At 46.2% G+C, this 72,089-nt stretch overlaps 1 protein-coding gene across 4 annotated transcripts; it reads left to right on the top strand.

Moving 5' to 3' along the window:
- Positions 1-21,020: 21,020 nt before the first annotated feature.
- On the top strand, positions 21,021-64,130 carry letm2 (leucine zipper-EF-hand containing transmembrane protein 2). Of its 4 annotated transcripts, none has more exons than XM_070865972.1 (10): positions 21,021-21,239; positions 31,319-31,390; positions 41,439-41,874; positions 42,365-42,508; positions 48,407-48,544; positions 53,126-53,329; positions 54,852-54,971; positions 57,338-57,454; positions 58,490-58,603; positions 63,097-64,130. In XM_070865972.1, the coding sequence occupies exons 2-10, from the start codon at positions 31,344-31,346 to the stop codon at positions 63,145-63,147; spliced, it is 1,371 nt and encodes a 456-aa protein (XP_070722073.1). In that variant the 5' UTR covers positions 21,021-21,239; positions 31,319-31,343; the 3' UTR covers positions 63,148-64,130. The 4 variants fall into 4 exon arrangements, with proteins under 4 accessions (XP_070722073.1, XP_070722074.1, XP_070722072.1 ...); XM_070865973.1 differs by having other exon boundaries at positions 21,026-21,239; positions 41,439-41,808; positions 54,846-54,971; XM_070865971.1 differs by having other exon boundaries at positions 21,027-21,239; positions 54,846-54,971.
- The last annotated feature ends 7,959 nt before the right edge of the window (positions 64,131-72,089 follow it).

Below are 72,089 nucleotides of genomic sequence, written 5' to 3'. Positions count from 1 at the left end.
CCATTTATTTTACTATTAAAACCTTCTGACCCTCATTATAATTTAAAATAACTCTTTCTTCCCACAAAATCAGTATGGAAGGATACACTGATGAGAGGAGAGATAAATTAACTTCCAGCCCTTAGGGCAGATATATTGAAGAGACTGCGGAAATGAGTTGTGAGAGATCACTTTGTAACTAATGTTGGAAATTTGATCTTTTTTAAAAAGAACAGATAAATCAGTGGATGAAGCAATTTTTCTCAAGCCTTATATATATATATAATTTTGTAAAGCACTGACTCTGGTATGTGTCTGTGTTTTAATGTTAATTTGGCTGCCCCGAAAAGTTTATCACCATCCTCCGCCTGCTCCACGACGACATGCAAGCTGTGATCCTGACTAACAGATCCACCACAGACCCAATCCACATCCAGACTGGGGTCAAGCAGGGCTGCGTCATTGCGCCAACGCCCTTCTCCATCTTCCTCACTGCTATGCTCCATCTCACTCTCAACAAGCTCCCCGCTGGAGAGGAACTAAACTATAGAACCAATGGGAACCTGTTCAACCTTCTTCGCCTCCAGGCTAAGTCCAAGGTCGTCCCAACCTCTGTCATCGAACTACAGTACACAGACAACTTGCGTCTGTGCACATTGAGAGGCTGGACTCCAAGCCGTTGTGAACATCTTCACCGAGGTTTACGAAAACATGGGCCTTACACTAAACATCCGTAGGACAAAGGTCCTCCATTAACCTGACCCTGCCACACAGCTCTGCCCCACGGTCATCAAAATCCACGGCGCGGCCTTGGACAATGTGGACCACTTTCCATACCTTGGGAGCTTACTATCAGCAAGGGCAGACATCGACAACGAGGTCCAACACCGCCTCCAGTGTGCCAGCGCAGCCTTCGGTCACCTGAGGAAGAGAGTGTTTGAAGACCAAGACCTCAAGTCTGCCACCAAGCTTATGATCTACAGGGTAGTAGTGATACCTGCCCTCCTATATGGCTCCGAGATGTGTGAGAAAAGAATCTACATTTACATATACAGTAAACACCTCAAAGTGCTGGAGAAAAAGCACCAGCGCTGTCTCCGCAAGATCTGGCCACCATCCCCAGCAGGCCACATCGTCGGCATGCCCGACACGAGACTCCCAAAGCAAGCACTCTACTCAGAACTCCTACACGGCAAGCGAGCTGCAGGTGGGCAGAGGAAACGTTTCAAGGACACCCTCAAAGCCTCCTTGATAAAGTGCAACATCCCCACCGGCACCTGGGAGTCTCTGGCCAAAAACCACCCTAAGTGGAGGAAGAGCATCCGGAAGGGCGCTGAGCACCTCAAGCTTCATTGCTGGGAGTATGCAGAAACCAAGCGCAGACAGCGGAAGGAGCCTGCGGCAAACCAGAATCCCCACCCACCCTTTCCTTCAACGACTGTCTCTCCCACCTGTGACAGAGACTTAATTCCCGCATTGGACTGTACAGTCACCTGAGAACTCACTTTTAGAGTGGAAGCAAGTCTTCCTCAATTTCGAGGGACTGCCAATGATGATGATGATGGGGGTCAGAGAATAGAACAAACTAATGGCATGATTGTCACAGTAATTTGATCTGCCTTCTAATGCAGGGACCATTCACAATTGTAACTTCTTTCACAAATTTACAAAGAAAAAAAGTTGGTCAGGTACAAAGTAAAGTTCGCTGTGGCTCAGTTGGTAGCACCTTTGCCTCTGAGTCAGAAGGTCGTGGGTTCAAACTCCACTCCAGAGACTTGAGCTCAAAAATCTGGGCTGACACTCCAGTGCAGTGCTGAGGGAGTGCTGCACTGTCAGGGTGATGTCTTTCAGATGAGATGTTAAACTGAGGCCCCGCCTGCTCTCTCAGGTGGACGTAAAAGATCCCATGACATTATTTTGAAGAAGAGCAGGGGAGTTATCCCTTGTTTCTTGGCCAATATTTATCCCTCAATTAACTTCACTAAAAGGATCTGATCATTATCACATTGCTGTTGGTGGGAGCTTGCTGTGTGCAAATTGGCCGCCGCATTTCCTACATACATAAGAAGATAAGAATTAGGAGCCAAGAGTAGGTGGTTCGGCCCTTCGAACCTGCTCCGTCATTCAATAAGATCAGGGCTGATGTTCTACCTCAACCCCACTTACTACAATTAAATATTGGGAAGACTGAAGTCATTGTCTTTGGTCCCTACCACAAACTCCGTTCCTGAGCAACCAACTCCATCCCCCCTCCTAGCATCTGTCTGTGGCTGAACCATTCTGTTTTCAACCTTGGTGTCATATTTGACCTACAAATGAGCTTCCGACCACATATCTGAGGCATAACTAAAACCGCATATTTCCACCTCCATAACATTGCCCATCTCCACCCCTGCCTCAGCTCATCTGCTGTTGAAACTCTCTTCCATGCCTTTGTTACCTCTAGACTTGACTACTCCAATGCACTCTTGGCTGGCCTTCCACAGTCTACCCTTCATAAACTTGAGGGCATCCAAAACTTGGCAGCCCGTGTCCTAACTCACACCATGTCCCGTTCACCCATCACCCCTGTGTTCGCTGACCTACATTGGCTCCCAGTTAAGCAACGCCTCAATTTCAAAATTATCATCCTTGTTTACAATTCCCTCCATGGCCTCACCACTCCCTATCTCTGAAATCTCCTTCAGCCTCACAACCCCCCGAGATATCTGCGTTCCTCAAATTTTTCCCTCTTGAGCATCCCTGATTATAATCGCTCAACCATTGGCGGCGTGCCTTCAGCTGTCTGGGATTAAGCTCTGGAACTCCCTCCCTAAACCTCTTTGCCTCTCTACCTCTCTTTCCTCCTTTAAGATGCTCCTTAAAACCTATCTCTTTGACCCAGCTTTTGGTCATCTGCCATAATTTCTTTTTATTGGCTTGGTGTCAAATTTTTGTCTTATAACACTCCTGTGAAGTGCCTTGGGACGTTTTACTATGTTAAAGGCTCTATATAAATACAAGTTGTTGTTGTTGATGTCTTTACTCTTATACTCCAATCCTCTTGTAATAAAGGCCAACATACCATTTGCTTTCTTAACTGCTTGCTGTACCTCCATGTTAACTTTCAGTGATTCATGTACAAGGACACCTAGGTCCTGCTGAAAACCAACATTTCCCAATCTCTCACCATTTAAAAAATACTCTGCTTTTCTATTTTTCCTACCAAAGTGGATAACTTCACATTTCTCCACATTATGGGCCCAAGTTTCCACAAGAAAAAAAACTGGCGCCCCTCCGAGCTGGGCGCTCGTTTTTCGCGCCTAAAACGGCGCCTAAAAAAATCTTCGGTATTCTGCACCTACTTACAGGTCCTCTGGCCGTCGGCGCAGCCAGCACGAGCTGTGGGGGGGCGGAGCCAGGTCCCGGCGCTGAAAACAGTGCCGGGACCTCTGCACATGCGCGCTACAGTCGGCACGTAAGTGCAGTAGCTCCAGGCGCCGAACTGTGTGGGAGGGGCCCGAAGCACGCAGCCCCTAGCCCTGGCCCAATGGCCTCACTGGGGCTCCTCCCACGGCCAGCTCCTGCTCCCCGCCTGACCAGACCCGACACCCGCTCCCCCCCCCCCGCCGACCAGACCCGACCCGACACCCGCTCACCCCCCCCCGCCCGACACCCGCTCCCCCCCCTGCCCCGACCCGAGACCCGCTCCTCCCCCCCCCCGCCCCCCCGCCCCCCAACCAGACACCCGCTCCCCCCGACCCGACACCCGCTCCCCCCGCTCCCCCCGCTCCCCCGCCCTGACCCGAGACCCGACCCCCGCTCCCCCCCCCTCCCGCCCAGACCCGAGACTCGACCCCCCCTCCCCGACTGACCCGACCCGCGCTCCTGTTCCCCGACCCGATGCCCCCCGCTTTCTCTCTCTCTCCCCCTCCCTCCCTCCCTCCCCCTCTCCCCCTCCCTCCCCCTCCCTCTCTCTCCCTCCCTCCCTCCCCTTTCTCTCCCTCCCTCCCCTCTCTCTCCCTCCCCCCCCTCTCTCTCCCCCCCCATCTCTCTCCCTCCCTCCCCCCCCCTCTCTCTCTCTCTCTCCCTCCCTCTCCCTCCCTCTCTCTCTCCCTCCCTCTCCCTCCCTCTCTCTCTCTCTCCCCCTCCCGCTCAGCGGCACGAACGGCTGCAGAATTCTCCCTGGCTGAAGCACTTTCACACAGGTAGGAAGATGGTTTATTTAATCTTTTCTTGGCTTATTATTGTTTATTCAGGTTTGATTTATTTGTATAATATTTGTAGAAGTATAAATAAGGATTTATTGTCGAATTTAATGAGTTCCCTTCCCCCCACCTCGTTCTGGACGCCTAATTTGTAACCTGCGCCTGATTTTTTAATGTGTAGAACAGGTTTTTTCAGTTCTACAAAAATCTTCACTGGCTCCATTCTACTTTAGTTTGGAGTACATTTTCACTGTGGAAACTTTCAAATCAGGCGTCAGTGGCCGGACATGCCCCCTTTTGAAGAAAAAATTCTGTTCTAAACTCGAACTGTTCTACCTGACTAGAACTGCAGAAAAAAAAATGTGGAGAATTGCGATTTCTAAAATAGTCCGTTCTCCACCAGTTGCTCCTAAAAATCAGGCGCGAATCATGTGGAAACTTGGGCCCATAATTCCATTTGCCATGATCTTGCCCACTCACTTAGCCTGTCTATATCTCCTTGAAACCTCTTCGCATCCTCCTCGCAACTTACATTCCCACCTAGCTTTGTATCATCTGGGGTAGAGAATATAACAGTACTTCAAAAAGTACCTCATTGGCTGTAAAGCACTTTGGGACATCCGGTGCTCTTGAAAGGCGCTATATAAATCCAAGTCTTTCTCTCCTAAGATTTAAAATTTGCGCATCATGGACCAAGACCCCTTCCCCGAGCAGCATATAATGTTTAAATTCTATGAAAGCCGTTCACGTCTTTTTCCGCTTTTTTCTCATTGGCTGTAAAGCGCTTTGAGATGTCTTGTGGTCGTGAAAGCCGCTATATAAACGCAAGTCTTTCTTTTTTCATGTGGCTCGGCAGTGTATTTTTTGTCTCCTGTGAGGGGCCTCGGAATGTTTTACTACGTTAAGGGCGTTATATAAGTGCACGGTGTTGTTGTTGTTTGTGCTTTTGCAAACTAGTGCCCAATATATACAAAAGTAAAAGCCCATGGAATCCAGGGCAAAGTGTCAAGTTGGATCCAAAATTGGCTCAGAGGCAGGAAGCAAAGGGTAATGGTTGATGGGTGTTTTTGCGACTGGAAGGATGTTTCCAGTGAGGTTCTGCAGGGCTCAGTACTAGGTCCCTTGCTTTTTGTGATATACTTCAATGATCTAGACTTGAATATAGGGGGTATGATTAAGAAGTTTGCAGATGATACTAAAATCGGCTGTGTGGATGATAATGAAGATGAAAGCTGCGGACTGCAGGAAGATATCAATCAACTGGTCAGGTGGGCAGAACAGTGGCAAATGGAATTTAATCCAGAGAAGTGTGAGGTAATGCATTTGGGGAGGGTTACCAAGGAGAAGGAATACACATTAAATGGTAGGATACTGAGAAGTGTAGAGGAACAAAGAAAGGGACCTTGGAGTGCATGTCCACAGATCCCTGAAAGTAGCAGGCCAGGTGGATAAGGTGGTTAAGAAGGCATACGGAATGCTTGCCTTTATTGGCCGAGCCATAGAATATAAGAGCAGGGAGGTTATGCTTAAATTGTATAATACTTTGGTTAGGCCACAGCTGGAGTACTGCATGCAGTTCTGGTCACCGCATTACAGGAAGGATGTGATTGCACTGAAGAGGGTACAGTGGAGATTTACGAGGATGTTGCCGGGAGTAGAGAATCTAAGCTATGAGGACAGATTAGATGGGCTGGATTTGTTTTCATTGGAACAGAAGAGGCTGAGGGGGGACCTCATTGAGATGTATAAAATCATGGGGGGCCGAGATATAGTGGATAGAAAGGGCCTATTTCCCTTAGCAGAGGGGTCAACAACCAAGGGGTATAAATTTAAAGCAATTGGTAGAAGGTTTAGGGAGGATTTGAGGGGAAATTACTTCACGCAGAGTGTTGTGAGGGTCTGGAATCCATTACCTGAAAGGGTGGAAGAGGAAGAAACCCTCACCACATTTAAAAAATACTTGAATGTGCACTTAAAGTGCCGTAACCTGCAGGGCTACAGACCCAGAGCTGGAAAGTGGGATTAGGCTGGATAGCCTATTGTTTGCTGGCGTGAACACAATGGGCCAAAATGGCCTCCTTCCGTGCTGTAACCTTCTATGATTCTATGAGAGTCAAACAATGGACAACTGCTAAATCAGCTTCTACCTTGTCATGTTTGTAACCTTCACATAACTGTAACCTTTATGTAACAACACTGTACACTGTATGGCCCCAAGTTTCCACATGATTTGCTCCTGATTTTTAGGAGCAACTGGTGGAGAACGGAGTATCTTAGAAATCGGAATTCTCCACATTTAGTTTTCTGAAGTTCTAGTCAGGTAGAACAGTTCCACTTTGGAACTGAATTTTTTTTTCAAAAGGGGGCGTGTCCGGCCACTGACGCCTGATTTGAAAGTTTCCACAGTGAAAACGTACTCCAAACTAACTTAGAATGGAGCAAGTGAAGATTTTTGTAGGCTTGAAAAAACCTTGTCTACACATTAAAAAATCAGGCGCAGGTTACAAATTAGGCGTTGGGAACGAGGTGGGAGGGGGAGGGGGGGAAGGGAAGTCATTAAATTCTACAATAAATCCTTCGTTATACTTATACAAATATTATACAAATAAATCCAACCTGAATAAAAATTTATAAGCAAAGAAAAGATTAAATAAACCATCTTCCTACCTGTGTGAAAGTGCTTCAGGCAGGCATTTCAGTCAGCGGTGTGGCGTCGGTCCCGACGATGGGAGGGGCAGGCAGGCAGCCGTTCCCGACAGCAGGGGAGTGGAGGCAGGGAGAAGGCTGCAGGAAGCCTCATTACTTGAGGCAGCCGCTTGCCGTCGGGCCCGACCGACGGCAGGGGGAGAAAGCTGCAAGAAGCCTCAGTGCTGATCATGGAAGGGCAATGTGGTTTTATTAAAAAATGTTAAACATTGAACAGCTACAAAGAATTTGAATAGTCTCAAACAAGTGCATGTGTCCCGTTTATCACAGTCTATCTTTAATTACAGAATGCACTCCCTCACCCTCACACAGAAATATCAAGAAAATTAAAATACAAGCCTTTGCAAGGGTTCAATAAACAAATTTTCACTTTTCTGCAGCACTTTTAAAAATGGCCGAGTGCCAATGTTTCCTTCACACTGCGCGTTCGCGAACGCTCCAATGCGCACGCACAGGGTTGCCGGCACGAAAAAAACTCATTTAAAATGTACCTGCCCCCTCCGACTTACAAAATCGGCGCGAGTGGTAGGCTCCGCCCCCGGGCGCCTCGCCAAGCAGACATCGAGCTGCAAAGCGCTCGAGAATAGTGCGTTTTATTTCAGGCGCCGTTTTCGGCGCGAAAAACGGGCGCCCAGCTCGGAGGGCGCCTGTTTTGCCGCGTGTGGAAACTTGGGGCCTGTATACCTGAGAAATGCACACCTTGACCAAAGGGGCTGAACTTGTGGGAGACACTCCTCACCTGGTCATCCAGGTATATAAAGGGAGGTCCCACGCAGGGTCATCACTTCCTGGTCCTGTGAATAAAGGTACAGGTCATAGAGTGACCTTGTCTCCAGTATGTGCCTTGTCTTAATTTGCTGTAGTGTGTAAGGACACAACATTTGGCGACAAGAAACGGGAATCAACGACTCAAGAGAATGGCCACCAGTAGCACGGAGGAACGGTACTGTGTTAGTGAGGACTGGGACGATTTCGTTGAGAGGCTCCAACTTTGTCACGAAGCGCTGGCTGGGAGCGGCAGCGGCTGACAAGCGAAGGGCGCATCTGCTGACCAGCTGTGGACCTAAGACGTACGGGAAGCCGACGGACAAGACCTTCGAGGAGCTCAGCAAACTGATCGGTGAGCACCTCAAACCGGCGAATAGTATACACATGGCTCAACACCGATTCTATACGCACCGACGTTGGGAAGGGCAGAGCATACCGGACTTCGTTGTGGACCTTCGCCGCTTGGCCAGCCTATGTAAGTTCACAGATGCCTGCAGGGGGGAGATATTATGGGATTTCTTCACTGAGGGCATTGGTCATGCCGGGATTTTTAGGAAGCTAATTGAGACCAAGGACTTGACCTTGGAAGCAGCGGCATTGATGGCTCAAACCTTCATGGCGGGGGAGGAGGAAACCAAGATCATATATGCGCCCAACTATGCTCCTAACGTGGCAATGGAGCAGGGAGTTAACATGGTAAACGCGACTCAGAACCCTGCAGGCAAGCAAGGGCAATTCGACACCAACCAAGCAGTAACAGACTCTCGGGTGGGTCCTCAACAGAGACAATAGCAGGGACAATGTAAAGTCCTGTCCCCTCAGTACAGATTCACACGAGGCATGTAGTGAAGTCAAGGTCACTCTGGACCTGCACCTTTATTTCACAGCTCTGGAATGCTGCACTTGCCTGAGACCTGCCCTTATATACCTGTCTCTTGCAAGTGCACCCCTGGTGGTAAGGTATGCTGGTGGATACCGGTCATATCTTATTATAGTCATGTATAGCATGTTAGGATACAGTTATATATAATAATGTAAGATACATGACATCACCCTCTCCCAAGGTCTTATTGTCTTTATAGGTTCAGTCTCTCAGGTGGTCTACGCTCTTGCGTGGAGCGTCTGAGTTGTGGTTCAGTTGTTTGCCTTGGTGTCTATTTTTCTTTGGGTGTGGTTGCTGGTATCTCACCTGGGCTGTCTGTTTCGATTGGTGTGATTATTGTTGACTCGCCTGGGCTGTCTGTTGGGATTGCCCTTTCCTCAGGTTGTTCCCTCTGTCTGTCCACCAGGTGTGGTGCGAGTTCCACATTGTAGTCTGCCTCTGGTTCCGCAGTGTTGTTGGTAAATCTGCTTTTAACTTGGTCTACATGCCTCCGGCAGGTTTGGCCATTGTCCATTTGTACTACCAGTAGCCTGTTTCCTTCCTTGCCCGTTACTGTCCCTGCAAGCCATTTGGGACCCCTGCCATAGTTTAGTACAAACACTTTGTCCCCTATCTCATTCCATCTCCCCCTCGAATTTCTGTCATGGTACTCAGTCAGCTTACGGCTCAACGATTTCGTGCATGTCTGGGAGGATTAATGAGAGCCTTGTTTTTAAAGTCCTTTTCATCAACAGTTGCGCGGGGGAATCCCAGTCAGTGAGTGCGGACGAGATCTGTTTGCCAGCAGCAGTCGCGACAGGCGACCCTGCAGCGTGGGACCTTGGATTTTAAGCATGCCTTGTTTAATGATTTGCACTGCTCTCTCCGCCTGGCCGTTGGAGGCCGGCTTGAACGGTGCCGTCTTGACGTGATTTATGCCGTGGTCAATTACAAAGTCTTGGAATTCTGCGCTGGTGAAGCACGGACCTTTGTCACTGACCAATGTGTCAGGGATTCCGGGTGTTGCAAACCTGGTTGCGAGGCTCTCCACAATGGTGGAGGTTGTGCTCGGGTTTAAAATGGTGCATTCGATCCACTTTGAAAATACATCTACAACTACGAGGAACATTTTGCCCATGAATGGGCCCGCATAGTCTACGTGCACCCGCAACCACGGTTTGGTAGGCCAGGGCCAGGGGCTCAGTGGAGCCTCCCTGGGGTCATTGCTGAGTTGGGTACAAATGGTGCACCTTCGGACGCAGAGCTCCAAGTCCGCGTCAATACCAAGCCACCAGACGTGGGATCTGGCTATGGCCTTCATGAGAACGATCCCTGCGGACAAATGCCTCTCTGCCTCGCAGAGGCATGACTACTCGGCTGCCCCACATCAGGCAGTCTGCTTGTAGTGATAGCTCATGCATGCGCCTGTGAAAGGGTTTTAATTCCTCGGGGCAGGCATCGCGAGCCTCTGCCCAGTCACCAGTTAGGGCACATCTTTTTACAAAGGATAACGTGGGGTCGCTGGCCGTCCAGGCTCTGATTTGGCGAGCCGTGGACTCAAAGGCATTGATTGCCATGACTATCCCACAGTCCTGTTCGTCAGACCCTTCCGTGGTCGCCAGGGGTAGCCTGCTGAGCGCGTCGGCACAGTTGTCTGTGCCTGGTCTGTGCCTTATGGTATAGTCGTAGAACACCAGCATGAGTGCCCACCGTTGAATTTGCGCCGAGGCGTTGGCGTTTATTGCCTTCTTCTTGGATAGGAGGGACGTGAGGGGCTTGTGGTCAGTTTCTAACGCGAACTCGGCCCCGAAAAGGTATTGGTGCATCTTTTTGACACCGTACACGCATGCGAGTGCCTCCTTCTCTACCATTCCGTACCCGTGCTCTGCCTGCGAAAGTGACCTGGAGGCATAAGCTATGGGTTGTAATTTGCCCGCACTATTGACATGTTGCAAAACGCACCCGACCCCATACGCTGACGCATCGTATGTGAGAACTAGCTTTTTACCTGGGTCAAAGAAAGTCAAAACACTGTTGGAACACAGAACTTTGCGTGCCTTATTGAAGGCGCGTTCCTGGGCGTCCCCCAAAACCAATCGCACCCCTTCCTGAGTAGCATGTGGAGAGGCTCCAGCAGCGTGCTTAAGTTCTGCATAAAGTTCCCAAAGTAATTGAGTAGCCCGAGAAAGGCGCGCAGTTCTTAGACATTCGGGGGCCTGGGTGCCAGGCGAATTGCTTCTGTTTTGGACTCTGTTGGGCGGATTCTATCAGCGACAATCCTTCTGCCAAAAATTCAACCTCGGGTGCGAGAAACAGGCACTTGGATTTCTTGACTCGTAGGCCTACCCGATCCAACCGCTTTAGTACTTCCTCCAAATTACAGAGATGGGAGTCGGTGTCCCTGCTCGTGATAAGTATGTCATCTTGAAATACAACCGTCCCCGGGATGGACTTGAGCAGACTCTCCATGTTGCGCTGGAATATGGCAGCTGCCGACCTGATGCCGAATGGGCATCAATTGTACATGAAAAGGCCTCGATGTGTGTTGATGGTGGTGAGTAGCTTGGATTCCTCGGTCAATTCTTGCGTCATATACGCAGATGTGAGGTCTAATTTTGAGAAAGGTTTACCTCCAGCCAATGTGGCAAATAAGTCCTCTGCTCTGGGCAGCGGGTACTGGTCCTGTAGGGAGACTCTGTTTATGGTAGATTTGTAGTCCCCACAGATTCGTACAGATCCATCAGGCTTCATGACTGGGACGATGGGACTTGCCCAGTCGCTAAATTCCACAGGTGATATAATGCCTTCCCGCAGAAGCCTGTCTAGTTCGTGTTCAATCTTTTCCCTCATCACATAGGGTACAGCTCTGGCCTTGTGATGGACCGGTCTAGCATCCTGTGTGATGTAGATTTTGACTTTGGCCCCCTTGAAAGTGCCCACACCTGGCTGAAAGAGATGTTCAAATCGCTTTATAACTGTTGAGCAGGAGGTCCGTTCCTCTAATGACATGGTATGGACATCATCCCATTTCCAGTTTAGGTTTGCCAGCCAGCTTCTCCCCAGCAGTGCTGAGGGATCTCTGGGGACAATCCACAGGTGAAGTCGGTTCACTGTCCTTTGTGTGTGATAGAGAACATGGCGCTGCGGAGGACTGGTACGATTTCTTTGGTATAGGTCCTTAGTGTGGTGTCGACCCTTGTGAGTTTTGGTCTGTCTCTTTTATGCGGCCACAGTTGTTCAAATTGTTGAGCGCCCATGAGTGATTGACTCGCTCCCCTATCCAGCTTCATGTTGACGGATATCCCGTTGAGTAGGACCCTCATCGTTATAGGAGGCGTCCTGTTGTAGGAGCAGCGGCCATTAATTGTGTTGACCCGCTGTACACCGGTGTCCCGGGTACTGTCCCCACCATTTTCAGGTCCGCTTTCCGACCAATCCGATTCGTATACCAGCCGAGCTGCCGTTTGTTTGCACATGCGGGCCAAATGCCCTGTATATTCACAATTTCTGCAAACAGCCTGCTGAAATCGACATCCCCTTGACGAGTGCCCACCCCTACACCTCCAGCACAGACCTGTTCCATTGTTCAAAGAGTTCCCAAAGAATGAGCTGCGTCTGGCTGATCTCTCTTGAGCTTCTCTCAGTTTGTAGTTGATTGCTCGCATTGTGGGTTGATGAGGTGTGAACGGCCGTTCCTGTGGCCCTTGATGGCTTCTGCCTGCTGTCGAGAGCCTGTTCTCCCGGTTTTGTCTGTGTGTGGGGGTAGCAGCTTGTTTAGTGCTGTGAACTTCTTCCTCCGATATTTCGTTAGTTGTCGTACCTGCATTGTAAATCAACCTCGTTTCTTCTTCCCCTACCAAGAATGTCTGTGCAACCAGTGCTGCTGCCTCTAAGGTCAGGTTCTTGGTCTCTATGAGCTTTCGGAATATGCCTGCGTGGCCTATTCCTTCAATGAAAAAGTCTCTCAGCATTTCTCTTCTCAGTTCATCGGAGAACTCACATAAACTAGCCAACCTCCGAAGTTCTGCCACGAAGTCGAGTATGCTCTGGCCCACGCAGCGTCTGTAGTTGTAGAACCTGTGTCTGGCCATGTGTAGGCTGCTCGCTGGCTTCAGGTGGTCTCTTACCAGTGTGCTCAATTCTTCAAACGACTTGCTTGCTGGTTTCTCGGGTGCCAACAGATCTTTCATTAAAGCGTATGTTTTCGAGCCACAGCTGGTCAATAGATGGGCTCTTCTCTTGTCTGCCTTATCGTCGCCTAACCAGTCTTTGGTTACAAAGCTTTACTGGAGCCTTTCTATAAATTGCTCCCAATTGTCTCCCGCATTGTCCTTTTCATCTGATCCGTTGTTCGCCATTCTGTGGATTCTGTAATCCCGTAACCCGTCGCCACTGTAAAGTCCTGTCCCCTCAGTACAGATTCACACGAGGCATGTAGTGAAGTCAAGGTCACTCTGGACCTGCACCTTTAGTTCACAGCTCTGGAATGCTGCACTTGCCTGAGACCTGCCCTTATATACCTGTCTCTTGCAAGTGCACCCCTGATGGTTACAGGTCATATCTTATTACAGTCATGTATAGCATGTTAGGATACAATTATATATAATAATGTAAGATACATGACAGACAATACGTCCCGGGATGGGACCATTGACACCCACAAACATAGTGCTCAAGAGTAATCAAAGAGACAATCAGAAAGGAATGCCTGGTAACAGCTCTTTTGTTCACAACAATCTCAGCTCATGCTGGAGGTGTGGGGTCAAACATGCTGCGAAGACCTGCCGGTTTCAAAAATTCATCTGCAGAAATTTAACTTGAGTGGACATTTAGCCAGGATGTGCAGGAAGCCCGCAGCAAGGCTGGTTTATGAAGTGGATGAACCACAAGAGGGGTCTGCAAGCAAGGGTATGCCTGGGACACAGCAATGGACGCTGAAGTTCAGCGGGTCCAGGTGGCAAACATCCACAGCTCATACACAAAAACGCCACCTATGATGAAGAGAGTACTGTTAAACGGCATCCCGGTACGCATGGAGCTGGACACAAGAGCCAGCCAGTCACTTATGAGTGTCGAACAATTCGAGAAACTGTGGCCACTCAGAGCTAGCAGACCCAGACTAGAAAGCATTGACACACAACTACGGATGAACACCAAAGATATCATCCCAGTGCTAGGCAGTGCAATGTTGGTGGTCACACATAATGGATCTCAGTGCCACTCTGGATTGTCCCGGGAAATGGTTCTGCGCTTTTGGGAAGGAGCTGGCTAGCCGAGATGAACTGGAAATGGGGGGATGTGCATGCCATTTCATCTGTGGAGCGAAGTTCATGCTCACAGGTCCTACAAAAGTTCAAGTCATTATTTCAACCTGACGTCGGGACTTTCAAAGGCACCAAAGTAAGGATACGCATCACCCCGGACGCCACACCAGTGCACCACAAAGCCAGGGCTGTGCCGTATGTGATACTGGAGAAAATTGAGAGTGAGTTGGACAGGTTGCTAAGAGAGGGCATAATTCCGCCCGTTAATTTCAGTGACTGGGCAAGCCCCATCGTCCCTGTTCTAAAAACGGATGGCTCGGTCAGGATCTGTGGCGACTACAAGACCACCATCAACTGAGTGTCCCTTCAGGACCAATACCTGCTTCCGAGAACAGAGGATCTTTTTGCCACGCTGGCAGGCGGCAAGTTGTTCACCAAGTTGGACCTCACTTCGGCCTACATGACCCAGGAACTGGCCGAAGAATCCAAGCTTCTGACCACCATCACCACACACAAGGGGCTGTCTGTCTACAACAGGTGTCCGTTTGGCATTCGCTCAGCAGCCGCTATCTTTCAATGGAACATGGAAAGCCTGCTCAAATCCATCCCCGGAACAATCGTATTTCAGGACGACATCCTTATCACGGGTCGAGACACCGAGGAACACCTCCACAACCTGAAGGAGGTGCTACGCCGACTGGATCATGTAGGTCTGCGACGAAAGAAGTCCAAGTGTGTGATTTTGGCCCCAGAGGTCGAGTTTTTGGGCAGGAGGGTTGCCGCAGACGGGATCCGGCTCACTGAATCCAAAACGGAGGCGATCGTCGTGCGCCCAGGCCCGGCAACACATCAGAGTTGCGTTCACTTCTGGGACTATTGAACTATTTCGGGAACTTTCTACCGAACTTAAGTACATTGCTGGAGCTGCTACACGTGCTCCTACGTAAGGGTTGCGATTGGTTTTGGGGGGACTGTCAGGAACGGACTTTCAATCGGGCGCAGAACCTGCTTTGTTCTAATAAGTTATTGACCCTGTACGACCCCTGTAAGAAATTGGTTTTGACATGCAATGCATGTCAACCACGGGTTGGGTGCGTGTTGCAGCAGAGTAATGATGAGGGCCAACTCCAACCGGTGGCTTATGCCTCCAGGTCGCTCTCCCAAGCAGAAAGGGGGTATGGGATGGTTGAAAAGGAAGCACTCGCACATGTCTACGGGGTGAAAAAGATGCACCAGTATCTTTTTGGCAGAAGGTTCGAGTTAGAAACGGACCGCAAGCCGTTAACATCCCTGTTGTCCGACAGCAAAGCTGTCAATGCCAATGTGTCAGCTCGCATACAGCGATGGGCTCTCATGCTGGCTGCGTATGACTACACCATATAGCACCGGCCAGGCACCGAAAATTGCGCTGATGTGCTCAGCAGGCTTCCACTGGCCACCACTGAGGGGGCAGCGGAGCAAAGCGCGGAGATGGTCATGGCTGTCGATGCCTTTGACAGCGCAGGCTCCCCCATCACAGCCCACCAGATCAAAACCTGGACAAACAGAGATCCCCTCCTATCTCTGATTAAGAAATTAGTCCTGACTGGGGATTGGGCGCCCGCACACAGAGCATGCCCTGAAGAGATCAGACCGTTTCACAGACGGATGGATGAGCTCGCCATCCAAGCCGACTGCCTACTATGGGTAGTCGGGTAGTCAGAGGGGTAGGGAAGCATTCCTCAGGGAACTCCACAGCAAGCACCTAGACATCGTGCGTATAAAGGCCATTGCCCAGTCACATGTATGGTGGCTGGGAATTGATGCAGACCTGGAACACTGTGTTCGCAGGTGCACGACGTGTGCCCAGCTGGGCAATGCCCCCAGGGAGGCCCCACTCAGCCCGTGGCCCTGGCCCACCAAGCCATGGTCACGTATTCACGTAGACTACGCGGGCCCGTTCATGGGAAAAATGTTCATCATTATTGTTGATGCGTACTCGAAATGGATCGAGTGCATCATATTGAATTCGTGCACAACATACAACACAGTGGAGAGTCTGCGTGCGGTCTTTGCAACCCATGGCTTGCCGGACATCCTAGTTAGTGACAGCGGCCCGTGTTTCACTAGCTATGAATTCCGGGAGTTCATGTCGGGTAATGGCATCAAACATGTCAGGACAGCGCCGTTTAAGCCGGCTTCCGATGGCCAGACGGAACGTGCGGTTCAAATCATAAAGCAAGGCATGCTCTGGATTCAAGGACCCTCCCTTCAATACCGTCTATCACGCCTCCTGCTGGCCTACAGGTCCCGACCGCACTCGCTCACGGGGCTCCCGCCAGCGGAACTACTCATGAAACGTACACTAAAAACTCGGCTGTCCCTCATTCATCCAGTCTTGTCAGACATTGTTGAGGGCAAGCGCCAGTCCCAAAATGAGTGCCACGACCGTAACTCAAAGGGGAGATGGATAGAAATCGATGACCCTGTATTTGTTCTTAATCACACTGTGGGACCCAAGTGGCTCGAGGGTACTGTAATTGGTAAAAAGGGGAATAGGGTCATAGTGGTCAGACGCAACAATGGGCAGACATACTGCAAGCATCTGGACCAAGTAAAAAAAAGGTTCAGCATGGACACTGAGGAACCTGAGGAAAATCATGAGATGCTGCCCACACCATGCCAGTGAATGAGCAACAAGAACCATCAGCAGCATGCACAGTCCCTGCGGTCAGTTCGGACGAGCCGGAATCACCACAGCTGTCTCCCTGGTGCAAGGGTCAAGGATGTCTCGGAGCGGGTGCAGGACATTCTGAAAAGGGAGGGTGAACAGCCAGTTGTCGTGGTGCACATTGGTACCAGTGCTATCGGTACAAAAGGGGATGAGGTCCTACGAGACGAATTTAAGGAGCTAGGAGCTAAATTCAAAAGTAGTAATCTCGGGATTGCTACCAGTGCCATGTGCTAGTCAGAGTAGGAATCGCAGGATAGCTCAGATGAATACGTGGCTTGAGCAGTGGTGCAGCAGGGAGGGATTCAAATTCCTGGGGCATTGGAACCGGTTCTGGGGGAGGTGGGACCAGTACAAACCGGACGGTCTGCACCTATGCAGGACCGGAACCAATGTCGTAGGGGGAGTGTTTGCTAGTGCTGTTGGGGAGGAGTTAAACTAATATGGCAGGGGGATGGGAACCAATGCAGGGAGACAGAGGGAAACAAAATGGAGACAGAAGCAAAAGACAGAAAGGAGATGAGTAGAAGTGGAGGGCAGAGAAACCCAAGGCAAAAAACAAAAAGGGCCACTGTAGAGCAAAATTTTAAAGGGTCAAAGTGTAATAAAAAGGCAAGCCTGAAAGCTCGGTGCCTCATTGCGAGGAGTATTCGGAACACAGGAGAGGGCTCTGAGCTAGTTAGAGTGGGTGAGAGCTTAGATGAACGGGACCCCAAGAAAGAATGCAAAAGGCAGGAGGCAACAGAACAGAGTAGCACTGGGGTAAGTGTAAACCACAAGGTGATAGGAAGGGACAATATGTATGAATATAAATGGACTGCAGGAGGGGTCAAAACTAAAAATCATGGTTTAAAAACACTCTACCTAAACGCACGCAGCATTCGAAATAAAGTAAATGAGTTGACGGCACAAATCATTACAAATGGGTATGATTTGGTGGCCATTACAGAAACGTGGTTGCAGGGTGGCCAAGACTGGGAATTAAACATACAGGGGTATCTGACTATTCGGAAAGATAGACAAGAAGGGAAAGGAGGTGGGGTAGATCTGTTAATAAAGGATGATATCAGGGCAGTTGTGAGAGACGATATTGGCTCTAATGAACAAATTGTTGAATCATTGTGGGTGGAGATTAGAAATAGTAAGGGAAAAAAGTCACTGGTGGGCGTAGTTTATAGGCCCCCAAATAATAACTTCATGCTGGGGCGGACAATAATCAAGGGAATAATGGAGGCATGTGAAAAAGGAACGGCAGTAATCATGGGGGATTTTAACCTACATATCGATTGGTCAAATCAAATCGCACGGGGTAGCCTGGAGGAGGAATTCATAGAATGCATATGGAATTGTTTCTTCGAACAGTATGTTACAGAACCTACAAGGGAGCAAGCTATCTTAGATCTGGTCCTGTGTAATGAGACAGGAATAATAAACGATCTCCTAGTAAAAGATCCTCTCGGAATGAGCGATCACAGTATGGTTGAATTTGAAATACAGATTGAGGGTGAGGAAGTAGTGTCTCGAACGAGCATACTATGCTTAAACAAAGGGGACTACAGTGGGATGAGGGCAGAGTTGGCTAAAGTAGACTGGAAACACAGACTAAATGGTGACACAAATGAGGAACAGTGGAGGACTTTTAAGGAGCTCTTTCATAGTGCTCAACAAAAATATATTCCAGTGAAAAAGAAGGGCGGTAAGAGAAGGGATAACCAGCCATGGATAACCAAGGAAATAAAGGAGAGTATCAAATTAAAAACCAATGCGTATAAGGCGGCCAAGGTTAGTGGGAAACTAGAAGATTGGGAAAATTTTAAACGACAGCAAAGAATGACTAAGAAAGCAATAAAGAAAGGAAAGATAGATTACGAAAGTAAACTTGCGCAAAACATAAAAACAGATCGTAAAAGCTTTTACCGATATATAAAATGGAAAAGAGTGACTAAAGTAAATGTTGGTCCCTTAGAAGATGAGAAGGGGGATTTAATAATGGGAAATGTGGAAATGGCTGAGACCTTAAACAATTATTTTGCTTCGGTCTTCACAGTGGAATACACAAAAACCATGCCAAAAATTGCTGGTCACGGAAATGTGGGAAGGGAGGACCTTGAGACAATCACTATCACTAGAGGGGTAGTGCTGGACAGTCTAATGGGACTCAAGGTAGACAAGTCCCCTCGTCCTGATGAAATGCATCCCAGGGTATTAAAAGAGATGGCGGAAGTTATAGCAGATGCATTCGTTATAATCTACCAAAATTTTCTGGACTCTTGGGAGGTACCAGCGGACTGGAAAGCAGCTAATGTAACGCCTCTGTTTAAAAAAGGGGGCAGACAAAAGGCAGGTAACTATAGGCCGGTTAGTTTAACATTTGTAGTGGGGAAAATGCTTGAAGCTATCATTAAGGAAGAAATAGCGGGACATCTAGATAGGAACAGTGCAATCAAGCAGACGCAACATGGATTCATGAAGGGGAAATCATGTTTAACTAATTTACTGGAATTCTTTGAGGATATAACGAGCATGGTGGATAGAGGTGTACCGATGGATGTGGTGTATTTAGATTTCCAAAAGGCATTTGATAAGGTGCCACACAAAAGGTTACTGCAGAAGATAAAGGTACGCGGAGTCAGAGGAAATGTATTAGCATGGATAGAGAATTGGCTGGCTAACAGAAAGCAGAGAGTCGGGATAAATGGGTCCTTTTCGGGTTGGAAATCGGTGGTTAGTGGTGTGCCACAGGGATCGGTGCTGGGACCACAACTGTTTACAATATACATAGATGACCTGGAAGAGGGGACAGAGTGTAGTGTAACAAAATTTGCAGATGACACAAAGATTAGTGGGAAAGCGGGTTGTGTAGAGGACACAGAGAGGCTGCAAAGAGATTTAGATAGGTTAAGCGAATGGGCTAAGGTTTGGCAGATGGAATACAATGTTGGAAAATGTGAGGTCATCCACCTTGGAAAAAAAATCAGGAAAAGGGAATATTATTTGAATGGGGAGAAATTACAACATGCTGTGGTGCAAAGGGACCTGGGGGTCCTTGTGCATGAATCCCAAAAAGTTAATTTACAGGTGCAGCAGGTAATCAGGAAGGTGAATGGAATGTTGGCCTTCATTGCAAGAGGGATGGAGTACAAAAGCAGTGAGGTCCTGCTGCAACTGTACAGGGTATTGTTGAGGCCGCACCTGGAGTACTGGAGCAGTTTTGGTCACCTTACTTAATGAAGGATATACTAGCTTTGGAGGGGGTACAGAGACGATTCACTCGGCTGAGATGAGGGGGTTACCTTATGATGATAGATTGAGTAGACTGGGTCTTTACTTGTTGGAGTTCAGAAGGATGAGGGGTGATCTTATAGAAACATTTAAAATAATGAAAGGGATAGACAAGATAGAGGCAGAGAGGTTGTTTCCACTGGTCGGGGAGACTAGAACTAGGGGGCACAGCCTCAAAATACGGGGGAGACAATTTAAAACCGAGTTGAGAAGGAATTTCTTCACCCAGAGGGTTGTGAATCTGTGGAATTCTCTGTCCAAGGAAGCAGTTGAGGCTAGCTCATTGAATGTATTCAAATCACAGATAGATAGATTTTTGACCAATAAGGGAATTAAGGGTTACGGGGAGCGGGTGGGTAAGTGGAGCTGAGTCCACTGCCAGATCAGCCATGATCTTTTTGAATGTCGGAGCAGGCTCGAGAGGCTAGATGGCCTACTCCTGTTCCTAATTCTTATGTTCTTAGGTTCTTATGAGACGCATGCCAGGGCTCAACAACCAGAGCCCCAACTGCGGCACTCCACGAGAGAGCGTTGATCACCTGAAAGACTCAATCTTTGACCCAAAGACGTTGGGGGGAGGTGATGTCATGTTTGTAACCTTCACATAATTGTAACTTTTATGTAACAACACTGTACACTGTATACACCTGAGAAATGCACACCTTGACCACAGGGGGTGAACTTGTGGGAGACATTCCTCACCTGGTATTTCAGGTATATAAAGGGAGATCCCACGCAAGGTCATCACTTCTTGGTCCTGTGAATAAAGGTTCAGGTCACAGAGTGACCTTGTCTGCAGTATGTGCCTCGTGTTGATTTGCTGTAGTGTGTAAGGACACGACATACCTCACAACTCTTTTAAATACCCACGATTTACCTATTGAATTCAGGCCCAGAATCCGCAAATTATCAAAAAAAAACGTTTAATGGAACCTTAATAAATCAAATTAAAAATTATGTCCCCTGTTGTGATGATGCACCCCAGTCCCTCAGGTTGTTGCTGTTTGTGGACGTCCCCTTACCTCCCATGGCCCCTCAAAGGCGGGCCAGTGGCTGAGGCCCCGCCCACCCCTCCACCTCGATTGGCTGCTTTAGAGTTCGAGCGTGACAACGGCTGGAAGCCCGCCCACGAACTGATTGGGTGGGAGGAGTGTCAATCCTGACCGCTGCTTCCTGATTGGTGAGGCGAACGGTCGATCATGAAAGAAGGCGGGACGAAGCACGTCAGCAGGGCTGGGCAGGCGCCGGGGCTGAAGGGGCGCGCGGCAGATTGACAGTTTATTTTCTCGTGCCCAGCCCCGCCCTCTCTCGCTGCCGCACCTGGGGAAGGTCGTTGTGGCGCGAGGGCGGCGGTTGCGGCCGGCGCGCGGTGGGAGGCGTTTTGAATGGAAGGTGTTTGAAAGGAGCCATGCTGGGCTTCGAGCGCCTCCGGCCGCCGGGCTGCCGGGGGGGACAGTGACGTCGGCGTTGACTTTTCGCCGGTGAGTGTCAACACAACCGTGAGGGGGGCGAGAAGGTGCTCGCCCCCGCCATTTTGGGGGTGGTGATTGGGTCCACCATTTTGAGGAGGGGGGCTGCAGGTTGTCCATAGTATTGTCATCACCACTCACCCCATCCCCCCCCCCTCTCCCAAACCCTGAATTGAATTAGATTTTTTTCAGTCATCAACCTGTGGGTAGGTGCAAGATCCTGCAAATCCATTGGTAGAATGGACACATCAACATCTTATGTTCTCGCTCAGGCCAACATCCCCAGCATCGAAGCGCTGACCCTGCTCGATCAGCTCCGTCGGGCGGGCCGCATCATCCGCAGGCCCGACATGAGACTCCCAAACCAAGTGCTCTACTCAGGCCTCCTGCACGGCAAGCGAGCTCCATGTGGGCACAGGAAACCATCAAAGGATCCTTGATAAAGTCCAACGTCCCTGCTGGCATCCGGGAATCTCTGGCCCAAGACCGGCCAAAGTGAATGAAGAGCATCCGGGAGGGCGCTGAGCACCTCGAGTCTCGTCGCCAAGAAGCCAAGCGTAGACAGCGGAAGGAGCGTGTGGCAACCCAGGCCCCGACCCACCTATTCCTTCAATTATTAAAGATGTAATAGCAGCGCATTTGGAAAGCATTGACAGGATTGGTCCAAGTCGGCATGGATTTATGAAAGGGAAATCATGCTTGACAAATCTTTTTTGAGGATGTAACTAGTAGAGTGGATCGGGGAGAACCAGTGGATGTGGTGTATTTGGACTTTCAAAAGGCTTTTGACAAGGTCCCACACAAGAGATTAATATGCAAAATTAAAGCACATAGTATTGGGGGTAATGTATTGACATGGTGAGAGATGACACTAAGCTGGGTGGCAGTGTGAGCTGTGCGGAGGATGCGAAGAGGCTTCAGGGTGACTTGGACAGGTTAGGTGAGTGGGCAAATGCATGGCAGATGCAGTATAATGTGGATAAATGTGAGGTTATCCACTGTGGTGGCAAAAACAAGAAGGCAGAATATTATATGAATGGTGACAGATTAGGAAAAGGCAAGGTGCAATGAGACCTGGGTGTCATGGTACATCAGTCATTGAAAGTTGGCATGTAGGTACAGCAGGCGGTGAAGAAGGCAAATGGCATGTTGGCTTTCATAGCGAGAGGATTTGAGTGTAGGAGCAGCGAGGTCTTACTGCAGTTGTACAGGACCTTGGTGAGGCCACACCTTGAATATTGTGTACAGTTTTGGTCTCCTTACCTAAGGAAGGATATATTTGCCATTGAGGGAGTGCAATGAAGAGTCACTAGACTGATTCCTGGGATTGGGGGGTGGGGGGGAGATTTCCTATGAGGAGAGATTGAGTAGACTAGGCCTATATTCTCTGGAGTTTAGAAGTATAAGGGGTGATCTCAGTGATACAAAATTCTTACAGGTATGATAGCTAGATGCAGGGAGGATGTTTCCCCTGGATAAGGAGTCTAGAACCAGGGGTCACAGTCTCAGAATAAGGGGTTGGCCATTTACGACTGAGATGAGTAGAAACTTCACTTGGAAGATGGTGAATTTCTGGAATTCTCTACCCGAGGGCCGTTGAGGCTCAGTCTTTGAGTATATTCAAGACAGAGATCGATAGATTTTTGGATATTAAGGCAATCAAGGCAATGGGGACAGTGCAGGAAAGTGGAGTTCAGGTAGAAGATCAGCTATGAGCTCATTGAATGGCGGAGCAGTCTCGAGGAGCCGAATGGCTTACTCCTACTTCGAATTCTTATGTTCTTATACATTCCCCTTTTGCTCATAAGGAGGGTCTTAAAGGAGGAGGAGATGGGAAGGGAATTCTGGAATTAGAGGTAAGGCAGATGATGGCTGATCTGCCAAAGGTTGGATGAAGGGAGCGTGTATGTACAAGGCCTATGCTGGAAAAACAGAGACTTCGGGGGTGGGGGGTTGGAAAGTGAGTTTTAGAGTTTGTCGGAGGTTAGAAATAGGGAGGGGCAAGGCCACAAATGGATTTAAACATAGAAAATAGGTGCACTAGTGGGCCATTCGGCGCTTCAAGCCATTCAAGAAGATCATGGCTGATCATTCACCTCAGTACCCTTTTCCTGCTTTCTTTCCGTACCCCTTGATCCCTTTAGCTGCAAGGGCCATATCTAACTCCCTCTTGAATATATCCAATGAACTGGCATCAACAACTCTCTGCGGCAGGGAATTCCACAGGTTAACAACTCTGAGTGAAGACGTTTCTCCTCATCTCAGTCCTAAATGGCCAACCCCTTATCCTAAGAGTGTCCCCTGGTTCTGGACTTCCCCAACATCGGGAACATTCTACCCGCGTCTAACCTGTCCCGTCCCGTCAGAATCTTGTATGTTTCTATGAGATCCCCTCTCATCCTTCTAAACTCCAATGTATAAAGGCCCAGTTGATCCAGTCTCTCCTCATATGTCAGTCCTGCCATCCCTGGTGAACCTTCGCTGCACTCCCTCAATAGCAAGAACGTCCTTCCTCAGATTAGGAGACCAAAACTGAACACAATATTCCAGGTGAGGCCTCACCAAGGCCCTGTACAACTGCAGTAAGACCTCCCTGCTCTTATACTCAAATCCCCTAGCTATGAAGGCCAACATACCATTTGCCACCTTCAGTGCCTGCTGCACCTGTATCCCAACTTTCAATGACTGATGAACCATGACACCCAGGTCTCGTTGCACCTCCTCTTTTCCTAATCTGCCGCCATTCAGATAATCTGTCTGTGTTTTTGCCCCCAAGTGGATAACTTCACATTTATCCACATTATACTGCATCTGCCATGCATTTGCCCAGTCACCCTGCAACCTCTTAGCGTCCCCCTCACAGTTCTCACCGCCACCCAGTTTAGTGTCATCTGCACACTTGGAGATAGCACACTCAATTACTTCATCCATATCATTGATGTGTATTGTAAAGAGCTGGGGTCCCAGCACTGAGCCCTGCGGCACTCCACTCGTCACTGCCTGCCATTCTGAAAAGGACCCGTTTATCCCGACACTCTGCTTCCTGTCTGCCAACCAGTTCTTTATCCATGTCAGTATATTACCCCCAATACCATGTGCTTTGATTTTGCACACCAATCTCTTTTGTGTGGGACCTTGTCAAAAGCCATTTGAAAGTCGAAATACACCACATCCACTGGTTCCCCCTTGTCCACTCTACGAGTTACATCCTCAAAAAATTGCAAAAGATTTGTCAAGCATGATTTCCCCTTCATAAATCCATGCTGACTTGGACCGATCCGGTCACTGCTTTCCAAATGCGCTGCTATTTTACCCTTAATAATTGATTCCAACATTTTCCCCACTACTGATGTCAGGCTAACCGGTCTATAATTACCCACTTTCTCTCCCTCCTTTTTTAAAAAGTGGTGTTACATTAGCTATCCTCCAGTCTATAGGAACTGATCCAGAGTCGATAGACTGTTGGAAAATGATCACCAATGCATCCACTATTTCTAGGACCACTTCCTTAAGTACTCTGGGATGCAGACTATCGGGTCCCGGGGATTTATCAGCCTTCAATCCCATCAATTTCCCTAACACAATTTCCCGCCTAATAAGGATATCCTTCAGTTCCTCCTTCTCACTAGACCCTCGGTCCCCTAGTACTTCCGTAAGGTTATTTGTGTCTTCCTTCGTGAAGACAGAACAAAAGTATTTGTTCAATTGGTCTGCCATTTCTTTGTTCCCCATTATAAATTCACCTGAATCCGACTGCAAGGGATCTATGTTTGTCTTCTCTAATCTTTTTCTCTTCACATATGTATAGAAGCTTTTGCAGTCAGTTTTTATGTTCCCGGCAAGCTTCTTCTCGTACTCTATTTTCCCTCTCTTAATTAAACCCTTTGTCCTCCTCTGCTGAATTCTAAATTTCTCCCAGTCCTCAGGTTTGCTGCTTTTTCTGGCCAATTTATATGCCTCTTCCTTGGATTTAACACTCTCCTTAATTTCCCTTGTTAGCCACGGTTGAGCCACCTTCCCTATTTTATTTTTACTCCAGACAGGGATGTACAATTGCTGAAGTTCATCCATGTGATCTTTAAATGTTTGCCATTACCTATCCACCGTCAACCCTTTCAGTCTCATTTGCCAGTCTATTTTAGCCAATTCACGCCTCAAACCATCGAAGTTACCTTTCCTTAAGTTCAGGACCCTAGTTTCTGAATTAACTGTGTCACTCTCCATCTTAATAAATAATTCTACCAAGGGGCCTCGCACAACAAGATTGCTAATTAGTCCTTTCTCATTACACATCACCCAGTCTAGGATGGCCAGCTCCCTAGTTGGTTCCTCGACATATTGGTCTCGAAAACCATCCCTAATACACTCCAGGAAATCCTCCTCCACAGCATTGCTACCATTTTGGTTAGCCCAATCAATATGTAGATTAAAGTCACCCATGATAACTGCTGTACCTTTATTGCATGCATCCCTAATTTCTTGTTTGATGCTGTCCCCAATCTTACTACTACTGTTTGGTGGTCTGTACACAACTCCCACGAGCGTTTTCTGCCCCTTGGTATTCCGCAGCTCCACCCATACCGATTCCACATCATCCAAGCTAATGTCCTTCCTTACTATTGCATCAATTTCCACCCCACCTCCTTTTCCTTTCTGTCTATTCTTCCTAAATGTTGAATACCCCTGGATGTTGAGTTCCCAGCCTTAGTCAACCTGGAGCCATGTCTCCGTGATGCCAGTTACATCATACCCGTTAACTGCTATCTGCGCAGTTAATTTGTCCAACTTATTCCGAATACTCCTCGCATTGAGGCACAAGCCTTCAGGCTTGTCTTTCTAACACAAGGATAAGAATTATAAGCTTGATGGGATGGTAAGTTTTTGGATGAGCTGAACTTTGCAGAAAGTGTAGAATGGTAGGCTTGCTAGGAGAGCATTGGAATAGTTGAATCTGGTGGTGACAAAAGCATGGATAAGAGCTTCAGCAGCAGATGGGCTGAGGCAGACAATGTGATGGAGGTGGAAGTCAGCGGTCTGTGTGTTGGAGCGGATAGTGGTTCAGAAGGTCGTCTTGGCATCAAATAGGACACCGAGGTTACGCACACTCTGTTCAACCTGAGACAGTGGCTGGTGAAGGAGATGGAATCATTGAGGGTTGGGAGGGGCAAGGGGATAGACGATGATTTCAGTCATCCCAGTGCTTAACTGGAGGAAACTGCGGCTCATCCAAGAGTGGATGTTGCGCAAGAAGTCTGGGGAAAAAATGAACAGTTCCTATCATCAAACCGTATCTTGAATGAATCTAGGTTTTTGCCGATACCAGTCTTTCTGAAAACCATACTAAATGTTGATAATTAACACCATGGTGTTTCTTTTCTGACTTAAATTGATCTATGATCAGTTTTAACCTTGTACCCCTTGTTCGAATCATACAGCACAGAAGAAAGCCATTCGTCCCATCGTGTCTGTCTGCTCTTTGAAGGAGTTATCCAATTAGTCCCATTCCCCATCTCTTTCTCCATAAACCCTGCAAATGTCTTGGCTTATGTTGAAACATTCTTACCTTATCAGTCAGCAGTACTTCATGTTGCCTTCAAAATATACTCAAGCCAGTAGCCTTACTGTTGTGCTGCAGTGCTCAATTAGTCACCACCAATTGTTGCATTAGCAAGTGCTTTACTCTTTCCAAACACAACCCAAGTTTGGGAAGACAATTTGTTTTTGTTTCATAATTCAAGTAATGTTTGTAAGACATACACATTGCTGAAATCCCATGGCCAACAATGATTAATACAATTTGATATAAATGTGATCAGTGAGCTTTAGAAGTGCTTTTGACTTTTCTGATTTGCTCATTTGCAATGTTATAAAACTGTCGTTAAGACTTCTGCAGTGAACTGATATCAGTTACAATACACAATCTAAATTGATTTAATTGTTTGTATGTATTTTGTTCTAACACCTTTGTTTAAAACTGTCTGCCAATATATTTTTAGAAGCAGTTATGAAAATCCAAATATAGGTCAGGAAATCTGTGAAATGAATCCTGCCGTTGAAGTTGGACACACATCTTGAATCTATGGTAACGGTGCTACGATAGAATTTAAATTTTTGCCCTTTGCTTTAGAGGATAAAACATGAGACTGCAATGTTTTCCGAGCAATATTGTCACCCATTTGGTTGGTGTGCATCATGTGACTGAATTACTGTAAGCTTGTAGTGTCCATTATCTTGATGCAGTTTTAGATCTGTGTTGTTCATTTGTTCCTTTTTTCTGTGTTACAATCATAGTTGTGCACAATCTTTCTCTTGTAGATGATTTGCTTTAGAATGCAAGATTGGAGTTCAGCAAAATTTATTAAGTTCCTTATGTGTGAATGTCATTATCCTGCTTAAGCAAAGTTTGAGTTATCTTCTGGGGAGAACAGAATTGAACCCAGCACAAATCTTACAAACAAAAGCAAAATACCGCGGATGCAAATCTTGCATTCCATTTTGAACTGTGTCAGAGTGGCCTAATACACTCCGAACTATAACCATCAAGAAGGTCTCACTTTAGTCTGTGCTGAGATAACTGGTCATAGTCTGAACAGCAGTTGGAATGCTCCCATTGCCTTTCACCCTGGGTGAGGCAGGGAAAAATCAGCCAGGACTCCTTCCAGGTGCTGATCACTAATGACCCCTGCTGGAAATGTGCAAAATCAATATTGAGTGAGGATACATTCAGATTTGATTGTTATACCTTTCACAGTCAACATTCACCGTCTAGGCTCACATGATGAATGACGACTCTGGCAAGGTACGCTGGAAGATCACTAGTACCTGCGCTGGGTTGCGGTGAAATATTCATAGACATCCCAAATGTTGCTTCAGGTTTTCCTGTTCTAATGGATAATGTCATGAATTGAGATGACCACAAAGGTATTACGACTCTTGAGTAACCCATTGAGATTGCATTCTGTTTCCTCTGAATCTCAAGGAGTACATTGATGATTTTTTCCCCCCTCCATATCGACATCTACCCCTGTGGATAAGTGTCTGACCTTCACTTGGTGCTTCCACAAAGCGATGAGACTAAGATGCATACAGCATAGACCAAGGACCTGGGATCTTCCTGGTCTGAATAGCTGAGACACAGTACAGTACATGATTTATTTACCCACTGAGCTATTGGGAAAGGTTTAGTTTTGCAGATGTTGTTTGGAAGCAGAATGGGGATCTCAGCCAGGGCTAACTATTGAACTCTGTCCCCACTGAGGAAAATCGTCTGCAAATCCTTCTGCTGATTACTATCCAGTAGTCCCTGATGAAAAGTGTGTGGACATTGAACTAAGCCTTGGTTTGATGGCCCATAGTTGAATCGTCTGCCGAAACACACTGCCTAGATTTACATAAGAATGGCCACTTGGGCAAGGATGGTAAACTGTACTTTAGCAAGATTCAGCTAGTACAGGATTGAGCAGGGCACCTCTATCCCTCTTTCTCTCTTCCCCCCCCCCCCCCCCCACCCCAATTAATACATTTACTGAACCAGGCTTTCTGAATCATGCATGAAACTATCAGAAGTCTGTGATGTTTCTATTAGTATATCACTTTAATTTTGCCATGTTTCCAGTGACCCATCAAAATCACATTTATGAGACAACTTTGGGCAGCTTTCCAGCCGAGTGCTTTAACATCAGGTTAAGAGGCCGTGTCTTGGGACATAAGCCTGTTTGCCGCTGTCCTATATATTCACTCAGTATCAGAGTCCAGTCTATGCAGAAGTGCTGAGCTCTCTTGTCTCATTGCCGAGAGCATGCAGAAATCAAACGCAGCCAGCGGAAGGAGCATGCGGCAAACCAATTCCACCCACCCTTTCCCTCAACGACTATCTGTCCCACCTGTGACGGTCTGTGGTTCTCGTATTGGACTGTTCAGCCATCTAAGAACTCATTCTTAGAGTGGACGCAAGTCTTCCTCGATTCCGACGGACTGCCTATGATGAGACCAGAGTGCAGTGGGTTCCCATGTTTACATAACTGAAAGAAGCCTTGGCTTGAAGGTAATTTGTAGATTCCCGTTTCTGTGGGTTTATGATAATGAGTTCCTTGAATATCTGCTGTCCACACAATGGAGTCAATGTAGGGAAAAGCACGTCTATATTTCTGTAGTATAACAACCCCTTTTATAATTATTTCTGGTTGCACTTCCTTATGCAGTTTGCGAGCCAAAAAAAGCACACTGATATATCCTTGAAGGATAGTCTTTGGGCAAAGCTTTGCATATTCAAGCGACTGACAGATCCTAATAGAATTGCATACATTTCTGCTTGGGTGGATTTCTTGCATACAAATTGTGTAGATGAGCTGATCCAGCAAGAGAAGCAAATGTATGTTCTATTTATTATACGGGTGTTTTTTAAAATTGCATCTGTATTCCATTTGAAAACCAGTTACAAAGAATTATCACTTGCACACTTGTTACCCGGCTTTTCTTTCTCCCAACATTTTCTGCCTAATTCCCGTCCTGAAACTATTGACACCTTCCTTTGGTGTGGTTTGATCGCTGTTCTCCTGCATGCCACTCAAATGGCCATCCTTCATCTGTGAACCCAGACCAAGGGTACTGTCACGCTGTTTGAGGGCAGGGAAGGAGCCATCAAAGCCGAGCCCAATTCTGTCCTTACCCAACTTCTGCATGTCTGCTTCCAGCAGGGGTTGCAGGCTGAGGATCAAGAATGGCAATGTTTCCCCTTCGGATCGTTGCTTCATCATCATCATCATCATCATAGGCAGTCCCTCGAATCGAGGAAGACTTGCTTCCACTCTTAACATGAGTTCTTAGGTGGCTGTACAGTCCAATATGAGAACCACAGTCTCTGTCACAGGTGGGACAGACAGTCGCTGAGGGAAGGGGTGGGTGGGACTGGTTTGCTGCACACTTTCCGCTACCTGCATTTGATTTCTGCACGCTCTCGGCAACGAGACCCGAGGAGCTCAGCGCCCTCCCGGATGCACTTCCTCCACTTGGGGCGGTCTTTGGCCAGGAACTCCCAGATGTCAGTGGGGATGTTGCACTTTATCAGGGAGGCTTTGAGGGTGTCCTTGTAACGTTTCCGCTGCCCACCTGGGGCTCGTTTTCCGTGAAAGAGTTCCGAGTAGAGCGCTCGCTTTGGGTGGAAGCTATTTCATTGCATCAATGAAAGTAATGACAGCATTGTTATTGTGGACCAGGGATTGAACCAAGAGCATTTGCACTATGGCTCAACTATGTCTTAAAAGAGCTGAGTCATTCGGCAACACCCTCTGCTTAAAAAATGTTTTTCTAAAAATAGTGAACTGATTTGGAAGAGTTACAGAGCCCAATAATAGATGGGGCTGAATTAACATCCGGGGATGCAGGTATGCCGCAGCTATGTGCATTTAGAATCGGCCCTCTTCCTGAACACTATCAATTATGACTCTTCAAATGCTTGCCATAATTGTACATGTTTCATACTAACTTCCTGGTTTGCTATTTTGATTAAGACTTTACAGCTGGTGTGCAACTTTCTACGTTTAGAGGGCATAAAAATATCCAAGTTACTATTTTTTATTCATGTAAATTTTCTCCCCTCCTGAGATACAGTTTACAGAATGTGGCATCTCTTCTGTCTTTACCCGTTTGTCTCCATGTATGCAGTTTGCACTGGATCACTGGATTGCGATAGAGTCGAATCCATAACTGATGTTTCTCTAACTTTTGGATAAGGAGGCCAATTCTAGTGCCCCTGTCATTGCCCTGAGATTGGCTACTTCAGGATGGAGTTTGGACTTTCCCAGTCTCTGTGGCTGTTTAGTGCATTATGTAGTACATTCACATGTTTTAACATCAGATTGTTTGGAAAGTGCAGAGAAGTATCTTGTATATACATTATGTCCACAATCATTGATTATATTTAAAATGTTTAAAACTACCCCAAAGTTCAAACCCCGTGCAGCGGGAAAAAACACTAACCAGCATCCCACCCGTTGAGTCAAACATTACCTAAACTACAATTTGTGTATTTTCAGATTTTAAATTTAACACATTGCCACATTCATTAATTTGAATTAATTTTGTCATTTAAGGTCACATACTCTACTTGCAGAAGACATGGCTTATTTCAGCTACAGATTACTCGCCTCCGTTGCCAGATCAAGGTAAGATGGCGAGCCCTTGAAAAAAAATTCTATTAATATGGAAATGTTACCTTTGAAACCTTGTCTGATGAACTTATGTAAGTTGTGTTCGTCAGATGGCAGGCTTTTCCTTGCAAATTGGTTTGTAACCATCAGGACCATTGAGCTTTAACAGAAATATTTCCTATAAAGCATTCACTGGTTATCTTATTAAAATCTCTGATAACCCCTAAATCGCCTTCCTAAAATAAATACAGATGCAAACAGGACATATGATTATACCCTCCCATTCTCTATACATAATAGATGCATAAATAATTCATGTTCCCATTCCCATCCTCCATAGTGACAGAGATGTACACAATGATTGATGGAACCGTTCCATTCCCAGTGCTGATTAAGGTGCATACATTATGCACAGTACTACCTTTCTCATTGCTCCAGTTAGAATCATAGAAATTTACAGCACGGAAGGAGGCCATTTCGGTCCATCGTGACGGCGCCAGCCGACAAAGAGCTATCCAGCCTAATCCCACTTTCCAGCTCTTGGTCCATAGCCCTGTAGGTTACAGCACTTCACGTGCACATTCCAAGTACTTTTTAAATGCAGTAAGGGTTTCTGCCTCTATCACCCTATCGGACAGTGAGTTCCAGACCCCCACCACCCTCTGGGTGAAAAAGATTCTCCTCAAATCCCCTCTAAACCTCCTACCAATTACTTTAAATCTATGCCCCCCTGGTTGTTGACCCCTCTGTTAAGGGAAATAGGTCCTTCCTATCATTATCTCAGCCCCTCATAATTTTATACATCTCAATAAGGTCTCCCTTCAGCCTCCCCTGTTCCAAAGAAAACAAACCCAGCCTATCCAATCTTTCCTCATGACTACAATTCTCCAGTCCAGGCAACATCCTTGTAAATCTCCTCTGTACTCTGTCTCGTGCAATCGCATTTTTCCTGTAATATGGTGACCAGAACTGCATGTAGCTGTGGCCTAACTGTGTTTTGTACAGTTCAAGCATAACCTCCCTACTCTTGTATTCTATGCCTTGATTAACAAAAGCAAATATTCCGTACTCCGCCTTGATCGCCTTATCTACCTGACCTGCTATCTTCAAGGATTTGTGAACATGTACTCCAAGGTCCCTTTGTTCTACCATTTAATGTGTAGTCCTGTGACTTGTCAGCCCTCCCCAAATGCATTACCTCACACTTATCCGGATTGAATTCCTACTGTTCTGCCCAACTGACCGGGGGGGGAAGGGGAAGGGGAAAGGGAAGGGAAGGGAAGGGAAGGGGGGGGGGAGGAGGAGGACGAGGAGGAGGAGGAGGAGGACGACGAGGTCGAGGTCGACTTATTCACGCAGCCCCAGTGAGGCCATTCAGCCAGGGCTAGGGGCTGCGTGCCTCGGGCCCCTCCCACACAGTTCGGCACCTGGAGCTACTGCACTTGCTTCCCGCTGTAGCGCGCATGTGCAGAGGTCCCGGCACTGTTTTCAGCGCAGGGACCTGGCTCCGCCCCCCCACAGCTGGTGCCGGCTGCGCCGCGGGCCAGAGGACCTGCAAGTAGGTGGAGAATACCGAGGATTTTTTTAGGCGCACTTTGTGGCGCGAGAAACGGGCGTCCAGGTCGGGACTGCGCCGTTCTAGGCGCGTGTGGAAACTTGGGCCCAGGGTGTCATAACTTCAAGTTTAAAGATCTCAAAAGAAGCTTGAGAGGAAATATTTCTTCTAAAGTTTGCTTTGGTTCCAAAATAATTAAAGTGGCCGATATTTGTATTGCCCGGGTATTGTCACCCAGTGTTAGGAACTCTGGGACAAATTTCATAAAACAAATGATTTTCCATTGCAGTATTTGTTAGTAGATTTAGAGGATTTGTGGAAGATCTGCCTCTACTCATCAATGTTTAGGCTTATTCCGATACCGTTAATATTCAAAATATACAACCTATTTCTGGAATAGGTTTTATACAGAGCAAATTCCTGTGCTATCTGAGGGCTAAGATCATGGTTTTATTGAGACATTTAAACAGTGAAAGCAAAGATTTTCACTTGTCAGGCAGCTACAGATAATATTTTCATGTCATCCGAGATTTTTCTTTAGTTGCAGTGAGTTACATATCCAAGTTTACTCTGAAATATGTCCCAGCTTTTGATCCATAACAGCTCATGAGGCAGACTAATGAAATGCAGATGTAAACTGTAACTCTGTGTAGCTGAATGCCTGGTCTGAGGTACAAAAATGCTATGAGAGAGATGACAATTGGATTGTTACAGTAGCAATCAGGTAGGACAGGCTAGTCGGTACCATTCAGTTCAAAAGCCTGTATTCGTTAGATCTTTTTTAAAGTGTTGCATATTAATATGTGGGTGACACTGGCAAGGTTGCATTTATTGCCCATCCTATTTGCCCTGAGAAGATCATGATGGGCCTTCTCTGAACCGCTGCAGTCTGTGTGTTGATGGTGCTCCAATAATGGTGTTGGGTAGGGAAGAGATGGTGATTATATGCCCAAGCCAGGATGTGGTGTACAACTTTGAGGTGATTGTGTACTCGACTTTGCTGTTCTTGTCCTTAGTGGTGGAGGGTCGCACCGAAGGGAGGTTTTGTTGAAGCAACTCACCAAGGTTACGACAGTACATTCTGCAGATCGTATGTACTGCAGTCACATTGCACCAGTGATGGAGGGATTGAATATTGAGGCCAGTGCTCTGACCTGGATGGTGTTGAGCTTCTCGAGTGTTGTGGCTGAATCCATTCAAGTCAGTGGTGAGTATTCCATCACACCACAGATGGTGAAGAGGATTTGAAGAGTCCGGAAGTGAGCCACTTGTCCCAGAATTGTCAGTCTCTGCCCGTAGCCATATTATTGATATGGTTGATCTAGTTTGACCTTGATCAATGGTGATCCCTAAGATGTTGATTTTAGGGCACTTGGCGATAATGGTGCCGTTCAACGCCAAAGGGAGATGGCTAGGATTTCTCTTGTTCGAAGGAATCATTGCCTGGTTCTTACACGGCATGGATATTACTTTCTGCTCGTCAGCCCAAGCTTGGATGTTGTCTGGGTCCTGTTGTAGGTTGGCGTGGGCTGCTTCATTATTGGTAGAATTGCGAATGTAGCTGAACACTCTGGAATTGTCAGCCAACTACTCCGCTCCTGGCCTTATGATGCTGGGAACGTCACAGATGAAGCAGCTGAAGATGGTTGGGCTGAGGACACTTCCCTGAGCAATTACTGCAGTATTGTATTGGCAGCCGTATCTGTGTGGGGAAAATACTGTTTTGAATCCTGTAAATGGTTGACCACCTAATTAAGTTGCCTGCCGGCTCCCCAAAGTCTTTCCACCATCTACAAGGCACAAGTCAGGAGTGTGAGCAAATACTCTCCACTTGCCTGGATGAGTCTAGCTCCAACAACACTCAAGAAGCTCGACATCATCCAGGACAAAGTAGCCCCCTTGATTGGCACCCCATCCACCACCTTAAATATTCACTGCCTCCACTACCGGCGCACCGTGGCTGCAGTGTACACCATCTAAGATGCATTGCAACAACTCGCCAAGGTTTCTTCGACAGCACCTCCCAAACCCAAGACCTCTACCACCTGGAAGGACATGGGCAGCAGACACATGGGAATGCCACCATCTCCATGTTGCCTTCCAAGTCGCACACCATCCTGACTTGGAAATATATCGCCGTTCCTTCATTGTTGTTGGGTCAAAATCCTGGAACTCCCTCCCGAGTGCACTATGGGAGTGCCTTCACCACAAGGACTGCAACGGTTCAAGAAGGCGGCTCATCACCACCTTCTCGAGGGCAATTAGGGATGGCCAATAAATGCTGGCCTTGCCAGCAATGCCCAGATCCTGAGTGATTTAAAAAAAAATTAAAGATACAGGTTTTAATGTTCTTTGTTCCAATTTATCTTCAAATAACTAAATGGTTTAAATCTGGGACTGAACTTTTCCCAGTTGGAAGTCAGGCTGAAGCTGCCAAGGATAGGGATGAATCTGGGACCCCATGGTTGTAAACTGCTATATCAGACGAATCAGGAAATACATTTCAAACTAATTGTATATTGAGGGTTAGGGGAAGTGTTTTTGTTGTTTTCAATATTTCTAGGAGAATTGTAAAGTCTGCAATTAATCTAAATCTGTACTTTGTTTAATACTGTTCATTTATCTATTTAATGTTTAATGAATCTGGCTAGCAGGTGATAGCCTCAGGAACAGCCTGATATTGCGTTAATTCTTCAACCGTAACAAAGTTGAGGAAATCAAGTGGTAGCACATGATGTATGCAGTGATGTGAAACACAATAAAGTTCTCTGTTAGAAGCCTTGTTACATTTAACTAGCTATTGGGCAAATAAAGGCACTCTCAGGAGCAGAGTGATTAATAGGATTCTGTTTCAAAAAACAAAACGTTACAACAAACTGTTTCATTAACACATGTTTTTTTGTTTCCTTTTCTTGCATATTTCTACCGAAATTCTGAATATTTTGCTTTAAAAGAATCAGTTACCCGAATTGGTTATTTAGAACAAGAAAAACTGCCACTGACTGTCGGTTTAAAACATATCCTAATAAAAATGTTGTTGCGTGCAGCTGCTGGGTTTGTGGATTGCCGCACTAGAGAGGGTACAGGGGAGATTTCCGAGGATGTTGTCTTGACTGATTTTTAGCTTGGATAGGCTGGGATTGTTTTCTTTGGAACAGAGGAGGCTGAGGGGAGGTGTATAAAATTGAGGGGCCGAGATAGTGGATAGGAAGGACCTATTTCCCTTAGCAGAGGGGTCAACAACCAGGGGGCATAGGTTTAAAGTAATTGGTAGAAGGAGTTGAGAGGAAATCTCTTCACTCAGAGGGTGGCAAGCGTGGCGGTCTGGCCTCCACACTAACCAGCAGTTCTGTGTTCCCAGTCACTGTACTGGAGGAAAGGTTTGCATCGTTCACTTCAAAGCAAGACCGAGGAAAGTAACCGCTGGCACAGAGAGATATTGGTCAGGTCAGGTCAACTGCACGCAGTACTCTAGCTGCGAGCAGCAGGGAGTCCGGGGACATCAGTGGCCTACAAAAGGCCCAACGTGTCGGAGAGGCGGGAGTACGAGCAGCAGGGAGTCCGGGGACATCGGAGGCCGACAAAAAGCCCAACGTGTCAGAGAGGCGGGAGTGCGAGCAGCCAGCCGGTGCAGCTGCAGCAGGGTGAGAAGGCAAAAAAGAAGTAGAAAGAAATTGAAAGGTGACATCACAGCCAAGGAGGTAAGTGATTGCTGGTGATTGGTAAGTAGTTTTTCTTTTTCTTTTATCAGTAAGTAACCTTTTAGCATTGTTGTTGCCAAATTAAGTTTATCTAGGGGTTAAGTTATGGCAGGAGAGCTCGGACACGTGTTATGCTCCTCCTGTACTATGTGGGAAGTCAGGGATGCTTCCAGTGTCCCTGACGACTATGTGTGTCCGGGTGCAGCTCCTGACTGACCGCATTGTGGTGCTGGAGCTGCGGGTGGGTTCACTCTGGCGCATGCACGATGCTGAGAATGACGTGAATAGCACGTTTAGTGAGTTGGTCTTACCGCAGGAAAAGGGTACACAGTCAGATAGGGAATGGATAACCAACAGTGCAAGGAAGGTAGTGCAGGGGTCCCCTGCGGTCATCCCCCTGCAAAATTGATACACCGCTTTGTTGAGGGAGATGACTCATCGGGGAGGGCAGCAGCAGCCAAGTTCATGGCACCGTGGTGGCTCTGCTGCACAGGAGGGCAGTAAAAAGAGTGGGAGAGCTATAGCGATAGAGGATTCAATTGTAAGGGGAATAGATAGACGTTTCTGCGGCCGCAACCGAGACTCCAGGATGGTATGTTGTCTCCCTGGTGCAAGGGTCAAGGACGTCTCGGAGCGGGTGCAGGGCATTCTGAAAAGGGAGGGTGAACAGCCAGTTGTCGTGGTGCATATAGGTACCAACGATATAGGTAAAAAACAGGATGAGGTCCTACAAGACGAATTTAGGGAGCTAGGAGCTAAATTTAAAAAGTAGGACCTCAAAAGTAGCAGTCTCAGGATTGCTATCAGTGCCATGTGCTAGTCAGAGTAGGAATTGCAGGATAGCTCAGATGAATTTGTGGCTTGAGGAGTGGTGCAGCAGGGAGAGATTCAAATTCCTGGGATATTGGAACTGGTTCTGGGGGCGGTGGGACCAGTACAAACCAGACGGTCTGCATCTGGGCAGGACCGGAACCAATGTCCTAGTGGGAGTGTTTGCTAGTGCTGTTGGGGAGGAGTTGAACTAATATGGCAGGGGAATGGAAACCTATGCAGGGAGACAGAGGGAAGTAGAATGGGGGCAGAAGCAAAAGATAGAAAGAAGAAAAGTAAAAGTGAAGGGCAGAGAAAACCAAGGCAAAAAGAGCCACATTGCAGCAAAACTCTAAAGGGGCAAAGTGTGTTAGAAAGACAAGCCTGAAGGCTCTGTGCCTCAGTGCGAGGAGTATTCGGAATAAGGTGGACGAATTAACTGTACAGATAGCAGTTAACGTGTATGATGTAATTGGCATCACGGAGACATGGCTCCAGGGTGACCAAGGCTGGGAACTCAACATCCAGGGGTATTCAACATTTAGGAAGGATAGACAGAAAGGAAAAGGAGGCGGGGTGGCATTGCTGGTTAAGGAGGAAATTAATGCAATAGTAAGAAAGGACATTAGCTTGGATGATGTGGAATTGATATGGGTGGAGCTGCGGAATACCAAGGGGCAGAAAACGCTAGTGGGAGTTGTGTACAGACCACCAAACAGTAGTAGTGAGGTTGGGGACAGCATCAAATAAGAAATTAGGGATGCATGCAATAAAGGTATAGCAGTTATCGTGGGTGACTTTAATCTACATATTGATTGAGCTAACCAAGCTGGTAGCAATGCGGTGGAGGAGGATTTCCTGGAGTGTATTAGGGATGGTTTTCTCGACCAATATGTCGAGGAGCCAACTCGAGAGCTGGCCATCCTAGACTGGGTGATGTGTAATGAGAAAGGACTAATTAGCAATCTTGTTGTGCGAGACCCCTTGTGGAAGGATGACCATACTATGGTAGAATTCTTTATTCAGGTGGAGAGTGACACAGTTAATTCAGAAACTAGGGTCCTAAACTTAAGGAAAGGTAACTTCGATGGTTTGAGGCGTGAATTGACTAGAATAGACTGGCAAATGATACTTAAAGGGTTGATGGTGGACAGGCAATGGCAAGCATTTAAAGATCACATGGATGAACTCCAGCAATTGTACATCCCTGTCTGGAGTAAAAATAAAACGGGGAAGGTGGCTCAACCGCGGCTAACAAGGGAAATTAAGGATAGTGTTAAATCCAAGGAAGAGGCATATAAATTGACCAGAAAAAGCAGCAAACCTGAGGACTGGGAGAAATTTAGAATTCAGCAGAGGAGGTCAAAGAGTTTAATTAGGAGGGGGAAAATAGCGTATGAGAGGAAGCTTGCCGGGAACATTAAAACTGACTCCAAAAGTTTCTATAGATATGTGAAGAGAAAAAGATTAGAGAAGACATACTTGGGTCCCTTGCAGTCGGATTCAGGTGAATTTATAATGGGGAATAAAGAAATGGCAGACCAGTTAAACAAATACTTTTGTTCTGTCTTCACGAAGGAAAAGACACAAATAACCTTCCGGAAAGACGAGGGGACCGAGGGTCTAGTGAGAAGGAGGAACTGAAGGATATCCTTATTAGGCGGGAAATTGTGTTAGGGAAATTGATGGGATTGAAGGCCGATAAATCTCCAGGGCCTGATAGTCTGCATCCCAGAGTACTTAAGGAAGTGACCCTAGAAATAGTGGATGCATTGGTGATCATTTTCCAACAGTCTATCGACTCTGGATCAGTTCCTATGGACTGGAGGGTAGCTAATGTAACACCACTTTTTAAAAAGGGAGGGAGAGAGAAAGCGGATAGTTATAGACCGGTTAGCCTGACATCAGTGGTGGGGAAAATGTTGGAATCAATTATTAAGGATGAAATAGCAGCGCATTTGGAAAGCAGTGACCGGATCGAGTCAGCATGGATTTATGAAGGGGAAATCATGCTTGACAAATCTTCTGGAATTTTTTGGGGATGTAACTAGTAGAATGGACAAGGGAGAACCAGTGGATGTGGTGTATTTCGACTTTCAAAAGGCTTTTGACAAGGTTCCACACAAGAGATTGGTGTGCAAAATCAAAGCACATGGTATTGGGGGTAATATACTGACATGGATAGAGAACTGGTTGGCAGACAGGAAGCAGAGAGTCGGGATAAACGGGTCCTTTTCAGAATGGCAGGCAGTGACTAGTGGAGTGCCGCAGGGCTCAGTGCTGGGACCCCAGCTCTTTACAATATACATCAAAGATTTGGATGAAGGAATTGAGTGTAATATCTCCAAGTTTGCAGATGACACTAAACTGGGTGGCGGTGTGAGCTGTGAGGAGGACGCTAAGAGGCTGAAGGGTGACTTGGACAGGTTAGGTGAATGGGCAAATGCATGGCAGATGCAGTATAATGTGAATAAATGTGAGGTTATCCACTTTGGGGGCAAAAATGCAAAGACAGAATATTATCTGAATGGTGGCAGATTAGGAAAAGGGGAGGTGCAACAAGACTTGGGTGTCATGGTTCATCAGTCATTGAAAGTTGGCATGCAGGTACAGCAGGTGGTGAAGAAGGCAAATGGTCTGTTGGCCTTCATAGCTAGGGGTTTTGAGTATAGGATCAGGGAGGTCTTACTGCAGTTGTACAGGGCCTTAGTGAGGCCTCACCTGGAATATTGTGTTCAGTTTTGGTCTCCTAATCTGAGGAAGGACGTTCTTGCTATTGAGGGAGTGCAGCAAAGGTTCACCAGACTGATTTCCGGATGGCAGGACTAACATATGAGGAGAGACTGGATCAACTGGGCCTTTATTCATTGGAGTTTAGAAGAATGAGCGGGGATCTCATAGAAACATAAAAGATTCTGACGGGACTGGACAGGTTAGATACGGGAAGACTGTTCCCTATGTTGGGGAAATCCAGAACCAGGGGACACAGTCTTAGGATAAGGGGTAGGCCATTTAGGACTGAGATGAGGAGAAACTTCTTCACTGAGTTGTTAACCTGTGGAATTCCCTGCCGCAGTGAGTTGTTGATGTCAGTTCATTGGCTATATTCAAGAGGGAGTTAGATGTGGCCCTTATGGCTAATGGGATCAAGGGGTATGGAGAGAAAGCAGGAAAGGGGTACTGAGGGAATGATCAGCATGACCTTATCGAATGGTGGTGCAGGCTCGGAGGGCTGAATGGCCTACTCCTGCACCTCTTTTCTATGTTTCTATGTGGCCTAAGCAGTGAAGGAACATCTGCGGCAGGTCGGGGCCTTTAAAAGGAGCATACCACTCCAGGGAGCAGCGCGAGCTGGTGCAGGAGGGCAGCGACAGAGGGCGACTGGATTAGATGTCACCATAATCCAGGTCCGTGATTGGAGCGAGGGCAGGTACAGCAGGAGCGGTAAGATCGGGGCGAAGGAGTGGCGAGAGTTTGCAGAGTGACATGATTGGGGTCCTGGGGAGGTGTGAATTTGGGGTCCTGGGGAGGTGTGAATTTGGGGTCCAGAAGAGGCGAGGGCCCAGGGGCAGCACAGGCCAGCCCCCACTGCGATATGTGTGTGCAGCAGAGCAGGTCTCCGGTCATCTTGGTTAATCCTTGCCTCTGGACCAAGGCCTAGCTCTGTCAAGCCTGTGTGCAACGGCCACCACTCATTAAAAAAAATCCATGCACAGGCGTTCGGGACCTGGAATATTAGGTACTTCATTGAAACACCTGTGAACTCCCTTTTTGGCGTGGAAGCAAGTCATCCTCGATATGAGGGACCGCTGAAGAAGAACGACTGCCGCAGTGCATTCCCCTGCTCTTTTGCCTGTTTTAGAATTGGGGGTGGGGGGGGGGGAGTAAAAATTAAAAAAAGACCAAGTTCTCAAAGTACATCAAATCTTTTTTGTTAAAATGTCACTTAGTGAGTTCCATCTTTAATTTCAAAAATGCCCTTTTTTTTTCCAAACAGAGGAGCATCCTGTTTCACACACACCACTTTGTACACTTCAGTGGTGGTTCTACATGTTCGGGATTTTCATTTGTACAGACTATATCCCAGAGATAAAGAACTTTGGAGGATCCCTTCTCTTCCCTTCTGCAGTCTATCTCATATACGTACCTCTTCAGTACCTCTGTGCAAATTCCACCTATCTGCCCAGTTGCTTCAAGAGAGTAAAGGATGCCCCAATAAAAGCAAGAGCGCGCCTGATCTGGAAACCCGAGATTCACTTTCCCAAACAACGGAAAATGCTGTTGTGAAGAAAACTTTGAAGCAGAAAATTATAAGTGAACTGAAACACTACTACACAGGATTCCGCTTACTTTGGATCGACATAAAGGTAGCAGCGAGGATAGTCAAGAGGTTACTGTATGGCTACCAGCTCACACGTAGGGAGAGGCGGAGGGTAGGTAGGATCCCATAGCTATACAATTAATTTCTTGAAAGTGAACAATGTGAGATTGCATTTTAACCGGTTTATTATAGAGAAATAACAGTGCTGAGTAAATTTCCTTCTAGTTTCTCTTTTCCTCCCCCACCTGACTCCAGAACTACCGTGTCGGGCACCTATGAGTATCTCACTTGAATGGTCATTCTGCATGTGAATTGAGTAGTGAATCCTGCCCTGCCTCCCTTCTTTTATTCTGACTTTTGAAGTTTCTTCAAGTGTTAATTTCTGGTGGTTGAACTTCATTTGGTTCTAGCACATGATAATATTGACAGATTTTTTTTCATGTTTTAAGTTATTAATAACTTTCCATCATTGGTTACAGTTAATTGAATTAAATCATCATAAAATTGCCTTTATAAATGTTTGACATTTTCTAACTTTATTTCGATATCTAAACTACACCGTGGTTGCTCATATGCATTTTGTCTTGTGCAAACTGTTCCAGCTTATGCGAACATTAGTTGACCTCTTCCGCCTAGTTCCCTTCATGATCTTTCTGATTGTGCCGTTTATGGAGATTCTGCTGCCTGTCGTCCTAATGCTGTTTCCTGGGATGTTGCCATCTACGTTTGAGACAAAAAAGGATCGGGTTGGTGAGAATTTTTTGCACAGAAGCTTTTGATTTGATGGAGTATTTTAATCGTCATGACAAGATGAAGGATGTCAGTCCTGTGGGAATGATGCTTGGTCGGGAGAGAGGGTCTGGAAAGCAGAATGATTGGGAGAAAGAGGGGTGGGTGGGGGGGTGGGGAGAAAGAGGGGTGGGGGGGGGAGAAAGAGGGGTGGGGGGAAGAGGGGAGAAAGAGGGGTGGGGGGGGGGAAGAGGGGAGAAAGAGGGGTGGGGGGGGGAAGGGAAGTCATTAAATTCTATAATAAATCCTTATTTATACTTCTACAAATATTATACAAATAAATCCAACCTGAATAAACATTTATAAACAAAGATTAAATAAACCATCTTCCTACCTGTGTGAAAGTGCTTCAGGCAGGCCTTTCGGGACCGAAGGCTGCCGGCCCGTCCCCAGCACCAGATTTACAGGTAGGTGGCGTCGGGTCGGGTCGGGTCGGGTGGAGAGGGAGAGGGAGAGGGAGAGGGAGAGGGAGAGGGAGAGGGAGAGGGAGAGGGAGAGGGAGAGGGAGAGGGAGAGGGAGAGGGAGAGGGAGGGGGAGGGTCAGGTCGGATCCAGTCCGGGAGCGGGAGTCGGGTCGGGTCCAGTACGGGGGGGGGGGGGGGGGGTCGGGTCGGGGGGTGGGAACAGGAGCGCTGGTCGGGTTGACTCGGGGAGGCGGGGAGCGGGAACAGGAGCGCGGGTCAGGTCCAGTTGGGGAGGCGGGGCGGGTGTCGGGTCTGGTCCGGAGGCGGGGGGGTGGGGGGAGCGGGTGTCGGGTCTGGTCCGGAGGCAGGGGGTGGGGCGGGGAGCGGGTGTCGGGTCGGGTCTGGTCCGGAGGCGGGGGGGGGGCGGAGAGCGGGTGTTGGGTCTAGTCCTGAGGCGGGGGAGGGGGGGGGTGGGGCGCGGGTGCCGGGTCTGGTCCGGAGGCAGGGGGGGAGCGGGTGTCGGGTCTGGTCTGGAGGTGTGGGGGGGAGCGAGTGTCGGGTCTGGTCCTGAGGCGGGGGGGGGGGGGCGGGGAGCGAGTGTCGGGTCTGGTCCGGGGGGGGTGGTGGACAGGAGCTGGCCGTGGGAGGAGCCTTATTCACGCAGCCCCAGTGAGGCCATTCAGCCAGGGCTAGGGACTGCGTGCTTCGGGCCCCTCCCACACAGTTTGGCGCCTGGAGCTACCGCATTTGCGTGCCCACTGTAGCGCATGTGCAGAGGTCCCGGCGCTGTTTTCAGCGCAGGGATCTGGCTCCGCCCCCCCCACAGCTCTTGCTGGCTGCGCTGAGGGCCAGAGGACCTGCAAGTAGGTGGAGAATACCGAGGATTTTTTTAGGCGCACTTTGTGGCGCGGAAAACGGGCGTCCAGGTCGGGACTGCGCCGTTCTAGGCGAGTGTGGAAACTTGGGCCCACAGTGTTAATACTGAGACTACTCTGCATAATGCAGCTTCAACTACTTGAGCTCCGCGTTTCGGAGCTGGAGCAGCGGGTGGAGTCAATACGGTACATTCGCAAGGCTGTGAATTACGTGGTAGCACGTTTCTGGAGGTGGTCACCCCGCAGCTTAAAGGTGTGCAGGTAGAGGGAAAGTGGGTGACCACCAGATGCAGTAAGTGTGCCAGGCACGTAGCGCAGGAGTCCCCCCGTGAATCCATCTCGCTTTAAAACCAATATTCAATTATGAGTATCGGTAAGGACGATGGTGCCTCTGAGGAGTGCAGCCAGAGCCAATTCCAAGGCACCACGCATGGCTCAGCCGCACAGGGGGCAGGGACGAAGAACAAAAATGCCCTAGTGATAGAGGATTCTATAGTTAGGAGAAAAGACAGGCGTTTCTGCGACCGTAGACGTGACTCCTGAATGGTTTTGTGTCTCCCTGGTGCCAGGATCAAGGATGTCAGAGTGGACGCAGGACATCCTGGGGGGGGGGGGGGGGGGAGGGTGAACACCTGGAACACCATATCGGGACCAACGACGTAGGTAAAATGAGGGATGAGGTCCAGCAGGAAGAATTTAGGGAGCGAGGAAGAAAATTAAAGGGTAGGACCGCAAAGGTAGTAATCTCCGGGTTACAACAGTGCCATATGCTAATGAGTACAAGAATAGAAGGATAGAGAGGATGAACACGTGGCTGGAGAATTGGTGTAGGAGGGAGGGCTTTAAATTCTTGAGGCATTGGGACCGCTTCTGGGGGAGATGGGACCTGTACAAATTGCACCTCAACAGCGCCGGGACCAATTTCCTCGCGGGGAGCTTTGCTAGTGCTGTTGGGGAGAGTTTAAACTAGCTTGGCTGGGGGAATGGGAACCTGAGAACGAATTCAAAAGGGAAGGAAGTAAAGCAGAAATTGGATAGCAAGAATGTCGAAAGCGAATCTGTAAGACAGAGGAAACGGTGCTCAGTATGTAGTAAGCAAGTAGGTTTTCCTGTGCTGAATGGTATATACTTTAATGCAAGGAGTATAGTGAATAAGGTGGATGAGCTAAGAACACAGGTAGACATTGGGAGTATGACATAGCCATTACAGAAACATGGCTGAAAGAGGGGCAGGTTTGGCAGATTAATATTCCTGACTGCAGGATTTTTAGACAAGATAGAGTGGTGGGGGGGTACTAATTAAAGAAACTATTACAATGGTGAGAGGGGATGATCTGTTAGAGGGATCCTCAACTGAGGCCATATGGGTCAAATTGAAAAATAAAAAAAGTGCGATCACGCTGCTGGGAGTGTATTATAGACCCCCAAACAATGGGAGGTAGATAGAGGAGCAAATATGTAGGCAAATTGCTGCGAAGCGTAAAAACCCCCCATAGGGTAGTAATAGTAGGGGATTTTAACTATCCAAATATTGATTGGAACAAATTTAGTGTGAAGGGTATAGAGGGTGCGGAATTCTTGAAATGCATTCAAGAGAACTTTTTTGGTTAGTATGTCGCAAGCCCAACACGAGAGGGGGCGGTCTTGGATTTAGGTTGGGGAATGAAGCTGGGCAGGTTGAAGGGGTAGTAGTGGGAGAGCACTTGGGTGCTAATGACCATAATTCGGTCAGATTCAAGTTGATTATGGATAAGGACAAGAATAGGATTGGAATAAAAGTTCTGAATTGGGGGAAAAAGCTAATTTTGCTAAGTTAAGGAGTGATTTGGCCATAGTGGACTGGAAACAGCTACTTGTGGGTAAATCGGTGTCGGAACAGTGGGAGACATTCAAGGAGGAGATCCGGAAGGTTCAGGCCAAACGCGTGCCCTTAAAGAAAAAAAGCTGGGAAAAATAATTCTAGGGCCCCCTGGATGTCTAGGGACTTACAGGGGAGGATTAAGAAAAAAAGGGACGCTTATATCACACATCAACGGCTAAATACTTTAGAATGTTTAGAGGAATATAGAAAGTTAAGAGGTAAAATTAAAAAGGATATTAGGAACGCTAAGAGAGAGCATGAGAAATTCTTGGCCAGTAAAATTAAGGAAAACCTTAAGATGTTCTATAAATATATTAAGAGTAAGAGGGTAAGTAAAGAAAGGGTAGGGCCTATTAGAGACCATGAGGGTAATCTTTGTGAGGAGGCGGAAGATGTTGGTCGGGTTCTTAACGAATACTTTGTATCTGCTTTCACAAAGGAAAGGGGTAATGCAGATACTGCTATCGAGGAGGAGTGTGATATTCTGGATGAAATAAATATGAGGGAGGAGGGATTAAGGGGTTTAGCAGCTTTGAAAGTAGATAAGTCCCCAGGCCCGGATGAAATGCATTCCAGGTTGTTGAGCGAAGTAAAAGAGGAAATAGCAGAGGCCTTGACCATCATTTTCCAGTCCTCTTTGGATCTGGGCATGGTGCCGGAGGATTGGAGGACTGCTAATGTAGTACTGTTGTTTAAGAAGGGAAAAATGGATAGGCTGAGTAATTACAGGCCTGTCTTGCCTATCCAAATCTGAATTTGGATAAGCAAGGATTAATTGGGGACAGTCAGCACGGATTTGTTGAGGGAAGATCGTGTTTGACTAACCTGATTGAATTTTTTGTGGAAGTAACCAAGAGGGTCGAGGGTGATGTATACGATGTAGTATGTATGGACTTTAGCAAGGCTTTTGATAAGGTCCCGCATGTAGACTGGTCATGAAGGTTAAAGCCCGTGGGATCCAAGGCAAAGTGGCAAGTTGAATCCAAAATTAGTTTGGAGGTAGGAAGCAAAGGGTAATGATTGCTGGATGCTTTTGTGACTGGAAGGATGTTTCCAGTGGGGTTCTGCAGGGCTCAGTACTGGGCCTCTTGCTTTTTGTGTTATATATCAACGATTTAGATTTGAATATAGGGAGGATGATTAAGAAGTTTGCAGACGACACTAAAATTGGCTGTGTGGTTAATAATGAAGAGGAAAGTCATGGGCTGCAGGAGGATATCAATCTACTGGTCAGGTGGGCAGAGCAGTGGCAAATGGAATTTAATTCAGAGCAGTGTGAGGTGATACACTTTGGAAGGGCTAATAAGGAGAGGGTATACACATTAAGCGGTAGGCCACTTAATAGTGTAGATGAACAAAGGGACCTTGGAGTGCTTGTCCACAGATCTCTGAAAGTAGCAGGCCAGGTGGTTAAGAAGACATACGGAATGCTTGCCTTTATTGGCCAAGGCATAGAAAAAAAGAGCAGGGATGTTATGTTTAAATTGTATAATACTTTGGTTAGGCCACAGCTGGAGTACTGCGTGCAGTTCTGGTTGCCATATTATAGGAAGGACGTGATTGCACTAGAGAGGGTGCAGAGGAGATTTACTAGGATGCTGCCTGGAATGGAGAATCTTAGTTATGAGAACAGATTGGATCGGCTGGGTTTGTTCTCATTGGAACAAAGGAGGTTGAGAGGAGACCTCATCGAGGTGTACAAAATATTGAGGGGCCTGGACATAGTGGATAGTAAGGGTCTATTTCCATTGTTGGAGGGGACTATTACGACGGGGCATAGTTTTTGGTGGTTGGTTGGTGGAAGGTTTAGAGGGGATTTGAGAGAGGGCTTTTTTTACACAGAAGGTTGTGGGGATTTGGAACTCCTGGAAGAGTGGTGGATGCAGAAACCCTCACCACTTTTAAGAGATGGTTGGATGGGCACTTAAAGTGCCGTAACCTGCAGGGTTATGGACCTAGAGCTGGTAATTGGGATTAGACTAGACGACCTTTTGTTGGTCGGCGCAGATATAATGGTAAGTGCTGCAGGGAATAGAATGCGGCCAGGGTGATCTGGACTAGTTTCGATCACCTGGATGGGTCGGAGAGGAATTTTCCCAGATTTTTTCTCCCTAAATTGGCCTGGGTTTTTATCTGGTTTTTGCCTCTCCCAGGAGATCACATGGCTCCAGTTGGGGTGGAGTGTAGATGTTTTTAGTATAAGGGGTGTTGCAGTGGTGTGGGGCAGACTGGTTGGGTTGGGTGCTCTTTGCTTTTCCATTATTATTCATGGGTTTGTATGTAACCTTTTGGGCTGCTGACTAAAGGCCATGAGGCTCTTTGTCGGCCAGCGCGGACACGATGGGCCGAAATGGCCTCCTTCTGCGCTGTAAATTTCTATGTTTCTAAACTGAAAAAGCTATTTGTGTCATGGCCGCTGGTACTTCATCTCACTGCAGTGGTCCCTCTGTTAAAAGAATATTTACAATTGCTATCAATTTTTTATTTGATAGAGGCTTAAATGAGAAGCATATGCTTAGCTGGTGTTGAGATTTACAAGTAATTACATTTTTCAGACGCGACTGTTTTTGATATACTGTGACAAGTTGCAAATATGGTAGCACTCTGATCATGATGTGAGATGTCTAATACAGTATACTGCAATTGCCTAAATGAGATGACAATGGCATGCAATCATTTTGTGTAACAGGCTTTGGTTATTTGTTTGTTTTCTAGGAAGAAAATCAGAAAAAGACCCTGGCAGCAAAAGTCGAGCTTGCCAAATTTCTCCAGGAAACTATTGCAGAAATGGCTAAAAGGAATAAAGCAGAAAGCGGAGAGGCTACCAAACAGTTTTCCTCCTACGTACAGCAGGTTTGCTTCAAGCATTCATGCAGATCTCCCAATAAATTGCAGCCAGGTACTCTCCCATTAGGAGGCTGATGTGGCCATCAGAAAGCAACTGGTATGTTTTCTAGTGGCTGGTTAAATGGAGGTAGAGGAATCACCTCTGGGGAATAGTGTATGACATAGGGGGACTCAAAAAGGCAAATCATTTAAATGGTAGTTTGGAAGAAAAAACATGTGTGCGCACACTAACACTTTTCTTGCCCTCACTGCCTTGAAGGCTTGTCTCGTACGGTGTTGGGTACAGTGCAAATACCCACTTAAAAAACATTTGTTTGTCACTAAAGTATTAGCTTTCCATAATGTTTTCTAGCCATGTCAAGCGACACAATAAACAAATCAAACTGAAGCTGGTTTCTCCTAGATTCCACACACGTCGCCTCCTTTATTGCTCTTACAGTTTGGGCTTTTCCAAACGCCTCCATTTAAGTTCATGGCTAGAGGACAGTTTCTGTAAGCAGACTACGAGACCGATCTTTGTCTTTACTACCTGGGTAGAATGTGGAAAGAAAAATCTGCCCGGGAGGATCATACACCATTGGAATGAATGAAGGAAAATCCACCAGTTTCTGTCGGAGGTGTGTGATTACACTGGAGTCTTTGTAAACCAAAATCTGCATCACTTTTCTCTTCCAAGGGGAAAATAATCAGGCTAGACCAGTGTGTACAGGCTCAAGCTATCTGTTCAGATTTACTTAACAGATGCAATTATATAAAGAAGCAAAAAGACACTGCCAGATACAAATACAGTGCAGTGATCAACCTTGCCCAATATCCAAACTGATCTGTCTGTTTAAAAACAAGAAAAGAGAGCCCAAAGTCCTTGTACATTTTTTCAGTAAATTCTTGAAAAAGATGGTCTTTGGTGAACAACTACTCACTGAGCCCCCATCAGTCTGTATTAATGGTGAGGTGAATAGGGAACTAAGCAAGTCTCTCAATTTTTTAGGCATCCTTTTTAGATGGAAAAGCAGACCCTCGCAGCAAAACCTGCATTAATAGTGCAGAAAAGAGTCTCATTTTGCTGGTATTTGCATCTGCCGACTTGTAATGGTTCTCAACATCCAATAATAATGGGAAAACATGATTTTGTTTTTGTCTGGAATGGAACTAGCATGATGACTTGGTGGTTTATCTCACCTTCTTTTGACCCAAGTTCCATGCAACCGGCTATTGATTAAAGTCAAAGCTCTAGTAATTCAGGGTAAGCTCTGGCAATGAATAAGAAACCATTTGAAGGATAGGAAACTATGAATCCTTGTTAAAGGAGTTGTGTTGGAGTGGCTAAAGGGTGAAGTACTGAGTATGCTGCCTCCGGGCTCAGTGCCGGGCCACTGCTGGTTATAATTTGCATGAAAGACCTGGATTCAGAAACTCCATGCAAAGTGGTCAAATTTGCAGATGATACCCAACAAGAGGGGCAGTGGATCCAGAAAGGCCGCTGAGTAATTGCAGAATGAGTTGGACAAGATAAATAAGTGGACAGAACATTAACAGTTGAAATTTAATGCAGGCCAGTGTAAAATGTTATACAAAGAAAGAAAAGCAAGCGACACGCATACTTCATGAATGATGTTAGAATGGTAAGGTTGTAGTTAAGAGACCGAGGAGTCTTCGTAGACTCAACATTCAGCATAGAATCATAGAACCTTATAGCACGAAGGAGGCCATTCGGCCCGTCGTGCCTGTGTGGGCTCTTTGAAAGAGCAGTCATGCTGAGTCCCACGCCCTGCTTCTTGTCTGTAACCCTGTAAGTTCCTCATCGTCAAGTACCCGTCCAACTCCCTTTTAAAATTATTAATGGAATCGGCTTCCAGCACCTTTTCAGGCAGAGCGTTCTAGAAACCGACAACACTCTTTTCCTCCACTCCCCTCTAGGATCTTTTGTCAGTGATTTTTGAAGCTCTGACCTCTGGTTATTAGCCCACTCGCCAGAGGGAATAGTTTTTCTTTCTTTACTCTATCAAAACTTCTCATCATCTTGAAAGCTTCTATTTGGTCACTGGTAACCATCTCTGTTCCAACTTTTCCAACCTCTTTTCATAACTGAAATCCCTCATCCCTGGTGACATCTTGGTACATCTGCTCTGTCCCCTTTCTAAGGCCTTAACTACATAGCCAAAACAGTCAGAGGAGGGAATGTTAAACTTTATAGTTCTCTGGTCTCCCTGCACTTTCAATGTTGAATCCAGTTCTGATCGCCAAGGAATGAAACATTCAAGCATTGGAAACATAGCAGAGAAGATCCAAGAGGCAGATCTTCAGTGTCGGGAATCTGAGTTACTGTGGAAAGATCCGAAAAGCTTGGGCTTTTCAACCAGGAAAGGAGGCAGAGAGAGATCTTAGAGGCATATAAGATAGTTTTAAAAAAAAAACAATATTACTTTAAATTAAACTGTTGGTGTACACCAAGGGAGCACAGGTTCAAACTACAGAAGGGTTTTCTTAGGATGGATATCGGGAAATTCTTCTTCATGCAAGAAGTAATCCACATATGGAGTAAACTTCCAGATCTAACAGAGAAGACAAAAACTCTGGAATCATTTAAGAAACAATTGGATGTTACAATGGGGTACCATTAGGATCTCTCTCGATGGATGAATGAAGATGGACCAAATGGCTGTTATCACGATATAATTATAGACATAGAAAATAGGTGCAGGAGTAGGCCATTCGGCCCTTCGAGCCTGTACCACCATTCAATATGACCATGGCTGATCATGCAACTTCAGTACCCCATTCCTGCTTTCACTCCATACCCCTTGATCCCTTTAGCCGTAAAGGCCACATCTAACTCCCTTTTGAATATATCTAACGAACTGGCCTCAACAACTTTCTGTGGTAGAGAATTCCACAGCTTCACAATTCTCAGTGAAGAAGTTTCTCCTCATCTCGGTCCTAAATGGCTTACCCCTTGTCCTCCGACTGTGACCCCTGGTTCTGGACTTCCCCAACATCGGGAACATTCTTACTGCATCTAACCTGTCCAATCCCGTCAGAATTATGGATGACAAGGATCACTTAGCCTTCAGACAGACCATCTCCTAATTGCCATTGACCTCAGGAAGCCGCGGCAATTAGACTTTGGAGCTAAAGGGGACGCTGGATTACACACAGGTGCATTTTGAACAGCTGAATATGATATTGCCTGCCACATGGTGTAATGCCCTTGTCCTTATAAACCTTGTCATTGCACACATACACCTATCATGGGACAAAACCTCTGTCAAAATTACTTCTTCAGATTGCTTGTGCAATTTGGGTTTTTATTTATTGTACTAAACAAAGTCTGCACTCTGCCCCTTGCTACGTTGTTAGCAGAGCTTTGATTTTAATTGCTATCTCTGTTCTCTACATTTTCACAAGCATTTCAAACTATCAGTAGAAGAACAGTAATGCAGCTGTTGCTTGCAGCTGCTATTTTTAGTAAATATCTAATTTAATGTTAATTGGGGCTTCAGTTTTATGACTGGATTTTATTGCTCTGCAGGCATGTTGCACAGTGCAGTACTTTTTATTGGAGCAACTTGGCCGGTGTACACAGCATGAGGTTTCAGGGCTACAGTTGCTCTAACTCCTTGTATAAAGAGCAGCTTTTTCCAGCGCAAGGCAACAAACTTGAAAGAACAATTGTAAAATTGACAAAGAAACCAATGGTTTGTACAACGTTTTCACCGGTGGTTCACTGAGTTTCTTCCTGCAGCCATGGACTCAAATTGTTCGGTTGGGAGTGGTAATTTTTCTGAAATCTCCTCCTGATATATATGTCCCTTTTTAGTTTAATATATTGGGAAATTTAATGAATGTGCGTTTGTATAAACATTTTTCTCTCTTTCTTGCCCCCCCCTCCCCCGATAAACTAATTTCAGGACACTTCACCAGGCATGTCTCTCGCACACCTGTCCCACATTCCCTTCTGAAAACAAAATGAAAATCAATTTGAACTCCAGAAAATTTCCATTTTTTAATGTAAATAGAATACATACTGGGATTATGAAAAACCAACTCATTATTTATGTCTAGAACAAGTATCTGAGTGGTAACCAGATGTAATGCAAGAGAGAAGTTAAAGTTTGTCCCAAGTCCTGTTTACATCAATATGTGAACAACCAGGCCAGATCTTAATCTTGAAATTGCTCTCTATCAATTATTGTTTAGTAATTCTGTTGAATAGCCCAGGTTGGTGAGTGTAGTTGACATAATCATAATCATCAATCAGAATAGAATGATCCCTTAAAATTTGAAAACTCGTGAGCCTTTGAATGGGTTAACTGAATTCTCCATTCCTCAAATTGGGATGAGGAAGCTTTGAAGAGATCTTGCTTTGAAACAACTATTGGAACAGGCACTTTGGGAGTTGGAAACTATTTCAAATTCACTTGCAGGATTGAAGTTGGGGAAACCCCATCAATCACACGTGTATTTTAACTTAATTCTACATTTCATTTCAAATCTCTTTTAGATTAAACAGCGTTTTAGAAAAGGGAACAGTGGAATGTATGAGGCTGGAATTTCATTGATTGTTATTTTTTTTTTATGTACATGAAGGTGCGTCGCTCGGGGGAAAATCCAAGCACTCAGGGCATCATGCGTTTCTCCAAGCTCTTCAAAAATGAGTTGACACTGGAACACCTGGACCGCCCTCAGCTAATAGCGCTATGCAGGCTTTTGGAACTCCAGCCTTTTGGTACAAACCACCTGCTTCGCTTCCAGCTCCAGATGGAACTAAGTTCCATTAAAGCAGATGATGAAGTAAGTGTGGAATTACAGACACCATTCTGTAGTTATCACCGCAAAACTAGTACAAGATTATTTTTAACAACAACTTGTATTTATATAGCGCCTTTAATGTAGTCCAATGTCCCAAGGTGCTTCACAGGAGCATTACGACATAAACAATTTGACACCGAGCCGCATAAGTAGAAACTAGTGCAGGTGACCAAAAGCTTGGTCTAAGAGTTAGGTTTTAAGGAGTGTCTTGAAAGAGGCAGCGAGGTTTAGGCAGGGAGTTCCAGAATTTGGGGCCTCGGCAACAGAAGACATGGCCACCAATGATTGAGCGATTATAATCCGGGATGCTCGAGCGCAGAATTAGAGGAGCACAGACTTTTCGGGATGAGGTTGTGGGGCTGGAGGAGGTTACAGAGATCGGGAGTGGTGAGCCCATGGAGGGATTTGAAAACCATAAGAACATAAATAGGAACAGGAGTAGGCCATACGGCCCCTCGAACCTGTTCTGCCTTTCAATAAGATCATGGCTGATCTGATCATGGACTCAGCTCCACTTCTCCGCCCGCTCCCCATAACCCCTTATCCCCTTATTGTTTAAGAAACTATCTATTTCTGTCTTAAATTTATTCAATGTCCCAGCTTCCACAGCTCTCTGAGGCAGTGAATTCCACAGATTTACAACCCTCTGAGAGAAGAAATTTCTCCTCATCTGTTTTAAATGGGCAGCCCCTTAATCTAAGATCATGCCCTCTAGTTCTAGTCTCCACAATCAGTGGAAACATCCTCCTGCATCCACCTTGTCAAGCCCCCTCATAATCTTATATATTTCGATAAGATCACTTCTCATTCTTCTGAATTCCAATGAGTAGAGGCCCAACCCCCTCAACCTTTCCTCATAAGTCAACCCCCTCATCCCCGGAATCAACCTTGTGAACCTTCTCTGAACTGCCTCCAAAGCAAGTATATCCTTTCGCAAATATGGAAACCAAAACTGCACGCAGTATTCCAGGTGTGGCCTCACCAATACCTTGTATAGCTGTAGCAAGACTTCCCTGCTTTTTATACTCCATCCCCTTTGCAATAAAGCCAAGATTCCATTGGCCTTCCTGATCACTTGCTGTATCTGCATACTAACCTTTTGTGTTTCATGCACAAGTACCCCCAGGTCCCACTGTACTACCAGGATGAGCATTTTGAAATCAGAAGTGTTGCTTAACTGGAAGCCAATGTAGGTCAGCAAGCACAGGGTGATGGGTGAGCGGGACTTGGTACGAGTTAGGAACAGAAAAAACCTGTTGAACCTTTTGCCTTGAAATTCACCCTTTTGCATTCTAATTAATTAGTCTGTAAGAAACTATTTTCTGTGCTATTTCAAACTAAATAATTAATGCTTTTAAAATGGCGGCAAAAGTAATTTCATAGTGTTTATACCATTTATATTTTAAGAGCTGAATTTCAAGGCATTTGAGTCTTGTCTCATGTGGTAAAGTAGTTCTTTCTATGTTTTGTAATTGGTAATTCCGCTCGTGCTTTTGAGTTACAGATGATTGCCAAAGAAGGTTGTGAAGTTTTGACTGTGTCGGAACTACAAGCAGTATGCAGAGCAAGGGGAATGAGATCATTGGGACTGACAGAAAAGCAACTGCGGGATCAGCTCTCTCAGGTGATGAATATGGTAGAGTACTCAAGTAACCATGACAGTATATATTTATGCATACTTAGAATGTCATAATGTGCAAATAAAACATGTACAAAATAAACCTTGCGTAACACATTAATCCAATCAACCTTGAAAACTGTAACTGTTTTACCTGGACACATCCCCTTAATCGTGCTTATTAGCAACGGTCTACTGGGCTGAAGGTTTGTGAGACGCTGGGACTCAGGCCAGTAACTGACTAGACCAGTTTCACATTTCCTTACCGTGTCACACTCGAAATTGTTATTTCAGGTGCTATGCCAGCTCTAGCTGCTGTTTACTTTACATTGAGCCCATAACACACTCTCTGCATAAATTACTATGAAAATTCCAAGTATAACTGGGGAATAACCTACGTGATATTTGCCGTTGGATAGCCAAACAGCATTTTGTTTCCCAGCAGTAGCATTGGTCCAGTTCAGCACAAATATTTACCATAAAATGCAAATAAAAAGCACCTTTTCTTCTTTCTTTCTCTTCCTCAGCCTCCATCGCCATTCCCATCCAAGAAACTTGCATCATCATTCCCACATCCTTCAGGTCACAACAACACCTAGTCAGTGCCTGGGCATACGGCATGGATGATCTATGATGGTTTTGACAATTTTGAATTTCTCTGGTTTTAGTAATCAGTTTAGGGTCCTGAATCTAGTATAGACACACAGGCCTAGAAATTAGTCTCTGGTGGTGGCACAAAATGGGCATTATTGGATCGGCCGCCCGTTATACGCAGCACCTGATACTCTGTCCCGTTGACTGCAGTGGACTGGTTATTACCTCTGCGTATATTGGAGACCACAAAGTATCTGGAGGACAATGTACTATCTTTTTTAACAGCCTTTGTGCCAGTTGACCGTGGTAATAAATATGTTTGTGACCGGAGAGAGCGTTGACATGCAGGGGAATTACACTCTGGGCAAGTGGACAGTGGAGCAATGTGCCTGATACATCTGTAGATTGAAATCCACAACAGTAAGGCTGGCTCTGTAAAGCTTTCAGACCATCGTACATAGCAAGCTGATTTGTGTGCAGCGGGATGGTATTGTGGTGGTCTGCTACATTGGCAAGGGAGAGGAAAAGTTCAAACAATATTAACATTAGCATTTGTTTCAGCTTCCAGAGTTAGTGCTCTGCAAATTCATTTTGGACATGAGCTATTTGATTTGACATTCTGACAGGGCAAAACTTAGTATTCACCAGAGGTTTTGATGCAAGATAGCTCCCTGGTTTCATTTGTCTCACTGTTTTATCTGCCACAACATAAATCAGAATGGAATGTTGTTTTCACTGTGTAGATGCTCGTAAAACCTCAGGTTATTTGGGTCTTTTGCATAGAGCAGTGTAGGCCAACGATATAGTTATTCGTTTATTATGAAGGCAGACAATGCAGCTAATAGCTGAATTCTGGTCCATCGAGCCTGTCCCTGAATTGTGTACCAGGCTTAATGGAGTGGATGTAACTGGCTCCTTCATAATATCGCACTGAGTAACCCTTTCAACAAAGTATCGCAGACAATGTTACGAACATACGAACAATGATGGACAGGTAAAGACCATTTAGTCCATTGAGTCTGAACTACACAATTGCGATACCTTGTGTATCACAACATATACACTCCACCCCACTCCGAACCATGTCACCTCCTGGGAGAGGCAAAAAAACAGATTTAAAAACCCAGGCTAATTTGGGGTGGTGGGGGGGGGGGGCGGAATCTGGGAAATTCCTCTCCGACCCATCTAGGCGATCAAAACTAGTCCAGGAGATCTCTGGCCTTGAATTCCCTGCAGTACCTACCTTCTGTAAGAGTTAATTGCCGTCGCAGCCAGAAACAAATCCAGCTTTTGCTTGAAGTTCAGTGAGTCTGCATCCACCACATGAGAGGGCAGCTTGTTCCAGAGGTCTACTATTCTCTGAAAAGAACCACCTGCTGACATCTAACCTAGATCTAGCCGTATACAACTTAAACTTGTGTCCCCTGGTCCTGCCTAATCTATTTAATTAAAATAAACGGTCAGCTGGAACACTTGTCTATTTCATTCATTATCTTATAAACCTCAATCATATCCCCTCTCCCTCCTCCCTAAGTCTACGCTGCTCTAAGGTATAGAGTCTCAACTCTTTTAACCTATCCTGATAACGAAGATGCTTTAGACTTAGAAAACATGTTGTCAACATTCATTACTCGGGAAGAATTCTCAAAAGGAGTAGAACAAAACCAAAATGTTTTTGCTAATCACAATTGCTCTTGATTTGTAAAGCTGTTCTTTATGATGTGATTCCTTTTAATCTAAATACAGTTTTAGAAATGAGACCTCTCTTTTCTTCCCAGTGGCTTGATTTGCACCTGAAAGAGAATGTGCCTCCATCACTGCTGCTATTGTCTCGTGCTATGTACCTGACTGATGTCCAACCAACAACTGTAATACAGAAAGTGCCAATAATGCAGGTGATCTTTCTTCTTGAGTGACTTTTTTAAGATATTGGTATCGAAATGGATATTTGTCGATGGCTAAGTAGACCACCAACAACATCTTGCATTTATATAGCGCTTTTAACATAACATAAAACATCCCAAGGCACATCAAACAAAATTGGACACCGAGCCACAGAGATATTCGGGCAGATGTCCGAAAGTATGGTATAAATGGTGGATTTTTAGAAGAGGGTTAGGGAGGAAATTCCAGAGCTTTGGGGGGGGGGGTCTAGGCAGTTCAAAGCACGGCCGCCAATGGCTGAGTGATTAAAATCAGGGATGCTCAAGCGGCCAGAATTGGAGGAGTGCAGAGATCTCGGAGGATTGTAAGGCTGGAGGAGATTACAGAGATAGGGAGGGGCGAGGCCATGGAGGGATTTGAAAACTAGGATGAAAATGTTAAAATCCAGGTTTTTAAGATTTTAAAACCAGTGAAGGAAGTAGCTGCCATATAAGGTGTAAATGAAATGAAAACAAGTGTTGGAAGCTCCAGCTTCTATTGATTTTGTGTGCGTGAATAAACGCAGTGGATTGAAATTTCAGCTGTCCAATGTATGCTTGTGCTCCAATCTGCTGTGCTATGGATAGGCAATGTCTATGATTTCTCGTAATGTGGATCCCAAATTATACATATGCCATCGTCACAAGGGTTGAAAGCGAGGCTTGGAAAAAAACAGGCAAGTCATTTTGAGCTCCAGTATATCTGTTTGAACCTGACTCAAGTTGCATCCAGAGGGGCCTTTGAGTAGGTTTTCTGTTCTGGCAGACAAGCTAAGGTTCTCAAGAGAGTGAATATAAATACATCTTTTTAAAAATGTCGGAGGAAAGAGGAAATTTAAATAAAATGCAGTTGGGAGTACTGGCTTTGTGAAACTGACAGGAATGATAGCAGTTTATGCATTCTCCATTTACTAAAGAACAGTAGCTGAGCACTTGCTCCAATAGTTAAATTCATTTATATTATTCATCTGTATTACTTATATACCATTTGTGCTCTTTACCCTCCAGCTGGGTATTACTGGCACCCTGAAGAAAGAGCCACCAGATCAAAGCATCTCCGAAGAACCAACCCCACCAACTTGCAAAGCATCGTCTGACTCGGCCCCGCCATTGGAAAACGAGGTATGACTGTGACTCGCACAGCACACAGTGTTTTAAAAAGAATCCAACTCTACTGTGTTTGATGAAGATTGATTTTTGTAAAACTTCAAACCTTCCTCTGATGGCCTTGTGCCTGTTGTAATAGTGTCAGCTGTGGCTCAGTCAGTAGCACTCATCGAAGTCAGAAGGTTGTGGGTTCAAATCCCACTCCAGAGGCTTGAGCTCATAATCTAGGTTGACATTTCAGTGCAGTGCTGATGGAGCGCTGCACTGTTGGAGATGCTGTCTTTCGAATGAGATGTTAAACTGATCCCCTGCCTTCCTCCTCAGATTTCATGGCCAGGGGAGGTCTTCCCGGTGTCCTGGCCAATATTTATCCCTCAACCAACATCACGATAACAGATTGTATGATCATTATCACATTGCTGTTTGTGGGATCTTGCTGTGTGCAAATTGACTACCATGTTTCCTTAAATTACAAGTGACTATACTTCAAAAGCACTTCATTGGTTGTAAAGTGCTATGGAATATTCTGTGAAAGGCTGTATAAATAAGAGTTCTTTATTCCCTTAATACTAAGCTATACAGCTTAGGTTCAATTCTGGACCTGTGCTGAGTTGTCCTATCTTGGATAGGGCAGTCGTTGAACAGCAACAATTGAGATCAGTGACCTGGGCTGGAGCAGATTTCATCTGGGGTTCCAAACTTAATGTGCTCGTGTGGGCGTTGGATAAGGGCAGTATTACGTACAGCTTTTGGTTAATTGACATGTCAATACTCGGAGACCATCATCATAGGCAGTCCCTCCAGTTGAGGATGATCCGCTTCCACGTCAAGAAGTTCACAGGTGTTTCAATGAAGGACCTAATATTCCAGGTCCCGAACTAAAACCTGAAGGGTGGAAAGTGCTTGTGCGTGGATTTTTTAAACGTGTGGTGGCCGTTGCACACGAGCCACCACACGGGCTTGACATAGCTAGGTTTTGGTCCAGTGGCAAGGATTAACCAAGGCGATTGGAAACCAGCTCTGCTGCACAGACCAAGTGCGCGCACACATCGCAGTGTGGGCTGACCCGTGCTGCCCCTGGGCCCTCGCCTCTCCTGGGCCCCGATTATGTGTCTCTACAATTTCTCACTGCCCCATTGCCCTGCTCCTCTGAGACCAGGAAGTGGGTCGGGCAATTATTCAGCATTGGTGAGAGGCACCAACAAAGTTAGGATTTGTGCCTGATTTAAATATGGTGGGGGAGCTTTCAGTGCAACTGGTGCTGGTTATTGGCAGCAAATCAGTTAGGAAGGTGTGCCATGAGCCACATGCTCAGTGGCATATGCCTGGTTCCCAAGTAGTTAGCTTGACACTCAGTCTGGGTGGAAGGGATGAGGGTATAGAGAACTAGTGCAGGATAAAGGTCTTATGACAAGTGCCAGGATGCCAGCCACATAACCTGCATGATGTGATTCCTGGTATCGTACATCATCTGCACGTTCAGTGATTGGAAGCTAAATTATCAGAAAGCTTGTCTGACATCCAGTACACGATGAGCAGAAATTTCCTCCAACTAACTATTGGGAAGACCAAAGCCATTGGCCTGAAATTCCGGCCTCCCCGGGTCCGTACGGAGTTCCTACGAACCCGGGAAATCATCGGAAATGCCAGTTTCCGCATGCGCTAGAAACTGGCATTTCCGATTTGTCAAGTTTCTGGCTTGACCGATCGGGAACGAGGACACTTGCAAGTGGAAATTTCCAATAGTTACGCTTACAATTGTCCTCAAAAATCTTGCGCCTGAAAAAGCAGGCGCATAGCCCATTTTGCAGGCGCAAGTGTTTTTTAACACAAACATCTAAAAATAAAGTTATTAAAACATATTAAAAACCCTGCCCACAACGGTAAATTTGTTTTAAAAAAAAATTAAAATTTTTTTTTAATCGGGAAATTATTTTTTTTAAGACATTAATAACTTTAATTTAAATGAATGTAGTGTAATTATTTTCTATTCTTTTATTAGTGTTTTGGGTGTTTGGGGCTGTGTTTGGGCTCTTAGAATCATAGTAATAGTAGTTTAGGCCCCTGTGGAACTCCTATTACTATTATACTTTACCTGATTGGTTGCCCAGAGCCATGTGAGTCCTGCTCGAGGTCTGCGCACACGTTGATGTGCACGCGCTGTGACTGGCAGTTGAAGGAAGCCACAGCATCAAAAGGTCCAATGTAGGCACCAGCTTAAAGTTGGTGCGTACTTTTTCTCTAAAATACCCACAGGAAGGCAAAACCGGAATTTCAGGGCTATTGTCTTTGGTACCCGCCACAAAATCCGTTCCCTCGTCACCGACGCTATCCCTCTCACTGGCAACTGTCAGAGGCTGAACCAGACCGTTTGCATCCTTGGTGTCATATTTGACCCCAAGATGAGCTTCCGACTGCATATCAGCGCTGTCGCCAAGACCGCGTTCTACCTCCATAGCATCGCCTGACTCTGCCCCTGCCTCAGCTCATTTATTGCTGAAACCCTTATCCATGCCTATGTTACCTCTGGTCTTGATTATTCCAACACTCTCCTGCCACCTTCCACCCCCTATAAAATTGAGTTTATCTAAAACTCTGCTGCCTGTTCATAATTCTCACCAAGTCCCGTTCACCCATCGCCCTCGCTGACGTACATTGACTCCTGGTCCGGCAACACCTCAAATTTTAAATTCAAATCCCTACATGGCCTCGCCCTTCCCTATCTCTGTAACCACCTCCAGCCCTATTAAGATCACTGCGCTCCTCCAATTCTGGCCTCTTGCACATCCACAATTTATGGCTTTGCTTTCAGCTGCCTAGACCTAAACTCTGAAATTATCTTTCTAAAGCCCTTTACCCCTCTTTCCTCACAAGACACTCCTTAAAACCTACCTATTTGACCATACTTTTGGTCATCTGTCCTAATATCTCCTTATGTGGCTGTGTCAAATGTTGCTTGACAATGATCCTGTGAAGTGCCTTTGGATGTTGTACTAGCATTTAAACAATTTGTTGTGCCAGTTCCCAATTTTCCCTGATAATTGTTAGTCAGTGTTTAAACTGATTGGCTGCCATGTTGATATGCTGTGCCCAGCAGTGACAAGATGTAGGTTTGCAGTCGTGATACTGCATATTGCAAGGTTCTGATATCAGCAGAGGTCCTGGGGAAATTTCTCCATGGGGGGCAGGGACAGGTAAACATTAGCCTTGTTATTATCTTGCGCAATGCCTGCCCAGCATTCAATTCAGAAAATGGCATTCGGAAGGTGGCTGAGAAATGAAGCACGAGGAGAAGATCGGGCTGCTCTTTGCTGGCTGTCCAGAACCGAAAGAGAATAAACGTACACGTGCAACTTCTCTGAGAAGGCAGTACAGCAGTCAGTGTTTAAAGGAGGTTATATGTGAGTGGAAGAGTCACAAACATTGTATTGTACAACCAGGTGCTGCCTGGTCAATGTGTGTTTTAAAAAGTTCTATTAGCAGTAAACTGCGCTTGTTTTTTTTTTTAAAGCCACATTTATATAAAATCTCCAATTCTTTTTAAAATATCTCTAGAAAATGCCAGCTGCACATATTGCATGCCACAGAATAGTGAGGTGCAGTTTTGCCCCCAGGGAGGGAAGTAAAGTTCAGAGGTTGACCTCCCCGGGTCTGAACAGCTGGTAGAAGTAGGACCGCCACCTTTCCCCAATGTGGGGCAGGTTGTTAATGTAGGAAAGCACATGTCTGAAATCGTTTCATAAAATATCACTCAAACCAAAACTTTTGTCTGCTTTTCACTTACCACAACCAGGCCACTTGTACACTTAATGCACTTCATTGGTTGTAAAGCGCCTTGGGACGTTCTGAAGTCATGAAAGGTGCTATATAAATGCAAGGTCTTCATTGACAAAGCTCTGGCACAGATTTGCAACTTTTAACATTTGTGGAAAGTTAAGCTGCATGTCCTCAATTAGCAAACTCAATGTGGACACTCCTGGGGGTGTGGGGCTGCCTTAGTTCTTGCTGATTGGCTTGTTTGAGCCAGTCACAGTTCCTGATGGGCAAAGATCGCATCATACAGAAGGGAAGTGATTTTGTAGATGACGCGCTCCGTTTGACCTCCTGGACTGATTTCCATTGCCTGAGGAGGTTGGAGAGGAATTTTCCAGAGTATTTTTTCCCTTATTGGCCCGGAATTTTTCTCTCTCGCCTCTCCCAGGAGATTACATGGCTGCAGGGGTGGGAAGAAGTGTTTAGCCATGGTGGTCTGACCATTATGGTGTAGGGCAGGTGATGGATCAGCTGGTCTTTTCCTGCTTGTCATTTTAGTATCTTGGTATGTAAGCACCTGTCTGAGCACAGACTTGTATGTGCTGCTTCTACCTGCACCACTTTGAACTTGAGCCAAGGCTGTGTTCCCACTGCTACTCGCACTGACGTTCTGAGCTGCTTCAGTAGTCGCTGACTCGACCTTGTGTTAACCTGCAGCTTCCAATCTTTGCAACTTACTGGTGTTGTGTTCTCAGGCTGAAAGTGTCAAAGAACCCCAGAAAACCAAGACCAATGGATCGCGATGAATGACGTTACTAGGCGATGCAAAGAGCTCCTCACATTGGAGAAACTGTTACACCAGAGTGGCTGGTTCCTCAGTCGGGCAATTCAAGACAACTACATCAATGGACACTGAGGAGGGCTGGTAATATCCCTGTGGCAGGCTGATGCTTTATCAATCACACTGGTTACATCCTAGCAGACTGGAAATGAATGCTGCAGCTGAAAGGAATCATCAAGTAGCACTCAATATGAGAAAAGGCAAAGCAATCATGAACAATGCTGTGTATGTAAGCTACTGATTTGTCTCACTTAATGCAAAGCAGCAACACTGGAAGTGAGAACAGGTAAAAAAAAATAATCCCCCACTGCACAAGCACAGAAAGTTCACTCTGCAATGTAACCGCAATACTTCTCATTTGTTTGCATGCTGTATGGCATTAGCAGAGGGGAAAAACACACCAAGCTACACATTTGTGATATTTTTAATGGATCCTTTTTGTGCCATACCGACAGGCACTTTTATATTGATAGCATTTTATTGGTGTTGGGTGTGTGCTACCCCTGCTAACAGCACAATATAAAGCACGTTAACTTTACGCCAGTGACAGCTACCCAACTTTTCTTGGGCCTGATCGTGGCTGTTGGATGTGCAGATAAAATAGGGCTTTTGCTATAGTCTTCTGTCGGGGACCGGTACTGTGCAGGTATAGTACAACAGGTGCTTGATGCTCAGAGGTAAACGGGTCTCCATGTTGGTGAACAGTATAAAAAATGTGCCTTTTGACTTGGTAGCCAGACCTCCAGCACCGTTTATATCTGTGACAAGACAACATGCTGCAAATGGCATAATTTTGTTATTTTGACTGGTGCTGAAGATACATTTTTGTTTGTATGGTATTTTGTTTGCAAAAATATTGAAGAAAAGTGGTACACATCCTTTCCTCACCAATTCGGCGATGTACTGTTTTATTCGTCCATAATTGAATAAATTACCTTATTTTATAAACCTGCCTCTCATGTTTGTAATCAGTTGTCTAAGCTTTGTGACTTTTCCAAGCAGAGACAATGCAGGGGCAGCTGCCTTGCTGTTCCCTGTGCTGCTGGGACAATAGAACAGAACTGGCACTGGACCTGTTTGCCCCCAAGCTGAGGTGATGTGCCAACACTCGTATGTGACAAGATGGTGTTCTTTGGGGAGGGGGGAGGAATAAGCAAGTTAATGAAAATGGAAACCTATTCTCTTGGTCTTTGTATAATCACCTTGCTTTGTTTATAATCGACAACCACATGTCCAGCTGTAACATAACATTCCTATTCCCTGGACAAGACCCATGGTTCATGTCGCTGCATGCGCCTAGCACACTTGCACCACTGAGTAAATACCAAACACCTGACATTTGGCTTTGGAAGGAGTGAGCAAGTGGTTCAAAGAAGATTTCAAATCCTATCCTGCTGTTTTCTTAATGCGGAAAAATGATCTGAGCTTTAGTTACAAAATGCAATCAAATGCACTGAAGATACTAAATCATTTTTCATCAACACTTGCTGCATTTACATGTTAATTGAATTCTGGCTATTTACTCTGGTTTAAGTACGGGAATTACAGCCCCAATTGTGCAGTCACCTCCATTCCAGCTCTTGTATTCACAGAATCAGGTGCTCATTATAATTGCAGGTCCAGATTCCGCTGCCAAAAAGGCAGTTTTAGCACTGCTGATATTCTTCTGGAATCCATCTCATCGAGCAGTTGCAATAACCCATCTGGCCACTGGGGGTCATTCTTGAGGCAGAAAATAATTTTAATTTTAATTTTCATGATCTGAATGTCTCTGGCAAAGTTGGCATTTTTATTGACCATTCCTAGTTCTTGAGGAAAATAGTAGTTTACCTTCTGGATCTGCAGCAGTTCAACAGAGATGCATTTTAGTAGGAAGAATAAGGAGGCCACATACTCTTTGGGGGTTAAAATTCAACCTGTAATTTACAAACGGGTAGATTGGGTTCGGGTGAGATGCTAAATCTTTAACCATCTCAAACACACCTCCAACCTGCCCACTTTCAGGTTTAAAGGAGGCAGGACAAGGGGCCGGCAGCCAATCTGCTCTCGGGAGGCAGGTTGCCTATTTAAATATTTTAATGAGGCTCGCAGCTGAAGGGAGGTGAGGACAGCTTCGGGGAGAAGGTAAGTGCCTTTACAGAACTGCTTGTGGGACAGGAGGGGCAGGAGTGATTTCCCCCCGCTATACAAAGACCAAACTGGGTTTCTTTGTCCCGGAGGGTGTCCAGCCTGAATGTTGTAGCAATTGCACCCATCCAGGCAAATGGCGAATATTCCATCATGTGTAATGGAGGCTTTGGGCATTCGGGAGGCGAGCCACTCGCTGCACAATACCCAGCCCCTGACCTTTAGTGGCCATGCCATTTTTTGTGGTTGGTCCAGTTGAGTTTCTGCTGAATGCTGATCCCCAGGATGTTAATAGTGGATTTGGCGAGGTTAAGGCTATTGAATGTCCATGGGGAGGTAGTTAGGCTCTCTTACTGGAGACAGTAATTTCCTGGTGTGAATGTATGTTGAATGGATGAAGACCAATCCAATCCATAGCGACTAAAGCAATTCTGACTCAAAGATTTTGATCATCCATATGGAGCAAGCAGATTTTCCAACCGTCCCCTCACTGGCTATCTGCATCATCACAATTAAAATTTGTAGAGAAACTAGTAAATGAATTACAAATTCAGTGAGTTGCAACCAAGGAAACTTGTTAACTTAGAACAGTAGATGTGACATGGGCATAGATTTAAAGTCATTGGTAGAAATATTAGAGGAGTTGAAAACTTTTTTCACCCAGAGGGTGGTGGGGGTCTAGAACTCACTGCCTGAAAGAGTGATGGAGGCAGAAATTATTTTGGCTGGCGTGACAGGCTGAATGGCCTCCTATAATTTTATGACATTTCAGTAAATGATTTTCACAGTTTAGAATGTAAATTCTGAAATGTGGAATAGCTGACTGCATAGCCTGTATTCCTTGGTTGTATCATCATCCATTGAACTTGGATAACGGATACTTCAGGAGAGAGAAATAAAATACTCCAATCGTTCCTCTGCCATTCTGTATAAAGTGCCTCACCGTGTATTTGACCGTCCTCACAACCAATTCCCAGCACTGTGCTTCAAATGGGTGTTCGGGGAATTGTGTCGGGCATGTTGTTGAATTGAAGACAACACAGAAATACCTCCAGGAATTTCTCCCTATTTCACCTGCATGCCCCATGTATGCAAAAAGCCTGTCACTTCTACATAAAGAAGTCCCTTGTTCTTTCTACGCCGCCCACTTTCTGGGAGAGTGGCGATGTGCATTATCTTCAAACCCAAAGACTAAATGTGACCGTGTTTAAAATCACTGGCAGGAATCAATTAGTGATGTGTTAACTACTGCATCATGACAAGCACACCGAGAGCATTAACCTAAACAATGAACACTGGTTACAGTGTGCAAATACTTTTTGGCTTGCAAGCAATTAAAGATAACCCGGCTGGGCAAATGGTGCAGCGAGTTAGTAGACTCTCCTTTTGCCTGGGAACTTTGGCACAAATCCTGCTGGCGGTGATGTTTGCAAAGTTCAGTCGACAGAAGCTGTTCAGTCACAGCACCTGCAGGGTTAAAAACGGGTACTGCTTGGAGGGTTCTGCAGATTGTGGAGAATATCCATCACAATCCAGTATGCAGAGACACAAATACCCCTTGCTCTGTGAACCCTTCACTTTCAAAATGTGTAATGTAAAGCTACAATTAAAATCCCTTCCTTCCAAAAACCAGCTTATCTATGGTAGATTCTCCCCATCATCCATTGAAGCTTCATGCTACGGGTTTCAGTAAAGGAGGTGATGACTTGAGTTTAAAGGAGGGGGGCACACAGTCAAGTTTAGAAGTACAACGGGGTCAATATGCTCCTGGTTTAAAATCCACGGAGTAAGTGGCTTTTGCTGCCTTTCCATTAGGACCATAGGAATTGCTGGATTAATAATGACCAACGTCTGTCTAGTTCACCTACCAATACTGGTAGTCGCACGATACAACGCTAATGGTTGACTTAGCATGGTAATCGATCTCTAATCAATCTACAACAAAGGCAAGAAAACCTCAGTGGTGGTGAGCTTTGGGAACCATGGGTCCAAAGTTACCTCCCAAGCCTGCAACCTTGCCTCACATTGCTCATCTATTGTATCCCATGTGCATTTATGTGCTGCCAATAACCCTGAGGGCGAAGGAGAGAATGGGACAGACTGCAGACTTGTCCCATGGTGAGCCTTAACCCTAAATTCAAATCAACATCTTGGCAAGTGCCTGTGTGTGACTCTTCTCTTCCGCACAGCAGTCACCATGAAACGACTGTGTCCAACTGTTGCTGAAATTAGATTGTTTGTGTTGTGGGCTGGGATTCCCCATGGAATTTGGTTGGGACACTCCATGTTAGTTTATTTGGAAAAAAAATGGACTTGTGCTGGCATCATATCTGCATAGATGAAGCTCATTTTATGCAGAGCAAACTGTTGCATAGTCACTGTCCACACGAGGGTGGCTGTGAGCATAGATCACAACAGCAGCTGAAAGCAATGCAATCTATTTATGCTCAAGTCACATCCTTTACCTGCAGTCTCACCATCACCAATTCCAAGGAGAGTTAAGAACATAAGAAAGAGCAGGAGTAGGCCATCTGGCCCCTCGAGTCTGCTCTGCCATTCAATATGATCATGGCTGCTCTGATCTTGGCCTCAGCTCCACTTCCCTGCCTGCTCCCCATAACCCTTTACTCCCATATCGCTCAAAAAATCTGTATCTCCACCTTAAATATATTCAATGACCCAGCCTCCACAGCTCTCTTGCGTAGAGAATTCCAAAGATTCACGACCCTCAGAGAAGAAATTCTTCCTCATTTCCATTTTAAATAGGCGACCCCTTATTCTAAAACTATGCCCTCTAGTTCTTGATTCCCCCACGAGAGGAAACATCCTCTCTGCATCCACCCTGTTGAGCCCCCTCAGAATCTTATACATTTCAATAAGATCACCTCTCATTCTTCTAAACTCCAATGAGTTTAGGCCCAACCTGCTCAACCTTTCTTCATATGACAACCCCTTCATCTCAGGAATCAACCTCGTGAACCTTCTCTGAACTGCCTCAATGCAAGTCTATCCCACCTCAAATATGGAGACCAATACTGTACGCAGTACTCTTAAGTGTGGTCTCACCAGCGCCCTGTACAGTTGTAGCAGGATTTCCTTACTTTTATATTTCATCCCAGTTGCAATAAAGGCCAACATTCCATTTGACTTCCTATTACTTGCTGTACCTGCACATTAACATTTTGAGTTTCATGTACAAGGATCCCCAGATCCCTCTGTACTGCAGCATTTTGTAATCTCGCCCCATTAAATAATAATTAGCATTTTTATTTTTCCTACCAAAGTGGATAACCTCACATTTTCCCACATTATACTCCTCCTGCCAAATGTTTGCCCACTCACTGAGCCTGTCTCTATCCCGTTGCAGATTCTTTGCCCTCCCAATTTGCTTTCCCACCTATCTTTGTAGGTTAAGCTCCTTGGTCACTTCTGCCCTCGTCGCTCCTTGCCCAACCGCTTCTCCTGAAGGCAGTGACTTATAAGCCTGAACAGCAAGTTTGGTCACGATCGAGTCCATCAGTATATTCCACCATAATGTGATCAGATTTGGCACTCTCGCAGATCCTCCCCACCCCTCTCGTCCCTAACCCAGGGCAGCTAAAGTGACAAGGAACACCTCCACCTGCCGACAGAAGCATGATCAGCTCACAGATCAGACCCAAGACCTAATTATTTGTTAGAGGTGTTCAAAATCATGAGGCATCTCGACATAATATATCGAGAGAAACTGTTCCCATTGGCGGAAGGGTGGTGAACCAGCAGACACAGATTTAAGGTGATTGGCAGAAGAACCAAAGACGACATGAGGAAAAACCTTTTTACGCAGCGAGTGGTTAGGATCTGGAATGTGCTGTCTGAGAGGGTGGTGGAGGCAGACTCAATAGTGGCTTTCAAAAGGGAATTTGATAAGTACCCGGAGAAAAAAAATGTGCAGGGCTACGGGGAAAGGGCGGGGGAGTGGGACTGGTTGAAGTGCTTTTGCAGAGAGCCGGCACGGGCTCGACGGGCCGAATGGCGGCCTCCTGTGCTGTAACCGTTCTAATTAGTCTCTGGGGCTCAGTGCAGCACGAGGTGGTGTATTCAGGGAAGCTGCACTTCCCCCATCAACCATTGGTGTCCTTGTGCACAAGAGGCCAGAATTCTGATGGAGTATGCAAAGGGCCTGGAATGGATTTTTTAAGAATAGGTGTGCAGCCATCCAAGTGGGTAGCACTCACTTCTTGAGTCAGAAGGTTGTGGGTTCAAGGCCCATTCCAGGTACTTGAGCACACAAAAAATCTAGGCTGGCACTCCAGTGCAGTGCTGAGGGAGTGCTGCATTGTCGGAGGTGCCATCTTTCGGATGAGACGTGAAACAGAGGCCCCGTCTACTCTCTCAAGTGGACTTAAAACATTTCATGGCACTATTTCGAAGAACAGCAGGGGAGTTCTCCCCGGTATCCTGGCCAATATTTATCCCTCAATCAACATAACAAAAAAACATTATCTGGTCATTACCACATTGCTGTTTGTGGGAGCTTGCTGTGCGCAAATTGGCTGCCTCGTTTCCTACATTACAATAGTGACTACACTCCAAAAGTACTTCATTGGCTGTAAAGCGCTTTGAGAGTCTTTCTTCACAACATGCAACTGCTCAGCATTCTTGAAATGCACAGAAGTTCCAACATGAAAACGGGGATACTGAAGCTTTTGGCTCCCTGCACTCTCGATTCTAACTGCAGCTGGTTTGACCGTGTACAGCAGTGCTGGAGCCTGTTGGATTTAAACCTGTGCCGGGTGGGAGTGTGTGAGGCGAGCTCACAATGCTTTGCACCACTCTGCCCTCTATCTCTTAAACTGTTTGCTTTGCTTCCATAACAGTGTAAAAGATAACCTGTTCTTTTTTATAACAGACCAGGGCTGGGCTGGAACCCATCACAGGGTGAGATCCAGACTGAGAACCACACGTGCTATCCATTTAAAAATATATATATTGTTGGATCTGTTCAACATTAAACATATTTACAACACTGATCATTCCTTTGCACCATAGATTCATTCCTTTACCAGCTTTTAGCCACAGAAATTTAAGTCATCATTAAAGGCATTAACAACATGGCCATTATTCCGTTACATTGACCACAGACTTTCCTTTACCATTTATTAGCTTCAGAAATTAAATGTTTAGTTTGTCGCCTATGACATACAACAATCCTTTGAACTTTAATGGATTGTTGTATGTCCAAAAATTCCAGCCTTAAATTCTTTCCTGAATAATAAATCCACGCAGCCTCTTTTAGTCTATATTTGAAAACATCTTTTCGGTTTATTTTCCTCCCCTTATAAAACAGAGCATTCTTTTGTTGCACAGCCACAAATCTGGCCACACTGAATCGGCGCTCCGCTAGACTCGGGCAGACTCTCCTACAAACCCCATCGCAAAATGGAGCATTGCCCATCCTTACTCCTTACTTCCTCTGGGTGGTGATTCAGTGTTAAGTAGCACCGATCACTTCGACACATTTCGGCTGCCTGAGGTTGAGCCTAAAGTCTACCGCGAAGTTGCAGTGATCTGTTGCCCTTGCACTCTTTGGGTTTATACTTGGCCATCACCACTCCTCCCACTGGGTTTTAAATTACACACCGTGCCTCATTCGGCTGTGAAATCCTGAAACGCTTCATAAAGAAGCAATAATCTCCTGTACTGAGATTTGAACCCATCTCCCGACACCGTTAATGCTGAAATTTCAGCTTCCTACCCATCTAGCCACCCTCCATCCTTCGCTCAGGGACACTGACAGTCAGAATCTCTCCTCCATTCCCAACCCAGGAAATGGAACACTTCACTCCTTCCATCTTTCGATGAGACATTAAACCGAGGCCCCGTCTGCTCTCTCGAACGGATGTAAAAGATCCCACGGCACTATATCGAAGAGGAGCGGGGGAGTTATCCTCGGTGACCTGGGGTCAATATTTATCCCTCAATCAACATCACAAAACCAGATTATCTGCTCATTATCACATTGCTGTTTGTGGGATCTTGCTGTGCGCAAATTGGCTGCCGCCTTTCCTACATTTCAACAGTGACTACACTCCAAAAGTACTTCATTGGCTGTAAAGTGCTTTGGGACGTCCTGGGGCCGTGAAAGCCGCTATATAAATGCAAGTCTGTCTTTGTTTCTTTCTCGGACACGCTGGTGCAAGTCTCCCTCCCTGGATTTGGACAAGGCTGTTTCTCGTCCAGCCTTTTGAGTTGTCTAGGTGGGGGTGTGGAGAGGGAGAGATCCTACAAACCCTCCCAGGGGATTTGTAGGATCTCGCGGCGACATCATTGGTGATATTTCTCCAGCAACTTGAGGTGTCTACTGTACATGGTCCATGTCTCTGAGCCATACAGGAGGGCGGGTATCACTACAGTCCTGTAGACCATGAGCTTGGTGACAGCTTTGAGGGCCTGGTCTTCAAACACTCTTTTCCTCAGGCGGCCGAAGGCTGCACTGGCGCACTGGAGGCGGTGTTGGATCTCGTCGTCGATGCCTGCTCTTGTTGATAGGAGGCTCCCGAGATATGGGAGGTGGTCCACGGTGTCCAGGGCCGCGCCGTGGATCTTGATGACCGGGGAGCAGTGCTGTGCGGCGAGGACAGGCTGGTGGAGGACCTTTGTCTTACGGATGTTTAGCGTGAGTCCCATGCTTTCGTATGCCTCAGTGAATACGTCGACTATGTCCTGGAGTTCAGCCTCTGTATGTGCGCAGATGCAGACGTCGTACGCGTACTGTAGCTCAACGACAGAGGTTGGGGT

This window comes from Pristiophorus japonicus, chromosome 22 (assembly GCF_044704955.1).
Source record: "Pristiophorus japonicus isolate sPriJap1 chromosome 22, sPriJap1.hap1, whole genome shotgun sequence".
NCBI lineage: Eukaryota > Metazoa > Chordata > Chondrichthyes > Pristiophoridae > Pristiophorus > Pristiophorus japonicus.
Note: the sequence above shows the minus strand (reverse complement) of the source record. Positions and strands in the feature narration are given on the sequence as shown.

Coding starts and splice junctions, on each gene's coding strand:
- letm2 (XM_070865971.1), top strand. CDS start 31,344: ATGGCTTATTTCAGCTACAGATTACTCGCCTCCGTTGCCAGATCAAG. Junction 31,391..41,438: donor GCCTCCGTTGCCAGATCAAG/GTAAGATGGCGA, acceptor TTTTCCAAACAG/AGGAGCATCCTGTTTCACAC. Junction 48,545..53,125: donor TTTCCTCCTACGTACAGCAG/GTTTGCTTCAAG, acceptor ATGTACATGAAG/GTGCGTCGCTCGGGGGAAAA.